Raw genomic sequence first — 72,089 nt, 5'->3', positions numbered from 1 at the left:
GCGCGACTCGGGCGCGAACCCGCGACCCGAGGATTACGAAGTACACGCCTTAACGCGCTTAGCCATGCCGGGCCTGTTGTCCATAGTCATATGTTATAAACAGATCTGTAACGCGTTTTTCAGTTGCATCGCGTGACACCAATCTGTCAGAGTTACAAACATTTAGTTGTCTAATAAAAGCTGTTCTGACCATAGTTTACGTTAGCGTGTTTGTATAAGTTCTAAGTCTATTTTTGGTAGTCGTTACTTATAAGAAATTTTAACAAATACATCTCGAAAGGGATGAGTTTCGTAGTGTCTACACTTTCATATAAATCTATGATCTACAGAACTAACTTCAAAAGATAGTTACAAAAATTTGTAAGTATACCTGTTACACAACAACAGTTTATAGTTCGTGTGTGTGTGTGCGCGTTTTATGGTTTAATAATTGAGAAAGGCAAAACCCTTTTAAACACCCAGGCCTGGCATGACCAAATGGTTAAGATGCTCCTCACGCAGCCTAGAATTCGAGTTATCAAATATCCGTTCTGACAAATGTGCTCGTCCTTTCAGCTGTAAAGACGTTATAATGTGACGGTAAATCACACTAATCGTTGGTAAAAAGTAACCCATGAGTTGGCGGTGGATGTTGATAAGTAGCTGATTTCCCTCGAGTCCAGAGTTTTTAAGCATATATGCGGTGACGCTGACCTATATGTTCCGTGTAGTTTTACTTTGCGTAAGTATTTTTATTTTATTGGTTATACCCGTTAAAGTCTTGTTTTCAAATGTAAGGAAAAACTTCTCAGGGTAGAAATAAGCACTATCGAACCTCGAATAGAGCATTTATATACAGTGAAACAGACCCAAATATCCCACTAATTATTATGAATAATACATATAAAATCTAAAGTTTTAAATAAGTGTTTGTGTTGCCATATATAACGGATTTAACGTTATACGTTTATTTTAATATCTACTTTGTTCCAGTTTAATGCGTGGGACGTATATTGTTGGATGTGTATTGCCTGTTCTGTAAATTTGCAGAAGACCCTGAGAGTAAGAATCAACAATATTTGTTTAACAAAAACGCTAGCGCGTTTTAAAACAGCGTTGAAAATTTGATGATCTCGTGAGATTTCTATATAAAACCAATGTGTCGTGAGCGGTTGACAGTTATTATTAGTCAGCTACAGTCAGTGTGCTATAGACTTCGGAAGCTATAATTATGATTAAGGGTTATGAATCGGACAAATACAGTATTTGATCAGGAATGTTTACAGATTTCGAACATCACAAACCGTTGAACTTCAGAGAATTACTTCGGACGTTATAATTTCTACGAGAACATTGAATATTTTCCTCGGTAATAAGTGGTTTGTTCTGATGTTCGCTCAAAGCTACTCGAGGGCCATTTGTGCTAGCCGTCCCTAATTTAGCAGTGTAAGACTAGGGGGAAGGCAGCTAGTCATCACCGCCAACTCTTAAGCTACTTTTTTACCAACAAATAGTAGGATTGAACGTAACATTATAATGCCTTCACGACTGACAAAGCGAGCATGTTTTATGTGACGGAGATTCGCACCCGCGATCCTCAAATCCTCAGTCGAGTGCTTTCGCCACCTTTCCACGCCGGACACGGTAAGAAGTGAGGCCAACCAAGCTAGCTAGGTTAAGCCTGTTGTGGCACTATCAACTCACAATTAACAAACAAATGAAACAATGTAAAGACACAGAGCTTAATTTTGTTAGCAGGGATACCAACGGTGGATTAACTCACTAACCTCACTTTATATGATAAAAAGGTTCGTGAAAAAAATGTTACTTTCTTAATCGATAGAGATTTCTACAAAACCATTCAGCTTTTACAACCAGTACAACAGAAAATCAAGGTTTCTAAGCTGTTCGATATCTTTAAAACCCAACCTAATTTTGAAGTGTTTGGAGCAATACATTAATAAGGTCATTCATCCGATCGTACGTAAAGATTCAATACTTATAAATCAACTTGTTACTTTCCAGTGTTACAACAGATTAAATACATTTAAAAACACTTTTACTCTTCAAATGTGTTACAAATTTGTAGTTCCCCGACGTCAAATATCGAATTAGAGCTGTAACGTTTTTATATTGTTCATGTAGTAACGTTGTCCGTCTAAAAAACAAAACAAAGAGATATAAAATAAGAAATAATCATAACAGTATTTTTAAACCAATCCGATAAAAAACGTGATACACTGTGAACAATCGTAGTCAATAAATTACACCCAAATGAAATTAAACAATTTAGGTGATTTAGGCACTGGACTCGTAATCTGAGGGTCGCGGGTTCGAATCCTAGTCTTACCAAATATTCTTGCCCTTTCAGCTGTGGTGTCGTTATAATATTACGGTAAATTCCATTATTCGTTGTTAAAAGAGTAATCCAAACAAAACAAATTTTGAGATAACATAAATAATTTATTTTGTAATCCTCAAAAGGATATCGGTTTCAATGAGAAGTGTAACTGTTTCCTCCCTCCTGAGCGTTATGTCTGTAGACTTATACTTATAAAAGGTTTCAATACCTGCAGTTGGCAGAGCACAGATAACCCTTTGTGCTTAACAACACCTACCATCACAGCATTAACTGCTTGCTTCCCAGTGGTTTGTTCTCGGACTGCTGAAGAGAAAACAGTTTCAGATGGTGTTCCAGTGGAATTTTAGACAGAGTAGACATAGTAGGTTTGAGAACATTGATGGACTGCAACTGTTTGTTGGTTGAAAAGAGGAAGACATTTCGGCTTCTTTACTGAATCCTTCATATAGTCTCGTATGGCAAACTTTTCATTAAGGTAGTATCATATTAGACCCACACACACAGTGGCGCAGCGGGATATCTGCTGACTTATAACGCTAGAAACCAGGTTTCGATACCTATGTTGAGTAGAGAGCACAGATAGTCCATTGTGTGGCGTTCTGATTAATTTAAAACAAACAAATCGAAGTGTTCAAAAACCTGATCAGACTGGATAACTTGTATTAATTGTCTGGAACTATTGACCAGGATAAGTAACATACTTCATATATTTGAAATGTATCGACCACGTTAAAAGAACTGTATTAACTGACTTAAAATTAACTATAAGAGTCGAGGGTCTAAACTTTAAAAAGTGTTTAAGATCATATTTTATCTGTTTTTATAATTGTGCAGATTCACTTTATTATTGTGTAAAAATAATGCAGTCTAATATTCATAACAAAAAAGAAAGCGTTTCATTTCTTCAAGTGAAAAATTTACTAATTATAAGAACCCACGAAGTAAAAATAACCAAGCGATAGACCTTACTCAGAAGTAAAGCTAAACAGTCCCTTACTTTTCCATATCTTGTTTATCACATGAACAAAAACAAGTTTAAAGCATCAAACTTACCAATAATCTCGTTCAGAGATGTTTTACTATTGGTAAAGTATTATCTAGAAAACTGGAGAATTGTACTTGAGAAATTTCATGGCATTACATATTCATTTGTTCTTAGTAGTTAGGGCATTCCACTTACAATTTGTGAATTTCGGGTTCCAATTCCGTTACCAAATATGCTCATCCGTTCAGCCGTAGGATATTATAATGTGACTGTCAATTTCAATATTAGTTGCTAATAGGATATCACAAGATTTGGCAATGGGCGATATTCACTAGCTGCCTTCCCTCTAGTCTATCTCTTCAAAAGTAGAGACGGCTAGTGCAGATAACTCTCCAGTAGGTTTGCGCAAAATTAAACAAATACATTGTTTTATACTACACATCAGTTCTGGTCCTTAACTCAAACAATAGGAGTACAATATAAAAACTTTCCTTTGACACCATACATTAATAAATATATAATACATCCGCTGAGCAATGTACATGTTTGAATGTTAAAAACAAGTAATTAAACCATTAACACAGGCCGAGCATTGCCAATGGAACGAGACGTTAAAGATTTAGAAAGTCTGTTTCTAGGGGAGACTTTAAGGAACTATAGTGGTCGTTTTCAGGGGGAGAAGACGTTAAAATATTTTTAAGGTTGTTTCCAGAGATGCTATTATTTTAATGGTTTTGATGACGAAACAAAATATTCAACTTGCACTCGTAAATTTCGTAAAGTGCAACAAGATAACAGTTAGATGAATTATTATGTTATACTCAAGTGTTTGGTGTGAATGATTACATGATTCTAAAGAGTGCTCTTTATTGTGTATTATTGTGTTGTTACCTTGAGATCAGAATTAGTCATCACTGTAGACTGCCAGACGTGAACTTCCAAGCTGCACAATATAGTAAGATTTTGCGAGACAAGAGATTTGGAACTTTGCCAACATGTAGAAACCAAAGATGTAGTTGTAATTTGTCCTCCTTGTAAGTCACGGGGTATCTTCGTCACGAAATTAAACGAAACATTTTTAACACTCACCAATATCATTACCTGTGTATCATATTCGTTTAGATGGGGATTTCGTAAAGAATCTTCGTTTAAAAATTTCTAGTTTTACCAAGAAAATCATTTCCTATACTTGTAGCATGACTTGTAAAGAATCTTCGTTTAAAAATTTCTAGTTTTACCAAGAAAATCATTTCCTATAGTTGTAGCATGACTTGTAAAGAATCTTCGTTTAAAAATTTCTAGTTTTACCAAAAAAAACCATTTCCTATACTTGTAGCATGACTTGTAACAAGAACAATCCAGGTGTAGCGCAAATATATAAGCCAAAAGATAATAAGATAAGTATGTTGTGTCTTGTCATCCAAAATTAGCTAACATTTGTCTTATACATTGCCAAAGTTATAACGTTGTTTGAGGCACTGTACGTAAGAAAAAGAAATATATTTACAAAGCCACATCCACACATATTAAGATTCTACACTTAAAACATGAGTAGCTCTTAACATGAGAGACTCTTTATGTCTTGTTCATGTGGAATTTCGAAGTAATAAAATACATCAGACGCCAAAGAGTGAATTCATCTGTTAAAGAAATTAACATGCCACCATAAGAAAAAAATAATTTATACCATAATGTTTGTTCTGGTTTACATGTTCGAATCTATTATCACAAGATTGAAACATAATATAAAGTTAACATAAGTGAATTTATATTCTAAATATATTTCTTTTATAATTGTGCTTGCAGTGAATATTACACCTAACGACAAGTTTGCCACCATTACGCGACCATGGCTGAAAGTGGGTGTTCAGTGATGTCGCGTGTCTAATAATTAACATTCGACCTGTAGTTAAACACCTTAACCATTAGGTTTGAAGAGAAAATATTTTTTTTTCCTTTAACATATTTGTTCCGTGAATAAACTTTTAACCTCAGGAAACAGTTTAATTGGAAGCTTTTTTCGATATATAAGGCTTCCCAATGGCACATTATGTGGATTTATACCGAGATTTGATACTTATGATGGGTAGAGTACAGCTAGCCCATTGTGTAGCTTTGCACTTAATGATATAAGGCAACCGACACCTAAGTTTTTGAAGAGTATTTTTCTTCACGTGTTTTTCATACCTATAATATTAACCCGAGAGACTATTTATTTATCACAAAATGTTTGCAATATATCTTAGTTTTCCAAGAAAAAGAACGGTGCGTGTTTCATGGTGAAGAGGACACACGAGTGGTAAAAACAATGTCTTAAATCATTTTGCGTCATATAAAAACTGGTGAAATGACAAAATGCAGCATCTGCTACATAACTCATACTAAATAAAACGTGCTTTTTATTTCGTGAAATAATCCTCGTGCCACAGAGCATGCTCGCCCTTTCAGTTGAGGAGCGTTATAATGTACGGTCAATTCAACTATTCTTTAATAACAGAATAACCCAAGAGTTGGTAATGGATGTTGTTCTCTCTAGTCTATTACTACTAAAGTGGGGACAGCTTGCCCAGACAGCCCTCGTGTAACGTTCCGCAAAACTCACAACAGACCATGAAATAATTTATTTTCATATTTGTAAAATTATTAAGGGAGAAAAAAATAAAAAACCTTAACGATATATACAGTACTGTGAAAAAATGTTAGCACAAGAGAATTGTTACGTAGTATAATTTATCTCAGATGAGTCTCGTATTTATTACGTTACGTACTTCACGTATTACGATTTCAAATAGCCGAACTTTTCATTTTGATTTAGAAGTTAATTGAATGTCAATATGTATTTATCGTATTTATAATATTTGCCGACAAGACTGGTACACACAATTTTCTTTCTTAATTCAAATTATTTATATATTTTAGCACGCAAACAACAGTTCACTTTATAATAACGATTATTACAAATCGTGGTTGAAATACAACAGTTTTACAAACTTATACAGAACACTTAATCTCATATCTGGTCTAGAACTGAATATTTCATTAATGGTCCAAGTCCGCGACGAGCAAATTAATCCTGAGTTGATATTGTTACACCTTGCTTAAGCAAGTTAGTTTGGTTGGCCTCAGGTCGCTGGCTTTTTACCAAGGAAAATGTTTAATGTCCTCGTAGAAGTACTAACATCCGAAGTCAATTCAATGAAATTGAACGGTTTGTAATGTTCGAACTCCCTAAAAGTTCCTGGTCAGATTCTGCAGTTTTCCGATTATAAGTGTTAATCACAATTATAGCTATCGACGCTGAACCAAATAATAATAACTGTCTCTCGGCGCATCGGTTTTATATACCAATCATGCAAGATTTTCGAACTTTCAACAGTGTTCGAAAACACACCAGCGCTTTCGCATAACAAATATTGTTGAATCTTACTCTCAAGAATCTTCTTAAAAATTTAGAGAACAGACGGGACTTGCGCAATACATATCCAACAATATACGTCACTTGCATCAACAAAGATAGGTATTAGAATAAATATATAACTGTAAATCCGTTACAGAATATTGAGTTATTCTTTCCATTGTATGAAGCTGCTGCTTCCACACCATTACCGAATGTAAATTTCAACATTATGGTAATGTTCCAATGGCCCCTGTTGAAAATTAAACGAACCAGTGTGAGTATTCTTATTATTCTTTAGAATTCCCATTACTTGTTCCAAGAGCATATCATAATGGTTCTGCTTATTAGAACATGCTGATCAAATTTAGGGTTTGAAATAACTGTCATGCTGCCTCATATGGAAAGAAGCTAGCAAGGGGGTACCGTCTATACCGGGATATGCCAGAAGAACTTATTTCAGTAGCACTTCACAAATAAACCTTGATAAAAACAATGTTTAACACTATATATATATTACATTTTGTTGTTATGCCACGGTGTAAAAAAACGTAGAAAATTGTCAGTAGAGCAGAGAGCGCACATTAAAGCTTTACGTGATGCTGATTGGACTCTCCAACATATTGCTGAAGACTTGTAATGTTCCACTATGAAGTAAGGATCGTGAGACTGAGACAAGTAAATTCGAAAATAAGAAGAGAAGAGGCAGAATATCTAAACTCAATGATATTGATGTTAAGTATCTTCACTTAGACAGTCTTCAGGACAGAAGGAAGACTGTCACTGATCTCAAGCATGAGATAAACAACCATTTACTAATAATGACAGAAAAGTCTCCAGATTTACAGTATCAAGAAGACTCAACTATAATGGAATATTTGGTCGTGTAGCAGTTAAAAAACTTGCACCTCGATCTTCAAATATTGTTAAGAGACTGAAATTTACGAAAAACTACAAAACTGGAATGAGGTATCACTGACCAATGTGTCTAAGTTTGAAATATTTGGTTCAAAGTGTAGGTTGTAGGTTCGGCGGATAAAAGGTAAAAGATACCATAATGCATAGCACCTATCATGAATCATGGGAGAGTAGTGCACTGGTTTGTAGGTGTTTGTCTACTGAGGCGGCAAGAGATATTTGAAAATAGTTGGAATAATGAACTAATACAAGTACAATCAGATACTGATCCGTCATGGTATACCGAACAGTTTGTTGGTAAAGGATTATACTGTCAAGAAAATAATGACCTCAAACACTCATCCAACTTGTGCAGAAATTACTTAGCTAAGAAAGAAGTTGCTGGAGTCATTCAAATGATACAATGTTCCCCACAGAAATCCAGTTTCAACCCAGTTGAGCAGATATGCGAATTGATAGGTCAAAAACTTGACAAATTAAAAGTTACTTAAGGAAAAAAAAACTTTATGGGAGTGTATGAGAGATATTTGGAGTGAAATCTCAAAGAACACTTTGATTAAATATGTTGCAACAATGCCTGAAAGACTGTCCTCAGTTATTAATAGAAGAGGATGTGTGTTTTGTGTATGTATGACTTTCTTATAGCAAAGCCACATCGGGCTGTCTACTGAGCCCACCGATGGAAATCGAACCCCTGATTTTAAATTTGTAAATCAGTTGACTTACAGCTGTACTAGGGAAGGGGAAACAACAGGCACACACAAAATATTAACTGTTTACTGAACTCAAGCACTTCCACTGAGTTTCTGTTGCACTAAATATGAATAATAATATCATTTTGATGCTTCTTTGGAAGCAGCTTGAAATCTAAGTTTTGAATTTGTTCTAACACTTTTACAGAGTATTGTATATTGAAGAACCCAGAAAGAAGGAGAGAGAGGCATAAAAGAAAAAGCGAAGTGAAGTATCATTAGAGAAACAGCTGTTGTTATTCTTGGGAATATCTGCATAATGTTTGTCAACCATCATTTATAATAATGACACTTTTTTTTTGCCAACAAAACGCGTTCACATTTGTCAATCAACAATGTTAGTTTAAAACTGGGAAACTTATATATTCTAACAATAAACACGCATTATATGATTTCTGTAGTGCATTCTGGGATCGATAAAAAACTAACGTTTGATTTAGAGATATTTTCGATAATTGGTTTGTTTTGACTTTTTCGCACAAAGCTACTCGAGGGCTATCTGTGCTAGCCGTCCCTAGTTTAGTAGTGTAAGACTAGAGGGAAAGCAGCTAGTCATAACCACCCACCGCCAACTCTTGAGCTACTCTTTTACCAATGAACAGTGGAATTGACGGTCACGTTATAACGCCCCCACGGCTGAAAGAGCGAGCATGCTCGGTGTGAAGGGCGTTCGAACTCGCGACTCTTGAAATACGACTCGGTTGCCTTAACCACCTGACTATGCAGAGCCCATTTTCGATAACCGAAAATTTGATAATTTCCTATCTGTCTAATAATGGTATGTTAAATTAATTTAATTAATTTATCCTTGGGCGTACTCTGAAGACCATCATAGTTTGTTATTATTATATAGATTTCTAACGCCCTTAATTCTTGAAAATTAAAACCATCTAACATCATTATCTATTCACAGACTGACAACTCTCTTCGTATGACGAAAATTCCAATATTATATAGATAAACATAGGGTGGAGCTCAGTAATAAGAATGAATATATATATATAGATAGATTTAGATGTATGTATGTCAGCAATTCAGTAAGTTTTTCTCATATATCCATACCATAAATTTATGTTTTAATTTTACATTTTGGACAATGTGTTCTTGTTTTGACAAAAAAGTGATTTATAAGTGTGCGTGTTTTGTTATAGCAAATCCACGTCGGGATATCTACAAAGTCCTCCGAGGGGAATCGAACCCTGGACTTTAGCGTTGTAAATCCGCCGACTTACCGCTGTGACGTCATAATGTTACGGTTAATCCCACTAGTCCTTGGTAAAAGAGCAGCCCAAGAGTTGGAGGTTGGTGGTGATGACTAGCTGCCTTCCCTTTTAGTCTTTCACTGCTAAATTAGGGACGGCTAGTGCAGACAGCCATCGTGTGACTTTGCGCGAAATTCAAACAGGCAAGCTTTTCAAATCAATTTCGAATAGTGCTAAAGTAGTAGAGATTTATAAATTGTATCCAAAAAATTTAGTGATACATTAGCTTCCCGCTAGTATAGCGGTATGTCTACGGATTTACAACACTAAAATCAGAGGTTCGATTCCCTCGGTGTGCTCAGCAGATAGCTTGATCTGGTTTTGCTGTTAGAAAACACATACCTTTTAACTATTATCAAGTTCCCTATTTGTTTGCAATATCTAAACTTCCATACGCCCCTTCTATTGCGACTTTTTACTAGTTTAAGCAAAACTGTCTTCAAATCAGCGTCTTAGAGACTGTCTTAACCATTCAGCATGATCCATATGAACCAAAAGTATTGAGATTAAAATACGTATGATATAGATTAACAACAATAATAAGCAAGTTGTTTCTTCAGTCGAACATTTTAGTCATAACAGTGAGCTTCAAAGCAATAAAACTTTTGATTGTAAAACAAAATTAAACTGAGAAAACTTTATTTTCACCTTAATTATGCAATAAATACTTATTCACAAGAACATTTGTCAAAAAAACCATGTTTAAAACAATTCAATTATAGGATATTGTTTTTATACTATGTTTATAGTGTTACGTTTCGAAGAAGTTGATATTTCTAAAAGTGCTAGCTATTCACCAATTCTAACTAATTCATGCCTCTTTTAACCTTTAACACGGCAAAATGGTTATGGCGCTTAATACAGTCTATGAAAATCGCGGGTTCGAATCCCCGTCCCACCCAACAACCTCGTCCTTTCAGCCGTGGTGGGGGCGTCATAATATGAAGGTAAATCCAATTATTCGTTTTTTTAAAAAAAAGGCCAAAAGTTGGTGGAAATGACTAGCTGTCTTCCCTCTAGTTTTTTACTGCTATATTAAGGATGGCTAATGCGAATAGCCTTTGTGTAGCATTGCGCGAAATTTAATAATATATAAGTCCAGTTTTAGTGATTTATCTTATTATAAGAATTTATTTACTTTTTACAATGGAATAAACTCTGAAGGACCCTATTGTTCCATAGCCTAGACATTTAGTAAGTTTAAAAAGAGTAGTTTGTAACATTGGTCATGAGATTGTCATTAAATGGAACAGAAGTATGTGTTTTTTAATATAAGTTGGCTGAATTATATAATTTTTTTATTTAATAAATTAGTGATAAAAGTTGCAATTTTTCATAATTTTCTAGATATTATATACATTTCTTATCGTCTCTAGCCTAAGCTGACCTTAGCTATGATTGACAGTGTAATGAATATTGCTCATACGGATACACATTGCTTGCTCGAGGTCGGTTTTACAGCGGGATATGTTCACTCTCACACACACATACACACGAAAATAGTCTCACAATTTGTCTTCTCCCGTGTGGATTGCGTCAAGCTTCGTTATCGTTCGCGTAAATGTAAACACGTTATAACATCAAAACATAAGAGTATACAGAAATTTTACTATGCCTAAAAATAGAGGCATTTAACGATGTGCTTAAGAAAATTTGTGTTGCAGACAAGAAAAAAAAAACTAAACCTTTCAACAAGCCCTGATTAACAAAATTTATTTCGTGAAATCACTGTAGATTAAAGATTTCCTTCGATTTCTATTCATCTCATGAAACGAAACACCAAGAGAGAGATGCGCAATGCGTCCCACACGCTCCACGTCGTGTAGGCGCGTTGAACGGAACTATTCTTCTTACTGGTTAAACTGACGTTTACGATATTGTTCGGGGAATCCCTTTTCACTGAACTGTGTGTGTTTTCTTATAGCAAAGCCACACCGAGCTATATGCTGAGTCTATCGACGGGAATCGAACTCCTGATTTTAGCGTTTTAAATCCGAGGGATTTCACCGAATTGCATCCTTTGTGAAAAGGAATTGAAGGCATGATTTTGGTTGCTTAGTAACTTTGCTCATGTGAGAGTTAATTAATGATTTAATTAATTAATAGGGAAAAAACAACAACATGGTAAGTTGTGGGTCCTAAGACACACAAACATTTTAACAAGATAAACAAACAAAGTTATTGATTTATAAGTAATGTATTTATATTTTATATTAAACATTGTTTGCTTTAGAGATGTGTTTGTTTAGGTGAAACAGCTGTTGAGCCGAGGGTATCCACCTCTTTATGGTGAATGTAACCTGTAACTTAATGTATAGTTCTGAACACAGACTTATTTTTACACCGATCACCGCCAGTGGGGTAAAAATATTACATCACACTAATATATTCTTTTTTATTTTTTCCCTGTAAAGAACTGACAAAGAAACAGAAAAAAATCCGCCCACTTTCTCTTTTTATAAAACACAGAGGGGATATCAGGAATGATTATTGGAGCTAATTCTAAAATTTATGTTACATTTTTGTGACTTCTGTATTATTAGGAACGCAGTAAAAAACAGAAAAGTGTCTATAAGCGTCATTGGTAATTCATGAATTACACCAGTAAATAAAAAATTAGTACTGTAATAATGATTTAACATATATTATTTCACCTATGTAATTATTATATGTATGTTTTCCGTTCAGATATAAATTAGTATAAGATTTCAAAAACAAACAAACAAAACTTTAGGCTGGAAAGTACAATAATCGTGACATTTAAATAAATCAAAATCTTGCTACACAACTTTTATTACGGTGATAGAAACATTTACATTATGTCTATGCAGATACAGACTTTGGGTAGCTAGCTGTTTCATAAAATATACTCATTAATATAGAATTGATTTCAAATTAATGAAGATATATGTAGTAGGTTCTAAAAAATTCATTACACACTAACGTTTTAATTAAGTTCTACCTATACATCTGATGCTGATTTCTGAAGCTAGAATTTTCCCATTATGTTTCCATATGTCTTCACTTTAACTGAATTCAACTTTTGATTATTGTCCTCCAATGCGCGACCAGCCAGATACCATGGCGGTAGAGTTAGCAGAAACCTGTGTGTTTACGCAAGCGTGCTGAGAACGAGACTATATCTTCGTGTAGTCTCGTTACCCGCATTTGTATTTTTCACTCATCGCGAAAGGGGACGCCAGTTAACTATGTCAGAATTATCCCGAGTGTTCGGAAGTCTTTGACTTATTTTAAATAAATTAATATTCCCTCTCTTCGTGTTAGATCAGTCTTATAAGAAGGGACTTTGAAGAAATGTTTTGAAATCAATGAATTATTACGTAATGCCAGAATTATTTGTTAGAGGATCTATTTTGACAATTCTTTTTATTCAAGGTAAGCTGATAGTTTTCTTGTCTCATGGTTGGACGCGTTATTTGTGTAAGCCTTGTTAAGGTAAGTTATTATTTAATGTACTGTAAAAAAAAATGTTTAAGTTTAATGAAATAATGTAACAAAATACATGTTTGTGAAATTCATACTTACGCTTTCCAAATAACATATACTTGTAGGAAAATGCGCTTAACTGGATCAAATCACTATTGTTCTCTTTAAATATTACAACGCAGCAACGTTGAAAATACCATTGTTGTCTTTGAATTACATATTAGAGTAACGTTGAATTTAGATATCAAAATCATAAATCACGAACAATATTTCTAAATTTGCCTATCCTCCAACGTCTGAGTGGTAAGACGAAACGTTAAATAAAGCTAAAATTTGAGATTCAATACCTAAGTATGGCACAGTGCAGAAAATACGTTGTATAGCTTTCTATTGGTTGTCAAAAATGGTAAGACTCTCATTTGACAAAATACCCCTGTACATTTACATTGTCCGTACTACACTGGTGTAGTGCCATATATCAGCTTTTCAGAAAAACACAATGCCGATATTCGATGCATGCCATGAAAATTAGGCATTGTTTTAAAAAAGAAGACATGACCAAAACACGTGGAAGTCTAATCACCAAGAATTTTTTTAAAAAAAAGTTAGATATTTTCAGTTGTTGTTTTTCAGAGTTAGTGGGCATTATACCTGTATAACTCATCATAACGAAACTTCTATTTCCAAGAACCTTGTCACCCTGTTACTCCTATTAATCAGAAATCCTCGAAACTGGTGGTAATACCATTCAATGTAAATGTAACACATGGATTAAAAAATTGTAACTGAAACTTGGAACGAAATTAAACTTCTGAGAAATTTCGATCACATTAGACTATGGGCGCTTTGCTGTTACAATTTTATCTACACTGTTGAAATCCGGCCAAAGTTTTCTTTTTTATCTTGTGCTCGCTCGCGACCGTGTTTCATTTTTGTTCTCCTCTGAATAGAAAATATCTGCACTGAATGCGTAGTTTCACGACAAAATGAAGTTGGATATGTTCATATATTAAATCTCTCTGTGTTATAACCACTGCTATTAAACTGTAAGGTAAATTATTTGCTGTATGTTTTTTGTATGTTTTTATATATGAGTTAGTTTCTTGGTTCAATATTTGTTTGCCAAAAAATGTGTTGACTGAAACGAATTAACTTTAATCGAGATTTTAAAATTCCATCTGTTGTATATATCTTTAGTACTAATATAGTTTGCTCTAAAACTCATTTCTACTCTATATTCTATGCTTCATTCTATTTGCATATTATAGTGATTAGATTTCAAGTACGTTGCCTATAAATGTTGCATTTTTTATTCACCACATACAGGTAGTCCAAATGCGATATACTTTTATAGATAAGGTTTTGATTCGTTTGTGAGAGTTACGCGAAGTTTCTTATCACAGTTAACACAGAGGCATAAGGTCAGGCTTGCAAGATAAATGTGTTGTGAGCAGTTATTGGTAATACAGATACCACACCAGTGAAGAATGATTATCTGTAGTGTTCTAGAGCATGAATGAATCGTAATTTAGATTATATGATGTACATTTGTGCATTTAAATATATTGTTATTTTATGTATCTATTTGAGTGTGTAGCTGTAGTGAAAGTTCAGTTTAGGTTAGTGCTATGTTAGAGATATCACGTATTTTTATTACTTCTGCCATTGAAGGTGTACGGAGGTTACGTTTCATTCCAGCGTGTGTGTGTGTTTGCCAACTAAAAATTCTCGAAAACGGTCGAATGGATTTGGATTAAAGCTTGTATACATTTGGACTACGACTCAAATTAGAGTTTTTTGGAAGATCAAGGTCACAGTAAAGTCACAAAAGTAAAAACAAAAATGCTGTCTGTTAATATGGGACCGATATGTCACATTATTGTTCACATATGTCACATTCAAAAATTGATGGTTTGTTTATTTGTTTTTTGAATATCACGCAAAGCTACACGAGGGCTATCTGCGCTAACCGTCCATAGTTTAGCAGTGTATGATTAGGGGGAAGGCAGCTTGTCATCACCACCCACCGCCAACTCTTAAGCTACTCTTTTACCAACGAATCGTGGGATTGACCGTAACATTACTACGCTCCCACGGCTGAAAAGGCGAGCATGTTCGGTGTAACGGGAATTCGAACCCGCGACCATCAAGTCCCTAAGCACCTGTCCATGCCGGGCCCCAAAACTGATGGACATATGTGAAACATTATACTTCACCGTCCTGCCAAAAATAGTCCATGCTCGTTAATAACGACGGACATACGGACAAATGTTCGTATTTTTTGAAAGTCAAATACAATCAACGCTGCGTTGCGGAGGTAAGTGCTCCGCTAAGTGTCTCTCTGGTTTCTTACTAAAATGTTGCTGTAGCATTTCATAATTAAAATAAATTATTATCATTATTGAATTATTATTATCTGAAAATATATGAAGAATATCTGTGGTTTGTATCGTTACTTAGTGTGGTTATTCATGCATAACTTAGTCAAATTTAGTCAGATGTTATTAGAATTATATCCAGAAACACAGTTAACAGAGACGGCGGCCAACTGATGTAAGGTTTACTTCAACTTTTCCGTCTTATAATAAGTAAGACGTAGTCTAGTGGCTAATACGCCCAGACTGTGAATCCGAGGATTCATGGTCCGCTTTCCCTTGCACAATAAACATCTCTAACACATTAGGGTCTTGAATGTCTTATACGATTGACGATCAAATACATTTATTCTGTCAGATAGGAAAAGGAGATAGGTTAATATTATATAGTTGTCTTCCCTCTAGAACTGTCAGTTAAGAATTAGGTATTCTTAAATATGGGTAAGAAACAGGTTGGGGTTTCATGGTTAGTCAGCTGCATGCAAGACGCTTTAACATCGTGTTCAACCTTTGGTCAGTTGGTGTAACAGACTCAAACACGAAATTTCTATGCAATATTTGAATTACACTGGTAGTGAAAGTTTATAAGTCAGCCAATCTATTTCTACATACCGCTGACCGGTCTACCCCTAAGTTTATGTGCTCGATTTTAAGACTTAATTTTTTATTAATAGTTCAACTAATTTCCTAGCGTCTGTATTATTAATTATTTATTAGTTATTAACTTGTAAATTTTAAAATTTCAGCTGTAAGTTGGTTAATTATGTCCAGTACTCAGTTACAATAAAATAATAATAATAATCACATAAAATTCTATCATGAATCAGAAACAAAGTACCTTATTTATATATAATAGACTATTTATAAATCACATAGAAACCACCTAGCGTTACAAAATTTTTCACAATAATGTTTTTAAATCTTACTTTAGTCAGATTAAAGAACGTGATTTAACTTCATTTTCCCAGGGTTTATTATATCAGTTTTATTTAGATTTCGTACAATATGATACTGAAGATTAATCTTATGCTGTTAGCTTTACTTATTTCTCAGATTAAAGGGAATTAAATACTATATTAACATTTAACTCGAACATATACTTTCGGGTTTGCATAATGTTCGCTGCCTTGATAGCATCTGTCAGACGAAACAATTTAAAGAATATTATTGAAACGTCCGTGAATATATTTGTAGTTTCCAAATTCAGTTTATGAACTTTAATAATATTGTTGTTGCAAACTTACTAACAAGTAAGCTAGCCTGATAGTGCTAGCTTTTATAAGGATTCACGTGTTAGAGGAATAAAATAAAACTACAGTACCTTTCGTCTCGAAATACAGAATGGAGTTTAGAGTAGTTTTCACAACTACCAAACAAATCAGGGTTAAAATAATTATGGCAATTATTTTCAAATCAGCAGATCTCAGAAAGAAACGGTTACTCACTGTGAACTGTTTGGCGAACCATCACTGATGAATGAAAGGTTCTTAAAATATTGGACTATTAGCGTGAAAATATTCTGGCTTTTTTGATACATTAATCAGAGTAAGACCAAGTAAGATTTGTCACCTTCTTTGCTCTAAGCCAGCCAGTCCATTTAGGATCGAAGAACAAAACAACTGTCACATTTAGGATCGAAGAACAAAACAACTGTCACATTTAGGATCGAAGAACAAAACAACTGTCACATTTAGGCCAGAAAGTGACAAAAACTATTTACATTTCAATCTTCGTGAATATATTTATCCTTATTTTGTTTCTAATGAGTTATTGATATTTTGATTATTTCAATTATGTATGATTATTTTTCTCGTTATTGTATTTATATCATTCATAGAGTTTTCTTATTTTATTCTACCTTTTACAACAATAATCCATTGTTCAGTCTTGCGTCAGAACAAATGAAATCCATTCGTGTGTTTTTTATCAACTTGTTTTCATATTGTAAACTTATTGTTTCTCTTTTCTTATATTTTCGACATATTAATGTTCTATTGCTTTCTACGACTTATATTTTTTGATCTAGAAATAATTAATACCTTTAAAAATGTTTCAATATGAACATTTCTACAGGTGTGCTTAAGGACGTGGCGTTTTCCCTGCATCTAACAGCATGCTAAGTCTGCTGCTTTTCACGCTTTGTTTTTTTTTAGTTTGTTTAAAAACAGACGCCTTTCAAGGGCTAAGGAAAAAAAAACCGGATGCTACTGGATTAGGGTTAGGGATTTTGGAAACAAATGACGCCACAGTTTAAAAAGGGAGCAAAGAAATGACTCATGTAACAGAAGAGGTTGTTTACAAAATATTATTTTCACTCTATCTGTTACAGCTGTACTCCGGGATACAAATGTAGAAACCAAAACGTAACATCTGAGATAAATAATAACATCCTTTCCACATTATCAGTATTAGCAACAACTACACAATGTCATTTAATTAATGACATTTCAGTTTGGAAAAAATGCCAGTATGAATAGTATTATTTAATTTAGAAAAATATACAATCTTACACTTTAGCATAAGAATAGAGGATAGTTTACTTTCAGAAGACAAAAAACAACAACAAACAGCTTTGGCACACATTACCTCAGAATAAAATGTACTTTTCCTGTTTCAATTAATTACATTTTTTATTCGAATTAATTCAACCATGTTTTCTTTTATTTATTTTGGTGTGTGTTTAGGGCTAGTTGATGAGAGAAAGTATTATGCGAAGAATGTATTATTGCAACTAAAAGTATTAAGATACTGAAATTGACTAATTCCTACATATTAATGAAACAATGGGTTACAAACCACATGTATAAAATTGATAAAGCAATAGAATAATGCATAGATACATTCTTATACTTCACACAGACCAGCCCCCCCAGTGGCTCAGCGGTATGTCTGCGGACTTACAACGCTAAAAACCGTGTTTCGATACCTGTGGTGGGCAGAGCACAGACAGCTTTGTGTTTAATTCAAAAACAACAACACACAGACCAGGACGATAATCAAAATCAATCAACACAATCCATTACAAACTCAAGTTTCAATAAGTAATAAAGGTGTGATCGATTCGTTGAGAACATTTATTCACAAAGTTTACAAGTCTTACCTTTCACGTAAAAATAAGGATAACCGTAATTCTTGAAACACCAAAATTTTATTAATCTTCAATTATTAAGAAATATTTTCCCTAATACTGATGTATGCTACGTTTACGATGAAAATTTCAGTAGTTAATCTGTTCCCATGCACTTAAATACTTATTAATTACCATTAAACGTAATTATATAATAATGCATTTTGGCGGTAATATTATTTGATTTCAAATGTGTTTCATACAATATATTACGTCCTTTTTTATTCTGTTGGACGTATTCAGTTAGTGTGATATAAATGTATCGTTAAAGTTGACTTTAACTGTATTAGTATTACCGTTACCATTAAAGAAAGCATGTGCCTTCTTGATAAGCCTAACAGAGAATATCAGTTCGTTAATGTTACATTATTTGTTAGAAATGAGTTTAACATAATGGACATAATACAGTTTCTCGAAAGTGTTGCCATCTGAACATTAAACAATCTATCACGATATTACTGTACAAAATTATTGTATAACAATTTTTAATATGTCGTGAAACTGACAACGTAAAAATGTTGTTATGATGCGCAGAGCCTATGTTGATATAAATGTAATTTGTTAATCTTTTCCGAAACAAGTTACACCCATTAAAGCAATGATCATCTTATACGGCATAATGAATCAGGGTGTGGTTAATAAGTAATAAGTATTTCGGACACAACGGACCTGTATATACATATATATTTAGGTGGATTTTTCTCTAAACGTTACAAATGCTCACTAACGTACTTAGCATTAATAACTGAGGCATATACATAACAACTTTAGTTTGTAACCATATGTTTAATTTTCTAATGGCGGTAGAATACATTTTACGACAAACAAATATGGTAGCATAAAACGTTCAAAATCAAACATGTTTCTACATAAATATATTACCAAGTTTATTCTACATTTGTATTATTGATATATATGTATTTGTTAATAAAAAAGAAGGAATAGGTTTTAGACTTACAAGTTAGTACAAAGGTTTTTTGTACTAAAAAACACGGTTACATATTATTCAGAGAACTAAGTCCAAATAGGAAGTATACGTGCTTTAAGTATCCAAATTGTCCCTGTTTCTGTTGGGTCGAAATACAGTTGATGTCAAGAGCAAGTGTAACTATGCTATAATAATATATCCCCAAGCTGATGGCTTCATATTTTAAGAAGAATTATTTCAACTGTACACAGTTTTTGAAAGTTATTATTTAATAAACGTTACATGTTTAGAATGCCACAATAAGGCATTATTGACATGAAGCGAACGCGTCACGCACGGCAGGAATCTCATTCTAGATAATGTGATAGGTTGTTCTGTGTTTTTAATCGTAATTTTCAATTCATTTTAGTGAAATACTCAGTGTTTGAGAAAAGACAAGAAGCAAAAATCGTGAAACAGTCATCATATTAGTACATTTATGAAATAATAACATCATAAACCATTTACATTAATTTCATATAAAATATATTTTGCGACAGATGGACGTACCATATAAAGTAATATAATTTGTTTAATGTGAAGCACTTTTTAATTAGGTCAAAACTTTGAAAGGTGTGGAGTAATAGATAGCGTGTAAAACTAATTTGATAAATGACCAAATTAAACTACTATACAACCTGCTGCTTCCGAAAACTACTAACTTATATTACCTGCTGTATCCGAAAACTACTAACTTATATAACCTGCTGTATCCGAAAGGTACTCACTAATATAACCTGCTACATCCGAAAGGTATTCACTAATATAACCTGCTGCATCCAAAAACTATTCTTCTTTCAAGGTTTCTGACATTTTTGCCTTGTGACCCTTTGCCTTCAACTAGAACAGCTCCTTACCTTCGTAATCACATCACGGAACTGTTTTTTTTTGGGGAGATATCCTTCAAACTCGGCGGTAACAAGCTTATTATTATTCAGGGGTATATTCTAACGTAATGTCTTTGGTGATACAGCGTAAGTATGAGACAAATAAACAATTCATTTTCGAAAAGTAGAAAACCTTTTTTGAGAAACAGTTCACACATTTTTGAAGTAATATCATAGGAAATTGATTTAACTGAAGAGTCATGAAAAAATGAATGTAAATATCTAAATATAGTGAAGTGGACAGGCTTCAGAATGTATAACCGTTTCTGCATTGACATGAATATATGTTATTAACGCATAGAAAGTAATAAAATACATAAAAGGCTCTGACAGTGATGTATATAAGCTTTGAGAATTTACATACGGCTTACGTTGTACTAAATCTTTCAAATCTTAGAACCCCCAAGGGGTTTATAGCACTAAAAATGCATTTCGATACTTATACTGGGTACAGCCCAGATGGTCCGTGGTGTAGGTTTGTCTTAACAACAAACAAACAAATTATAAATTAGGCGTTTTATAAAGAAAAATTACAGTACATTTAGAATATATCAACCAAAGGCACGAAATCATGAGCGCAAAGAATTCTACTGTAATTCAGGACAACTGTTCTACTTGATTAATACGGATTTGAGATTAATAATCGTGAAAAGAACAAGTGCCAAATTAAACACTTGTTATTTAATTGGTGATTTTGATCTTAAGAATATAAAGGCATTTTGTGTACTGAAAATTGTGTGTGTATCTACCAAAATAATAACTTTCAAAATGAGTTCACGAATATTTTTAATATCATTTTATTATTAACAGCAGAGTTTATGTTCATTTAAAGCTCTTTTAATTTCTAGTTGTGTTCGAATTTTAGCTTTTTTTTTCTTCTTTTGAACTTATGCCCAGTGTTATACACGAGAGTGGCCAAAATTGAAAACTGTTCATTCATTTCCGCTTCCAGGAGCATGTCTCTTATTTCCACAAAGAAACATAAACATCACTCTACCCATCTTCTATCCTTCTGATGTTTCCTTCTACCAATTAATCGGTATACCTGCAGATACTTTTTGGTCTACAAGTGGAGGCACAGTAATCTATCAGATCACGAATGTAACTTTGCAAGAAAAAGATGGATCTCGACACCAAAGAAACGACTTATTTACAATCAACTCTTCAACCGGCCACCTGTCACTTGTGAAGTCTTTGGAGCCAAAAACAGATTTTCTAGGTAATTACAAAATGAACGATTTTAGAAATGAATACAATCTTATCACTTTTGTACTGTTTACCTTTCTCAAATTATAAACAATGTAATGTTTTATAGTTTTGAATTTAAACGAGAGCCTTATATTTTATAAAAGATGAGCAAACATCTGCAAACTTTGATTAAAGATTTCACAGAAAGAAAAAGATATTTTTATATTTTACACACAAGAACCAACAAAATTAAAACACACACCTTTTATTGTGCCTCCAGTATTGTGTTTCATAACCAGAATATCAACTGAGAATGATTCAATTTGTAAAGTTCTTATACGAGGATTCTGTGTTATCGCTGTACATACCAATGCCAGGTGGTTAAAGCTCTGAACTCGTAATTTGAAAATAGCGGTTTCGAACCTCCTTCACTACAAACATGCTTCCTCTTTCAGCCGTTATGGTGTTATAATGTGACGGTCAATTCCACTATTCTTTGATAAAAGAGTAACTCAAAAGTTGGCGGTGGGTGGTGATGACTAACTGCCTTTTCTCTAGTCTTACACTGCTAAATGAAGGACGGCTAGCGCAGATAGCCCTCGTGTAGCTTTGCGCGAAATTCGAAAACAAACAAATCCTGTAATAGTTTATATTGTATACAGAAGCACTTCATTTTAAAATATTCCGTGACTATGAAAGAAGTCATTTTTAAAAACCCGTTATATGTATATATAAGAGAAAAAAACATACACATTTATATGTTACGTACCCACACATACATATATATATATATATATACTGGCTGCATTTTTAAACTTTTCAGCTAACGCTGTGATCTGAGGTTTTGATGATTGGATTTTGATGGTTCTATTCACTGTTATTTTTAGGAGCAAACTTTACAATAGGACTTCAGGCAATCGAAGGAAATGTATCTAGCACCACTTCCTGCTTGTTGAATGGAAATATATCTGATGCTAACGATCTGTGTCGGCCTAGTTTTCAGTTTTGTTTTTTAAGCTCCTACTTGGAGTATGACGTCCCGGAGTCTCTGGAACCTAACGTTGTATTCGATCATTTGCGTCCTCAAACCGTGGCTAATATCTGTCTCTCTTTGAAAGCAAAGTATGTTCTAATTAAAGGTGAGATTTTTCAAAACATTTTTTTTCCAGTTGCTTATTCTTTTATCATATCCACATACTCTAATATTATATTTTGAGCGATTCTGTAATTCTTAAAATAAAATGTAAATTTTGTTTACAGTTCAAAAGTAAAAATTGTTGTTGAGCGTCACCTATCTTAAGTAAATATCTCACCTGAAAATTATTAATAGTTTAGCTTTTACATTTTTCAAACAATCACTCGATAAACTTCCATATCTATTTCCTTGAACAATGATATTTGTATTCTGTTGAACATTTCAGAATTCAGTAATTTCAGGAAAAGAAGGTTTTATAATCTTGTTAATATTTTTATTTCTTTATTTTCATGTGATTTACATCGTTCTTGTAACTTTTCAAAATGCCATCTGGTGGCACCTATGCTCAAACTTTAACAATCATTTTATTTCCTCGTGCTTTTCTTACCAAATATTTTTATTAAAAAAACACGAAGTAATCAAATGAAATAAAAAAGATATAATATCAAAACTCCAATTACTATGTTAAAATGCAAGACACTCAACGTAATAACATTAATTTAATGCAGCTTCCAATATTGTTTTAAAGGTTTTTTCTTTTATATTTGCTTAGTCTACAGTTTAATAATTTTAGGCCAAAAGAGAGTTGAAACCTCCAACCTTAAATACTACTTACGTATCACAACGAACAACCATAACGTAAATATAATGCTTCGGAAATTTACAGCTGAAGTTTGCTTGGCCGGTCAGTGACCCGTACACGTCCTTTCCGCGCACTTCAATCACGACCAAAACGAGTGTAACCTTACGTTTGTAACCTAATGTCATATTATGCAAGTTTAATATCGTAATTCAGTATTTAAATTCATAATGTCGTGTGAAATTGTCAGACAATACCAACTAAACTACTTAAATTAAAAAGTGTATGCCATTGCATTTTGAAATCCTTTCGAGTGGTCGCTATTCGAATCTTGAAGGAAAATATGTTCTGTCTTAGGTGTTACCTAGTGTCTGTGATATATCTCGTATTGAGAAGTAAAATGTACAATAACGCCATCAGGTCATATTATTGCACTAATAAAACCGTCGTAAAAGCCAGTAAATAACCCGGAGAGTTCTAAGCTGATAACAGGATAGTAAAACAAGTTTACTGTTGTTACCTGCGTACGATGAATTCCTCTTATTTCATCTTTTACTCATATAAACATTCTCGTGTATTAACGTTCTTGTAGGTTTTATCTTATATTTATCTATTGAAATTATAGGGATGCAAACATCATTTTCTGATTCTGAACATGTTTGTACTTGGATATTAGCGAAACATAACACCTTATGGACGTTCTTCTACTTTCACTCAGGAAACACAATTTTATCTGTGGACCAGAGGAGTGGATCACTTTCACTTCGTCATCATTTGGATGCTGATCAAAATGAAGCAGTTCACACGTTCAAGATTCAATGCTCAGTTAGAAATGAGAGTTTCTACCTGGAGGGAAAAGTGAACGTCTTTGACGTGAATGACAACGCCCCCTATAAGCCTCAAAATCTCGACTCCGTGATTAACGTAGATGTAAATAAAATCGCGAAGGAAGTATGTGCAAACTGAAACATTTGTTCCTACGCTTTTATTATTTTTGAGAATTTCAAACCAGAGTTATAAACTAACGTGTTAACAATAATTACTATATAGATTATAACTTTAAAAAAGAACGTGGTATCACGTTTTAAAAATTATTTACTTATTAAAAATATTAATAAGTAAAAAAGCGAAAACTCAGGTCAAAATTAACAGTGCAAAACCATGGAGGTGATGACTTTTACCTAGACACTACCACCGTTTATGCACTATTACAGCACAGGTGTTTTTTATTACTATTCTATCATTCTTAAAATACGGTACAGTAGTGTTCATTGTGAGATTCAAAATATCTTCGTAGAATACTGTAACACGTGTTTTGTTTAAAATGCATTCAAAATTCGGATAAGATGTCACAACCGTTTCTTTTTTCACACATTTTTAATTTACTTTGTGAGTTGTAATTGTTTTTACGATTTATATGAGTTTTATTAGTTGCGACTAATATACATTATTACAGCTGCCACTATACCATACGTTATTTTCATCTTAGTGTCTGTATATTGATTGTTACCTGTTATTATACCACTGCTACTTTTAGCACACCACATGTCATGGTGGCCTTTGTATTTTCTATACCACAGCTGCAGACAGTTCCATATGTTACATGGTGTATTGATAATGCACCACGTAGTAGTCGTTATTGTATTAGCTCTACCACTTTAATTATTTCTATTAATATTATTCCAGGGATCATACATTGATTACCAGTTCAATGTCTTTGATAAGGACTCTGCTACCGTCAACAATGTTGAAGCCCGCATAGAAAACGACCCTTTGGGATTCTTTAATGTTGTAATTACTGAGGTGTACGACAGAGCTGTGAAAGAAGAAACCTTTACAGTTATACGTAAGTCCAACAGAGAAATGCGATCATTTCCTTTATTTGCAGTCATATTTCGTCTTCCTTTTACGAGTTCCAGATTTCGTCAAAACTCACTATTTTCTCACGTTTCCTTAGCTTAGTTGTTTCTAATAAAACTATAATAATATATTTAAATTGTCTAGACTTTGTTTTGTACGAATTGAACTCTGTTTTAAATTCTGAAAACGTTTTGGGATTGTCATTCACGACTATTTGTGATTTCGAGAAATAAAAACTTTCTTACGTTAAAAGAGGATGAAAGTTTTTCTTTTGTTATTTTCCTTTTTGGAAAATAAAATATTATCTTTTAGATTCATTGACTATGTATCATACACTCACAAAACCTGTACTCCAGTGAACAATCCAAAAGTAAACGTCTGCTGATAAAATAACTAAAAACCAGTTAATATTTTGTTATTTCAGCAGAACTTTACTTGTTATTTATGAATACTCTAAAGTTTAAACAATCAAAAGTAACTCATATAAATTGTGAGGTTACTGAAGAACAAGTTTGGATGTTTTTTGAACTTTGTCAGATGCATGAAAACTATCTGCTCAAACTATCTCTCATTTTGAAGTGATAGAGTAGAGGGAAAAGAGAAATTCAATAGCATTCGTTATCAACTCTTGATGGTTAATAAAATCATAGATATCTTAGAACTTCCTTCAATTTTTAAGGAAAGATAAATCTTCGAGACTTTTTGAAAATGGGAATTTTTATTGAAATTCTCAAATGTTGAAGCTGTTTATATTTTAATTTCAAATTTAGTTCATCTCAAAAGTTCCGTTTCTTCTTCAACTATTGGACAGCTGTAAGTCTATCAACTTGGAACACTAAAGCCCCCAGTGGCACAGCAGAATAACTAGGGACTTACAACTAGGGACTTATGTAGTTTTGTGCTTAGTCAGAAGGAAGAATAATAAAAAGTTAAACACTAAAAATCTAGGTGATGGACACAACGGATGATGTAACCTGTTTTCCTCTACAACAAACAAATTTATGTTAATTTTGGAATCACTACAAACTCTGTTAAAAGTTTTTGAAAGATATATTTGATCACCTTACTATTAAAAAACTCAAACTTAAAATTTCTGTGGAAATTTTATAAGATGCTGCATCTTAATTTTCTTTACATTTAAAATACACTTATTTATGAGTTTAATAACAAAAATGTTTCTTTTTTCTTAAAAATAACCCAGATTTGATCTTTGGTGCTTTTCTTATAATTTTGTTCGTAATTTTATTTTTCGAATTCTTTCGAAATAAAAATAAACTTAACATTTATTATTTTGCCTCTCGATTCCATGAAGGAACATAGGGCCGCAATCGCTTGGTTTAACAGACTGGTTTTTTAAGTGAGTAAATTGTTAGCCTACTGCACAACCCCCCACCAGGAGGAGAAACCTAAGCCGTCCCTAATTTTGCAGTGTAAGACTAGAGGGAAGGCAGCTAGTCATCACCAATTTGCGTATTCTCCATATACATGTTTTCAGATAGAAGGTGATCTGAATTCTGTCCAGGTACAAATGCAAGTTGTACTTTAATGTCAAATTATATTCTTTTATCGTTTTTAAACAAATGCTTGGATTGCAAGAGAGAAGTTCAGAATCAAAAGCAAAACACAATAAACATGGATATACGTAGAAGATACATTTTCTATGTCATTTTGTGGATCATTTTCACAAAAAACAAAAATTCTTTCATTAACAGGAGAAAAGGCTGTTTTGTATACAAAACATTCTAAGGTTATAATTCTTTCTTTTTTTGAAATAATCGAGGTTGGAACTTATAATTTCATTTGAATGAACAACAGTTTTAGTACATTGTAATGGTCGTGAAGAAAGGTTTGGGATTGTAAGCCTTACATAAAATTGAATTAAAAATGATACTAGATAAGGTTTTTCTTTTATTTAGTCTAGATTTAGATCTCTAAGGGTGTGGAATTGCAAACTTTAGATAAAATAATATTAAAAAGGATACTAGATAAAATTTTTCTTTTATTTGGTCTAAGTCTAGGTATTTAAAGATGTGAATCCTCATCTTTTCAACCCCAAGAGATATGTTTTTGAATCACACTTTTTTTTTCTCTTAGATTGAGATGCAGACTTCTTACAGGACTTTAGGCGCATGAAAAGTGTATAAACATGATTTACTATATTTCACAATGGGCTTGGTGTGGTCCTGTAGTTATCACATTCTACTGGGATCGTTAAATCGAGAATTTATGGTTTGCTTTCTTCTATTGCCAGAAAAAATAAATAATTAATAAAAAATAAATCCCCCATGAATACATTCCACTCTTGGAATCTTGGGTGCGCTATAAGATTGGCAGTTAAATTCCATTATTCACTCAAACAAGAGTGTCCCAAAAACTGGTAATAACTTCTGTTTATTCCATATTCTATCAGTTTAAAATAAGGGACGGATATGCTGAGATAACCTTGCAAAAAGTCTGAAACAAAAGAAACCTCATTTCACGTTATTTATACAATATATTCTTGTTTTCAGTGGTGAAGACCGTGAAACCTTTAGTTTTATTGGAGCCAGATTATAATTTCTCTGTAATTATAGAAGATAACAGTGTATTGAAACGGAAGCATCACAAAGTAAGCACATATTGTAAGTTATTTTTTTATTAAAACAACGGTGAAATGATGTTAATAGAATAGCTTATAAAAAATGAAAATTATATGTAGATACGATGTAACCCTCATCTGTTGTTCTTCAGATATTCATAGTCATTTCGGTGACTGACTTTTAAGTGTTATGTATATTTTTAGCGCAGTCAAAACACAATATGGCTAATACAATGCCTGTTTTATTATGAACGGTAAATAAATTATATGTTCACCGAGAGCTCAGATTATGTTTCGTCATCTGAACACCTGGTAAAGGCTTGTAAGTAGAAGTACACACATCAAACACTTAGAATTTCCTTACTTAATCAATGTGTTGTAGCCCACAGCTTCTTAAAGCCTTATGTTTACAATGTTTCAAAAAATATTTCTCTACCTTGCATTCAAGTAGTTCGTGTAATCCGATATTTTACAGACTGTATGAAAACTATGTTGTACATAACAAAGTAAGTAACAGATGTCATCCGTAGCATGTTAGATTTGCCACCAAATTAACCAATTCCTTTTTAGCAATTACAAAGCACTTCCAAAATTTCAACAACTCTGAAGTATATGTTTTATTTCTTCATCGGTATATTGTTTTAAAAAATGCATTTCACCCACCTAATCCACTTTACAGTTGTTGTTGTATTATTGTTGACCTTGAAAGCCCTAATGTTGGCGAAAACCTCGCCTGCACTGTAAGATATATCAGATATAGTGCAGTTAACGTATTATTATTATTATATTCTACATTTTCACTCATAAGTTATTACTAGTAAGTTTTAATAACCAATGTAAATATCTTTAATATATGTGGCACACTTTCCTTGCAGATTATTTACATTAACACTTAAAATAGAGTGAATAGTCGTTGTTGCTTTCTGGTTTTCATCAGCAATGATTGTGTGCTAACGCGAGAGCAATCCGTGACACCAGGTGACTCACAAGCACACTAAAATCGTCGGTCTTCTTTTATAAAATCATTAGTGTGTAGAGCTAAGTACGTGAATAGTAAAACGCCACGTGCCCCCCAGTGGCTCAGCGGTATGTCTGCGGACTTACAACGCTAAAAACCAGGTTTCAATACCCGTGATGGGCAGTGCACAGATAGCCCATTGTGTAGCTTTGTGCTTAATTCAAAACAACAACAGAACGCCCCGTCTAATAGATCTAATTAAAAAGTTACTAAAGCGCCGTCAGTACCGTTTATAGAAGGAAATAAGGAAAGTAAATCGCGGATACTTAAGTCCGTACAGCGGTAATAGAAATCTCATAATAATCAGACTGATGTGAACTGGAGTAACCAGGTTGGTTATGACATCGTAAACAGATAACATTTTGTAGCACTTCTGTATATGTGACTCATTGAGAATCAATAATTTTTTTCTGAGTCATTTTTTACAAATTTTCACTTTAGAGCTCACCAAAGTTTACTCAGCCACTGAAGGCTTCCAACTTCCTAACCGGCATTACATGGATACGGTCTGTCACTAGGAATGTTGATCTGAAGGCTTCCAACTTCCTAACCTGCATTACATGGATACGGTCTGTCACTAGGAATGTTGATGAATAATAAGGGTGCTAGTTCACTTAGTCATAAACCGTAGGGAAACCCAGCACCACAGCTACAAGTTAGAGTGCTTAGTGAGCACCACAGCTACAAGTTAGAGTGCTTAGTGACATCATGTTACTAGTCTACAGCTTTGAAGCTGAAACGTATCGGGAAATAAGTGTGTTAAAAATACTGCTCTTTCTTTTAATTGTGTCTTATATTTTATAGTAAATCACTGTTGTTTTTTTTCAAATACATGGTCCCCTGGTGGGACAGCGGTACGTTAAAATACTGATTTCGATTCCCCACGGTGGACACGACAGACAGCCTATTGTGGCTTTGCTTTAAGATAAGACAAAACGAAAACGAAACGCATGAATTATAAGAGACACAAAATCTGAAATTGTAAAATGTCAGACTAACAACTTTTGTTTGAGCTTTTTACAACTAAAATTGGCAATTAAAGCTCCATACGTATTACTTTTGGGGATGCATAGTATGAAAAAAGATGACTAATAAACATTTTGGCTATAAAGTGAAAACCACGTACAAATATTTAAAATGGGCGATATATTTCGAGGAAACGTGTATGAATAATTTACTGAAATTATGGGTAGTACAGTAATATATATATAGTTTATTTTGGGGAGACAGTAAAAGGATCTGTGAAGGTTACCGAGTTCTTTATTTAGTACAAAACTATTTCTTTTTTTGTTAACCCTTTATGTAAGTTTAATCATCTTACATTACATTACCTCGATGAAATGTTGCAAAATCTTCCCTCTGTATTAGATCTTAAACATTTATCTTAAATTCATTTAACTGTATGTACTTATATTTTATTATTAGCTCAATGAATGCCCCCTAGCGGCACAATTTTAGGTCCGCGGAGCTACAACGCTGGAAACCGAGTTTCGGTTCCCGTGGTGGGCAGAGAACAGATAGCCCATTTTCTAGCTTTGCGCTTAACGACAAACAACAGTTCCATGAAATGTTGCAAAATCGTCCACCTGCATTAGATCATAGACATTTAACTGTATGTTGGATGATTTTTGAGGCCGGGCATGGCCAAGCGTGTTAAGGCGTTTGACTCCTAATTTGAGGGTCGCGGGTTCGAATACCGGTCGTATCAATCATACTTGTCCTTTCAGCCGTGGTGGCGTTATAATGTGACGGTCAATCACACTATTCCTTGGTGAAAGAGTAGCCCAAGAATTGGCGGTGGGTGGTGATGACTAGCTGCCTTCCCTCTAGTCTTACACACTGCTAAATTAGGGACGGCTAGCGCAGATTGCCCTCGAGTAGCTTTGCGCGGGCCCCCCGCTAGTACAGCGGTATGTCTTCGGATTTACAACGCTAAAATCAGGGGTTTGATTCCCCTCGGTAGGCTGAGCAGATAGCCCGATGTGGCTTTGCTATTAGACAAAACAGAAACAGCTTTGCGCGAAATTCCAAACAAACAAACTATGATTTTGAATGTTTCATATGTAACATACATATTTCAACGTCTCTTTTTCTGACTAAAAACATTTTGATTATTTGAACATCAATGTCAGCGTTTTTAATTTATTCACAAAGGCAATGTTCGGGAAATGTTTGACATAGATGACTGATTAATTAGTTTCGGTCATAAAATGATATTCGTAGTAATTCATAAATTTATACTTTTTATTTAATACGTAGTAAACAAATACGTCACTTTTTGAGACACGGTTGGTTAAAACGAGATTCGTTTTTGATATGATTATCTCTTATAATAAATTAAAAACATATGAATTATTAATAATAATGTCCAAAATGGAAAATTCCTGATTAAAAGACTCGTCGACACTGAATATGGCAGATGTAATGTAAACCGCATATAATAACATATTGCTTTCATGAGTTCTTAGAATTAATTTTATAAAGATATCTTTTTGTTATGATGAGTTAAACACTTTTGTTGGTAACGTTTTGCTTATATGATATTCTGTACTTAAGTCACGTCAGTCGTAATTGGTTCAGTTCACTACCACGCAAAATAAACCTTAGGACTACTTTGCGATCGCCACTTCTGTTTCACAAAATACGTCCTAATGGTCTTACAATACATTTACTCACAGGTAGCTTATTCCTGTAATAATTTTGTATACAATATAAGTTATATGGAAAAAACAGTAACTATTTTGTGCACAATGTAAGTTTTATTGAAAAAAATACAAAACAGTAATAATTTTGTATCCAACGTAAGCTTAAACATCATTAGTTATTTTAAAAACAATATTATGAACCTGTAACTTGATCATTAAAATATATGATACATTAAGCTTTACTAATGCATACAAATTACACTTTAACATTTTTATAGTATAAGGAAAGTTTACCTTTATAAATTATTAACGTCTACCTTCTGTATTTTCAAAGTAATAAAAGTTAAACTTTTCTACTTAAGATGTCTTGTTTTAACAGATATATCTTTATTATACACCTATGTAGTAGTGTCATAGACCGTTATCTTCATCTGAATTACTTTCACATATAAAATGTTTTAAAAAGTCAACTTTAAAATGTTACTCGTAAAATTTATTTATTAATTAATGCGTTAAATGTTGATACTACCAAAGAGTTCTGTGCTTCAATTTATTTCAAATGTTGTTTGTGAGTAATTTTGGTAACTTCAAAATAGTAACACTAATTCCAAAGCAGGTTAATTTTGGATTTAATTTTGTACATGGCTGTTATTTTCACGGACTACTTTCTTAGCTCCAAAATATCATTTAACTTCATTTGGAATTTCTGTGAATTATTTAAACATACTGAGGTTTACTACAACACAAGCCTGTGAACTTAAACTTAATTAAATTTGTTTTAGTTTTAATAACAGAATTTTGCATACTTCATCTATACCGATTTTAAGCCCACCGCTAGTACAGCGGTACGTCTCCGGATTTACAACGCTAAAATCAGGCGTTCGATTCTCCTCGGTGGGTTGAGCAGATAGCCCTTTGTGGCTTTGCTATACAAAAACACACACACACACACGCAGATTTTAAAAATAATATTCATTTTTTTCTAAGACGTAAGGATATTTTTTAGAAATCAAGAATTTAAAATCAACTCTTACTTAGATCAAATTATTATTTTGTTTGCCATAATGAACATTTTTTATTATTATGTTTGTTAACAAAAATACAAACTGAAGAAAATGTAAGAGCATTTATTTCAAAAAATATATACCTTCATTCATCCTGATTGTTTGCGAAATCTACGTCTTTTAGTCGCAAAACCACGTGTTTTATTATTGCTTTATGACGTTTTGGGATAAATTTCTACGTGATAGATAGAAATAACGGATATTATTTTCTGGTTCAGCGTATAGGAATTACTGTAGCACATTTCAAGATAGTTAAATCATCACAGACTAAGTTTAGAATACAACTTTTATGGATTATCTTGTTTTGTAGAAGTTTGTGTAACTGTGAATGTCATTATTTATTTAATGTCTAATTTTCTTCTCAAGCAAATGCTGTTTTGCCAGTTGAGTATTAAATTTTATTTTGTGACAGTTTGTAAATTGAACTCTTTTATATACTTTATTTAAATCTATCAGAATCGTATTTATAAACATAATGCTTCTGTTTTATGTAGATGTGCGTAAAGCAACTGATTTTTTAGTTTGCTCAGTTATTTTATAAGATCGACGAATGCAAATTTTTTCTTAAAAGCACAAAGTAAGCCATTTATTTATGTAGCTGTTACGCTAAACGTTCAGTCAAATTTAATAAATATTTGTATTACAGGTTGTATACCATGTTCATGTCTACAACAAAACTTCAACCATATCAACCGTTTATCGGGTGACAGTTTCAAGACTTGCAACCAATTTTTCCAGGGTAAGAAATCTTTATTTGAAAAATTTGCATCGCTATTTGATCTTAAACTATACGAATTTGATTAAATTTCATAAGTATTTACATAAAATAAACTCTAATTATATGATTTTCAGCTTTCGATAAAGTTATGCGCCTTAATTAATGCGATAGGAAATTTTGTATTTCTATGGAAAAGAGCTAGATTAATTTAACAAGTTTTCTGTATTTCTATGGAAAAGAGCTAGTTTAATTTAACAAGTTTTCTGGCCCAACTACAAAAACTCACTCGATGAAATATGTTTTAATGCTAAATTATAAACTTATTTTACCCATCACAAGGTTATGTAGACAAATCAAACGCCTTTGCTAAGAATCTTGACATTTATTTGTTTATTATGTAGATTTTATGGGTTTTTGAATTTATACTAAGGAACATATATTTTTATCACATTCCAACAATTGTATTTATTTTTATTTTTTTGTGAAACGGAACAAATGGATTCGCTTTTTTTGTATATATTTTAAACTGAAACAAAAATTACATTTCATTCTCGTGATCTTTCGCGTTGAGTTTTAATACAGCACTTCTCAAGGTACAGACAGTGGTAACTTCGCGTACGGAAGCGCTTTGATATGCATATAGTCTCTACAGACAATCATGACGTGATGCGTATCTGTTTAATTTCAAATTATACAGCAAACAGAATATGATAAAGCAGAAGAGATAAATAAATGTTCGATGAAAATATAATTGAAATATAATAACAAATAGGAAGAATCGTGTGACAAAGTGTCCAACTTAACTAAAGGACGTTAAGCCAGACATAATGAAATGATAGGTGGTTATCATATTTAAATAAGCCCGTATTATCACATGTATATACGTGGGAGTGGATGGGAAAAAAAATAATGAATTGTAGTTTTACAAAAAAGCGTAGAACGGTTGACATATTTTAGCTGATGTTTCTAAAGATATCGGACTGATATGGCCGATGGTTAAAGCACTCGACTCGTAATCCGAGGGTCGCGGGTTCAAATCCCCAGCACACCAAATATGCTCCTCCTCTTAGATGTGGGGGCGTTATAATATGACGGTCAATCCCATTATTCGTTGGCAAAATACCAGCCCAAGATTTGGTGGTGGGTGGTGATGATTAGCTGCCTTCTCTCTAGTCTTACACTGCTAAATTAGAGACTGCTAGCGTAGATAGCCCTCGTGTAGCTTTACGCGAAATTCAAATAATCTAAAGACATCATCATTTTCTAAGCTTGCATAACCATTAAAAGAAAGCTGACTTTTCCGAATATCAAGTGTAATATTGTATAGAAGATCACGTAAAAATATTTAATTATATCTTAATCCTATGTACTGTCTTTTGGGTAAGTTTTTCAAATCTGTAGGACTAAAACTCATAACCAGTTGTAACATTTCGCTACCAAGTTATCCTCAAAATCACGTGATGATCATTATTTATTACTGGGCTGGTGAAGCACAATTCATGTGATGAACTCCAGTACTTGTGAAAGACTTCTTCGACAGCGATGTGCAACACACAGCATGTGCAGTTGAGAAGGTGTGTTAAATATTTTTGATCCACGAATCCGTTAAAGACTGGTAAAGAAATATGTAGTTACTAAGCTGGTTACATATGAAATTAAGCTCCAATGTTTGATATACTGTTTATGATAATTTTCCTTTAGCTGATTACGTAGCAAACCAGTCTCTTTCTTTAATGCACTGCTGATGGTAATTTTCTATTCAAATATCATATCCGACCAGTTATTTCATCTTATGAACAACCAAGTATTGGCCGTTGATTAATTGGATCAAAGGTGTAGGTAGCCAGTCGACTTAATGAGACAATTAAAAAAAGGTTATGTAAGAAGATATTGCCTTTAAAATGCAATAAGACTGTTTTAAAGGTGATTTCAAATAAATAATTATTAATGCGATATTATCATTACCCGTACGAGTAACTGTTTTAACAGTAAAAAAAAACATGAACGTTTACTTGATTTTTGTCTGTGTTCAATTTAGGTATTACAGCCAATACCAGTGAAAATCTCTGAACAGTGGTCATTTGAACTGACATCTGAAGAGGGAATATTTAAGGTGACGCCAAATACTGGGATTGTTTATGTGGCAAATACTGAACGATTACAAGTTATCGAAGGGGAAATGCGTCTAAACTTGTCTTGGAATGATAAAAGGGGAAAAGAAAGAAACACTGTAAAACTCATAGTTAATGTTACTGACAAAGGTGAGCTAAAAAAATGTTAACACGTTATCTGTCAGTTAACTTATCTACTCATTGTCAATTTATTCATCAAGCTATTGATAATTTATTATCCGTTCATCAATCTGGTGTCGTTTTATTTTGTTTTTTAATACTTTGAATTAGTTTGTACGCGACTAATCACCAAATAATGCATAATTTTGCAGATTTGTACAATTTCTGTTTGGTCCGGGTAAGATATTCTGATATACTTTAACTATTATAATGCCCTCTAAATAAACTTAATGTGTGTTTGTGTTTTTTTTTTTGGCAAAGCCACATCGAGCTATCTGCTGAGCCCACCGAGGAGAATCGAACCCCTTATATTAGTGTTGTAAATCCTGAGACTTACCGCTGTAGTAGCGAGGGGCATAAACGTAATGATTTAGAACTGTGAGGCGATGTTTTACGCTGGTTAAATTCGTAGATGAGAAACAAAACATGGATATATAAAACCCATTTTTTATTCATCAATATGTTTGTTTGGCTTCGACATATAGTCCTTTACTCACTATTAATCCATCTCTTTCTTTACATAGAGCCAGCTAATTATCTGTTAAGCTGTTAAGTTTTGAATACTTCTAATTAGTCGAGACAATATAAAGTTCAATGTTCTCATTTCTCGAAACGTATTCATTGTAACTTAGTGATTTTGTTGAGGGTGGCTCCAAATTTATTTACAAGTTTGTAAAAATCCAAGATTTTTTTTCTAAAAATGACACTTGATATGTTTTTATAGTTTCAAACTTCATGATAATTGGTTTGTTGACTTTATTTTTATATATTTATTATGATTTCAACTAACCAGTTCAAAAAAACTTACAATAAATTAATGTATCAATAAGTACACCATAAATAATTAATGAAAAGAAATTATTATATAAAAAAGCACTTATGTAAATATTTAATAAATGTACATACTCCATTTAATTACCAATACCAAAATCAGTCTTTGGATGACTTCACCAGTCTGATTTTATAATCTGTAATAGTAGAATAACATATAAATTAACAGTGACTACAGAGTAATATAAAATATGAGATATTTCTATTTGATTGTTTCCTGATCAGAAATACTGAACACCAGGTTCTAACTTTTTTTCGTAGTTTGTCATGTTATGCCTAGATGAGTACTTTGTGGGTTTTACTATAGTTTTTAAAGCAACCCTATTTTACTCAATGGTTGTTTTCCGCAAGCTTTTGAGAACAGATTTTACTCAATATGTTTTGTTTTTGAAATAAAAATTTAACGACAATCGTTTGTGTTTTAATACTAATGTAACGTTTCAGACGTTAAACTGACTAGAGTTATGGATTATTCCACACAAAAAAAAATCGTATTTCTTGACGCTGTGCGTGTTGTAGTTTACAAAACTAAATTACCTCAATTTATTTTTGTGCAGATCAAAGCCCTCAGCTTGAAGACTGTGGTAAGATCCAAGTTATTATATAAAAAACATTTAGTCTATTTCAATGCTTGAAAAAGTAATAGTAATAAAAGATCTAGAATTAATATAATTATTTAAATACAAAATTGCGTAATTACTGTAGAATCGGAAATAGTAGTTAATCAGAAATATTTTAAAGAAAACTGTAGAAGACAATATATATATATTAGATTTTTCCTGATGAATAGTAATAAAATGTTATTCTTCACCATATCTTAGATTTTTGCGCGAAATACGGCGTCCAAAACATTTGTCTTGCTTCCTGTGGAATAGGAACTGCTAGAGCTCATTGCTTCTGGCGAGAAAATAATTACAAAATCTTTCCCACCACCAAATATGCCACTTGCAGTTCTGATATTAAGACTTGTCCTGACGGAGTATGTGATGAACTGGAAAAAATGTATGGCCATGTTTGTCCCCAGGACTGTTGTGGTGAGTTCTGAGTGTAAAGCAATTAATATTTCTACGATACTTTCATTTTTTCCCACAGTTGTCATGACATTTTGCAGTTAAAATACAGTTTTAATATTTATTTTTAATTACTTCAAAAATTCTTAAACTATTGTTTTCATATATATATATATATATATATAGAATAATATTATTATCTCATACAGAGTGGCTAACAAGTAGTGTTTTCTATTATTAGTCGTTTCGCTATTGCAATATTGAATACTAAAAGTTAATGTCTATATTTTCTCAAACAAACATTGGTTAAGCTATTCTTAAGTTTTAACTCGGGTACCAGAATATATTCTCTTTAACTGTAAAAATGATGTCATAACATTAAAGAAATTATTTTGCAAATTCATGTTTTATCCTTAACACATGTTTATCTCTTCACAGAAAACTTCGAAGGTAGTATTATCTTTCCGAACAATGTCAGTGGTAAGAGTCATGGTATCCAAATAGCAGTTGGTACCTGCACTTGCTCCACTATAAATACATGCAAGTGTGAAGATCCGATGCTTATCGACTCAAACAATAGCTATTCACTACAATATGGTGATACAAAGAGAAGAAAGAACCCAAAAACATTATCAAAAGACGCACAGGATACAAATAGTGGTACAGTAAATGAATCCATTAGTTATTATTATTATGGTTAGTTTAATATTCGAAAGATATATTACATTATTATTCACACATGAAAAGCATGTTGATTATGCCTAAAGAAAACAAATTTACTTTCATTATTTATAATTATTATAACATGTTAATGTTGCATGTTTTACAACAGTAGAATTCATATATATGTTTCTTAATTTTTTATTAGAAAAGTCACTAATTCCAGCTTGTTGCTGTTTATTGTTCTAGTCCGGTTAGAATGATGGACTTGCAGTCTGACAGTTGTGGGTTCGAATCCCACATGCTTCAAACATGCTTCTCCTTTCAGTGGTGGCGACGTTATAACGTAGCGGTCAATCCCACTATTTGTTGGTAAAAGAGTAGCCCAAAGATGTAGCTTTGCACGAAATTCAAGCCAAACCAAACGAACAACTGTTGTAGTAATATCCATATTCTGAAAACTGTTTTGGCACAAAACTTTTACACTTATCCCACTAGTCATTTTCTTCGTTCCTAGGAACAGCTGCGATAAACATTAACTGTAAAATGAACGTTCAAGCAGAAAGCTACGGTAATGATAGCCTACCATCACATGCGAACATTTGTCGTAACAGAAACTAAGTTGAAAATGTTCAAGCACAAAACTACACTAATGATTACCTAGCATCACGTGCAAACAATCGATGTAACAGAACCTAAGGTGAATTGAGTTAAATAGAAACATTTTAATTTTTATCTATTTAGCTTTGTTAAAACTGTTTGAGAGTGTAAACATTTAGAATAATTTATATCAGTTTTTAATCACTAATGGATTGTGATTTACACGAGTATTTTGTTTTCAGTCGTAAAGAGGTTCTACTGTCTTAACTAAGCAATATTCAACTTGTATTATTTTGTTTACTGATATTATCATGTACGTTCGACCTTAAAAACATTTATATATGTATATATGGCATTAAAAATGTCTTTATTTCCAACTAACATTATATTCTACTTCATTAGTGATTTACTGAAAATTCTAGTTTCAAACTAAAATTTTTCTGCCTTTAAAAAAACACAAAACATTCTTTGAGTACAAAGAAATACTGCAGTAAACAGTTTTTGTTTGTTTTGAATTTTGCGCAAAGCTGCACGAGGGCTATCTGTGCTAGCCGTCCCTAATATAGAAGCATAAGAATAGAGAGAAGGCAGCTATTCATTACCACCCACCGCCAACTCTTGGGATACTCTTTTACTAACGAATAGTTGGATTGACCATTACATTATAACTCCCCCCCGACTGAAAAGGCAAGCATGCTTGGTGTACCATTACATTATAACTCCCCCCCCCCCGACTGAAAAGGCAAGCATGCTTGGTGTGAGGGGATTCGAACACGCGACCCTCGCATTGCGAGTCGAGTGCCTTAACCACCTGGCTGTACTAGGTCCTGTTCATTTGAATCATAATAATCGTAATTATAAATATTGTTTTCAAAACTTTGTGCATGAACAATGGCTGCTTGTTTGGCTGCTTTTAGAATAAAGCCATGTTGGGCTATGTGCTGTGTTCACTGCGGGGAATCAAGCCTCGGATTTTAGCGTAAATTTGCCACTGTCCCACTGGGTGACGTGGACGAATAAATTTCAGCACAAATGTTCTTACCGTAGTTTTACATTTAAATAATATAAAACACAATTACCATTATTTTGGGTTTTTGTTTTAACTCCCTCCTCCTATTTTCTGTCACCAGAGTTTTGAGTTTTGTCTTAATAACAATGCATCTGTACGGTACTAAAGAATTAGTGTGTAATAAATGAAGAATATTGTGTTATTACTGCCTACCCAAATTCTGATTTGTAAATGATCCGTATAAAATATAACAAAAAAAGTACACTTCACTAATTTAGGCTAATTCTCATTGCGGCAGTTGTTCATGCAATTTGAACATGAATAACATCTTAATCAATAGCGTATCTGATATTTTCCAGCAGACTTGATAAGCCATGGTACTTGGCGATAGGCCTTGCTGGCACTAGATATGGCATATATAGTGTGGTTGATATGGTGTTATACATTTAGTTCAATAATTTTGTTTGTCAACAGTCATCGAAGTCAAAAACGATACATCTACTTGTGACTAATGCGTACCTCAGTTATTTACAAAAATAAATATTGTATTGGGTAGATAAAGTTTGATCCTTTTTTATTAGATTTCTCCAGCACCACAGCTTGTGGGGAAGGATGTATTGCCCTGATATTTTTGGCTCTTGGTGGCGCTTTTGTTGAGTGCATTCTCTTCGTTCTAATTTCCCGTATAAAGAAATACAGGAAGAATAAAATGACAAACGAATATGTCGGAAACTGTATGTCCCTCTCCGTGATGACTTCAGAACATATAAATGGACGACCTTCTCCAGTGCAAGACCCGCAGCAATCTACCAGTGAAACGTCTACTGGGTTTGGTAGTAAGACTTTGGTAAGTACACATGAATTTATTGAAAATAAGAAACTTTATTTATTATGAATATCTCAGGTAGTAATAAAAACATTTAAAAATAATATTACGATTATCACACCTCTGACGCAGAGTTGATCTTATAATAATTAGTATGCAGTATTTGGAAGCCAAACTTCTTCGATGTTTCTTTTCTATAGGGAGACACTCGATGGGAATTTCCACGAGATAAGTTGATTTTGGAAGAAAAACTGGGAGAAGGAGAATTTGGGAAAGTAGTGCGAGCAAAAGCCTGGGGAGTGAATGGTCATAAGGGATACACTACGGTTGCAGTGAAGATGTCAAAAGGTATACTTCAAAGCCACTATTTCGAAATCTAATATATGAAGTTATTAATAGGATCATAAAGGATTACCACTTTATTAAAAGTGATAAAAGATAAATTTGGAAATATACTGATAAATGTTTGGTATGTCAAGGGGTTCTTAAGATTTTCAGGCGTATTTTGACTACAAATTATCTTTGATAAACGTATAACTAGATACTAAACCTAGACCTGATCCCTCAAATATTTACCAATCATTTTCTTCAATTTCAATTTCTTCCTATAAATTCACAGCCTGTGCAACTCAAAATAGCAGTTTGTTTCACTTACGTACTATTTTTAGTTTCAGTTGATAAATAAAACTTTCTCGACTGGAGTTATTAATTGACCGTTTCAGGTTTTTTAAATTTATGACCCAACGTCTTACTCTCTCCAAAATTCAGTACAACAAAATCTGATCTGTCAATTTTACCAGTTCTCTTGATTGCTGACAAGACTTCAGTTATATTACCCCTGATCATTCTATTTTCTCTCTAAAACAGAAAAGGTTAAGATATCTCAAACAACCCTTATATGTTAAACCTCATATCTTCATAATAATTCCATCTGTCTTCTAGCTCAGTGTCTCGATGCCCCTCTTAACATAAGGGGATCAAAACATTCACAATTCTTAAAATTATGACTAATCAGTGACCTGTACCATGAAAAGATGGCCACAGTCTTTCTTACCTTGTAGCCAGTATTTCTATATTTACAATCCAACATCTTATTAGTTTTACCACTGATAATGCATCAAACAGTATCTCATGATCCGTTTTCATCAAAATTATATGTGTAATTACTGTTTTGATGTCCCACATCTATAATCTTACACTTGTCTTAAATAAAGGCCAAGTGTCAGATGCTTGTCCAATTAACCAAGTGTTTTAAGTCACTCTTTAAAACGCCACCATTCTGGTTCTAGCCAACTCGATGACCATCATAATGTAATTAACTCAACGAATTTTTTTCACTATGTCCCTTTCAATGTCATTAATATATACATGGAATAGCAATGGTCTAAACACAGGCCCTTTGGACACACCACTCGTAACACTTGTCCACTTAAACTATGCTCTGATAATAACAAAAGTTAATTTCCATCCTCTCAGTCAATCTTCAACCCACTTAGATAAGTTATCTTCTACTCTCACTGAGGTAACATATTTTGCCAATCTCTTGTATGGCAACTTGCCAAAAGCTTTCTGATAGCCAAATCAACTTTTTTGCTATAACCTAGACAATAGGTAATGTCCTTCGAAAGTTAACTGTAAGGGCACTCAGTAGAGCACCAAAGTAGATCACATTTAGCTTTCAAAAAATAAGAAAAGTTATCCATGTGTGCGTTGTTTTAAACAAACATTCTTAAGAATGGTAATACTATATTAGATGTATCCACCAAATGTCATCAAAATACGATCATTTTTGACTGAGTTATAGAGCAAACATCGTGTGAGAAATCGGTCCACATGTTAACAAATAGGGATTTTCGTGATTTTGCTGTGAACTTTTACCTTGATCCTCTATAACTAATCTATCTACGTCGAGTCATTGTTCAAATTTATAACAACTTTCGTTTAAATCCATTTTGACGTTTTCGAGAATTATTGCTGACAAACACACATATAAAACAAAAACAGGCATTTAAAGGGGTAAAAACATAACCTTCGACAACCTTTGGTGATTGAGGTGATAAATTACTCGGATTACGAGTCGATTGCCTTAACTACCTGGCCATACTGGGATGTTGACAAATATAGATTATAGTTCTAAATAACGATTTATTTTCGTCATACAAAAATAATTATGAAATACTTTGCTTTAGGATGTATATTAATACTTTAGTAGCTTATTTCTTGTGAATTATACACCATTGATTTCGTCATGTGACGTAAACCATTCTTTCTATATTAGGTAAATATACTTTGCACTGAGTAAGCTGTTTAGTTGATTTTTCAACGTGGTTAATAACCGTTATTATTCTTAAAGGTAATGGAAGTTCATCAGAACAGCAGGACCTTTATTCTGAATTTAATATGTTAAAAGAAGTGTCTCATCCCAACGTAATTAAACTACTTGGAGCATGTACTGAAAAAGGTTAGTGTTTTTTGTGAAAAACAAAATAGTGTATTTCGCGAAAATAATGTTCATTTATTATACAAGTACATGTTTTATTTATAACTGTGTGTGTATTTCTTATAGCAAAGCCACATCGGATATCTGCTCAGCCCACCGAGGAGAATCGAACCGCTGATTTCAGCATTGTAAATCCGGAGACATACCGCTGTACTAGCGGGGAGCGTTATTTATAACTAACCTACCTCATAATCATAAATACATAAATTATGTTCTAAGATAATAAACATACCGACGATACCCAACTGACGAAACAATACATTATAATCCTTGTAAGTAAGGACGCAATAAAACAGGACGTTTAATTAGCTATACCAATTGTAAGGTCAAACTAAGTATCTTTGTACACTTGGAAATTAAAACAAATATATTTATCCTCAACTGTTAATTTATCGTAATCGCTATCTAGTTGTAACTGTGTAATTAGTTATGTATTTAGGTAGTTTATATTTTAATATAAACACATAATTTGTTTTTGTATGTTACAGCTGTGACAAGGCTCGCTAACTCCTGCTGTCCTTAATATTGAAATACTGACCAGAGTGAAGGTGGCTACTCAGCAGTACCCTTTCGCCCACCATCTATTTGTTTCTGTGTTTGTTTGTTTTCTTATAGCAAAGCCACATCAGGCTCTCTGCTGAGTCCACCATCTATTTGTTTCTGTGTTTGTTTGTTTTCTTATAGCAAAGCCACGTCAGGCTATCTGCTGAGTCCACCATCTATTTGTTTCTGTGTTTGTTTGTTTTCTTATAGCAAAGCCACATCAGGCTATCTGCTGAGTCCACCATCTATTTGTTTCTGTGTTTGTTTGTTTTCTTATAGCAAAGCCACATCAGGCTATATGCTGAGTCCACCATCTATGCAAACAGTCATTCTTATAACGCCTCCACAGCTTAAATTACATGAAATATTTTGTGAAATCGCATGACCTACCAGATACTTATCACCAATACAGACCACTAACCCTCACCCTGTGGAAAAAAACCCTCCGAACATTTTGTTAATGTATTTAATATCTTGAAATTGAAACTTCCAATTGAGCCCAGTGATTATAGTCTATATAAAAGAATGTGGTGAAATAAATATAATTATAAATAAATGTATTATAATTGTGCTCATTTTACCATTTCTTTTCTTTTTTGCCCCCCGCTAGTACAGCGGTATGTCTTCGGATTTACAACGCTACAATCAGGGGTTCGATTCCCCTCGGTGGGCTGAGCAGATAGCCCGATGTGGCTTTGCTATAAGAAAACACATGCTTGTGTGTTTAAGTGTATTTTTTTCTTTTCTTTTTTATTATATTAATTAAATTATGAGTGTATTTAATCCAGGTGGTGAGAAGAGTTTAAAATATATATTGTTGCTCTAGAATTAAATGTTCCTAGTTTTATTACGTCTGTATAATTAGGTACATTCTCTAGATATGATCTTTCATATATTTTTATGAGGTTCACTTTTCGAATGCGAAATAGTTATAATTTTAAGCATTTTCTTATTTTTCAAATACTGATAAGATGTTGAAGTTAATTAATATTTTCGAACTTGTTTATGAAAAAAAAGCTTTTATTCACTTGCAATAAAGCCATAATATAAACTGTACTGAAACATTTTTGATTACGTTTGTTTCCTATGATATAACTCATCAAACAGTAAAGAAAAAATATAACTTAAAGAGTTCGAGTACTGGACACTAAGTAGGTTAACGTTGGGCTGTTTTTAGCCAATGAAACACTCTCTGTAATAAATAACTGTACTGTTATACTTGTTTATTTTCCCTTTGGGAACAGACGGCCCTTTTTACATCATAGTGGAATATGCTGAACTCGGTTCTCTTCGTTCTTTTCTGCGCAAAAGTCGATCATTAGGGTTCGAATTCGGTGACTCCAGTACGGTACAAGTAGAAAATCCCATGTATTTTCCCGACAGCGGTGACCTCTGTCGTGGTAATGATACCAGGTTAACAAAACGCGACCTTATATCGTTTGCATGGCAGATTACAAAAGGAATGGCCTATTTGAGCGATATGAAGGTTAGTATAAGTTATTATAAAACCAGAATATGTTTGTGTTAAAGAAACAAAAAATTTTATTTCCATCTCCTTAGATCTGATTTGTATTTAAGCATAACTTTGTCACTGTTCGTTGTTAAACCATACGAACTACTAGAACTCTACAGAATGGTTTAACAACGAACAGTGACAAAGTTATGCTTAAATACAAATCAGATCTAAGGATTAGTTTTAGTCTATTTCACTTTTACCAGTGTTTAATTATCAGTGAATATAGCCTTAACACAAATCCTACGAAAGAAGCTTACGTAGAAAAGACGACGTTTCGAAAGGTTTCTGTCTTTCGTCTTCTGGTCAGCTCGACCGGAATATGCAAGATATATATGAGCTGCTTGTCAAAATTAAGTGACAGAAGTCTTTCAAAATTTTGTCCTTTCCACTTGAACTACTTTCTTTTAGATTATTCCTCCGATATTTCTCTAGAAAGGCTGTTTTGAACCATGGAGGTACTACCTATTTTTCCATTATTTGTTCATAATGAATACGTTGTTTAAATCATATATAAAGAAAAATCGACATTAATACTTGTAGCTTCTAGGCAGTTGAGAGGATATGTTGCTTAGCATTTGAATGCCCGCTTCACTTTGGTACGTGAGTAAAACGTTATTTTGTGATTATCCACTATGTATATCATGATTTTGTTATGGTAGGTTATATTATTTATAATTCAATCGCCAAGCAAACAAATGTGCTGATGATAAGCACTTCAGCTATTGTAATGTTGTTATCTGTGAGAAACTTGGAAAACGTCACTTTGTCTAAGTGTAATTAAAAAATAACTAAATAAATGGCATAATTTCATATCATAACGTGACTGTTCAATGGACGAATTTCTTAACGCAAAACTACACTATGGGCTATATGCAATCTGTCCACCGACGGGAATCGATCCTGGATTTATATAATAATCGCAGTCAATAAACATTCTCACCCTTTCAGCAGGGAGGGAGTAATAATGTGACTTTCAATCCCACTATTCATAAGTAAAAGAGTTGGTAGTAAGTGGCGTTGACTAGTTGCCTTCCCTTTAGTCCATCACTGCTGAATTAGGGACGGCTAGTGCAGATTAACCTTCGAGTAGCTTTGCACAAAGTTTAAACAAAAGATATTTGTTTAGTTGTTTTGAAATGAAATTTTCCCATAAATAATTAAAAATATCAACTTACTTATGCAAAGTCACTTTAAATCTGTATTTTTTTTATCGATAAATACAAACTTTGAACTAAGTTATCAAGTTATAAAAATAGTCCTTCATATAGTTAAATTAAGGAAATTGACAAATACGTTTATTAGGTATACATCAGAGAAAGAAATAACACATGAAAAGAACTAGATGAAATTTGAGGAAAGTATATCGGTATTTTCCCGTTAATCAGCCATTCTAAAAAAATTGTAATTTTTTTACAACTGCCAATAGAAGCGTAATTAAAAGACAGCTGTATTAAATAAATAAAGTATATGTTTAATAATACTTAATAATAGTATTTAAAAATGAGACCGTCCCAACTTAAAATATAAATATTGTGTATTATTTAAAAACTTTGGTTTTCCATCTTTAATACAACTGTGTGAAAACTTACAAAAGTTGTCCTAATTTTAACAACTGCCTTTTAGCTTTGTTTCGAAGTAAGATTTATTGGAATCGAAATCGATACATCAATCTGAAAGCATTCACGTATTTCAGAGGAACGATAATAAAACAAAAGGCATCGAGTCTTTGATAAAATGTGTACTAGACTTACAGTACTATTCCCTTCAATGTGATTTTTTTTTAATTTTATACGTAGCAACTTTCCATAAACGTGATTCATGTTCCTCCTTAAGAAACTGGTTAAAATGTTACAAATGATATACCTGTAATAATCTTCTTTTTTAGAGCTCTATCCTTTCGTTCCTCCGTATTCGCAATAATATAGTAAGAAAAAGTGAAGTTTCAAACTTGAAGCACATTTATAAACGTTATCGATAAATATCCTGTTGTATATCGATACCATTAACGCATAATATTAGCTAGCACTAAATGTAGGTAAAATACTTAATATTTCCTTTACGCTAGTTGATATAGTATTACAAGACGTGAAGCATTTCTATAAGTTATTCCGAAATCAGACACGCTTTTAAATCATTAACATGAGCTAGTCACAGCATGTGCACTGTCTTAAATTCCAAAGTAAATACAATGTCAATGAAGACCTCAAATGGTTGTTTAAACCCTTAAACCCTTGTAGACAACACATTAAGAAGTGACACAAAATTGTTGTTTCAAATACCTCCCCTGCGTTTTTTAATTCCCAGTGTAAGTTTACTCGGACGCTTGACTACAGGTTAGTTGTATTGTTTGGTTTGAGCTACACGAGGGCTATCTGCGCTAGCCATCCCTAAATTAGCAGTGTAAGACTAAATGGAAGGCAACTCGTCATCACCACCCACCGCCGATTCTTAGGCTACTCTTTTACCAACGAATAGTGAGATTGACCGTCACATTATAACGCCCCCATGGCTCAATGTATGTGTGTTTTCTTATAGCAAAGCCAATCGGGCTATCTGCTGGGCCCACCGAGGGGAATCGAAACCCTGATATTAGCGTTGTAAATCCGTCGACTTACCGTTGTACTAGCGGGGGGGGGGCACAGCTGAGAAGGCGAACATGTTTGGTGTGACGAGAATTCGAACCTGCGACCCTCAGATTACGAGCCGAGTGCTTTAACCATCTGGCTATACCGGGCCTACGCAGAAAGAAATAAAGGTACCTCAGGTACATTATTTTTTTACTGTTTTTAGCTCGACGCCATGTTATAGACTGTATTTGTTATGTCCCTCGCGGGGAATCGAACACAGGGTTTTAGCGTTGTAAATCCATAAACTTACTTCTTAGCCATTTGTTTTTGTTTGTTGTTTCTTGTTAAGCATAAAGCTACAGATTTTGCTCTATGTGCAGTGACTACCACAGGTATCGAAACTCGATGTTTAACGTCACAAACCTTAAGACCTATCACTGGGGCAACGGTTAGATTTAAGTTTGAGATAAATGTAGCTAGTAAACCAAGTGTCTTCGATGGAATAATATCGTACAATTATCTAATACATAGTTCTGTTTTGTTTGCAAAAATAAAAAATAAAGTTTAAATAATTGCCACAAATAACTGGCAATTGGTGAGCAAACTCTTTATAATTTCTAGCCTTCAAACTGAAGAAAAATAATTTATGGTTTGTAACTCTTTGTTAACCCATCGTTTATGTGTCAGCTATACAAAATTGAACACTGTATGTTATCATGCGATTTAACAACACTTAATAGTTTACAAAGTATGATTATGTATCTATATATCTGTGTGCGCATGTTTTGTTTTTAAAAGTTAATTCACAGAGACTTAGCGACGAGAAACATCCTCCTGGCGGCAGGAAATGTTATCAAGATTTCAGACTTCGGACTTAGTCGTGACGTATACGAGGGCGACTCATACCTAAAGAAGACAAAGGTAAATAATTGTTTATTTGTTTTAATCCTTGAAACATATGATGCTTCAGCACATTGTGCTAATCAACGCTTAACTAGTATGATTAAAAGACGTATAATAAATCGTGTGTGCTTTTTACCCCTTCTTTTAATTTAATTCTGCTATGTATGCAAAATTTTTGTCATAGCGGGAAGAAAACTTACTTTTCGGCCAAGATTATATCGACTTAAAAAATCACAAGAAAAACAAATGAGTCGCGCTAGGTAAATGAATCAAGTAGAGGTTCTTAATCATCTCTAACTAACGATCCACTTGGGTTTCCGAGTAATTTACCATTCTAATACATTAGTGTGAAGCCTAACAGTACTCTTATTTCTTGTGTTTTTGCTTTGTTTATTCATAATTATTTTGCAAGCAAGCTTGACATAAAAAATATTTATCATTTACTGTTTCTTGGCAGTGGCACACCCTGATACATTTTACAGCCTATCAATGGAGCGCGACCTCTAGTTTGGGAACCACTGCTCGGCTAAAGCAAATGTGCGTTTAACCATTAATATTAACCTTTAATACAGAATTTAAACTGTTCAGCTCAGTTGTGATATCCTTCTAATCATCAATTGAACAGGTTTTGCCTTAATTTACACATGACTATATTACTACAAGTAACATTCTTCCAGGCGGATGAAGCAAGTACAGGAACATAAATTGAGATTTTTAATCCATTAGTGTGAATTAGTTTTCCGAATTTACGATAGGTGGGGTGATAGTAGTGATTCTTTTTGTTCATACTTACACCATTAAATCAAATTAACATATTTTGTCATTAATTCAAATTAGCACACATTAAGTTATTATTAATTTAAACTGTCGTGAGGTATGTTATTTATATTTTATAATTAACAGGTTGGTTTTTCAAATTAGGGACGGGTTCCGGTAAAATGGGTGGCTATAGAATCGCTAGAAGACCACGTCTATACTTCGAAAAGTGATGTGTGAGTATCACTAATACTCTTATATCTAATGTATTTACATTTAAACCTGTAGCACATGCTAATTTTAGAAAATATTGATAAAATAAACATTACAGAAACAATACAGAAATTTCTATGCATATATATTTTAGATTTACAATTAGATAATGAAAATAAACACGTTGGTTAATTAAATGTAATATATTTCATATAATCAATGATGTAACTTAAAGATTATAGTTAGATTTTATTTCAAGGTGAATAACGGGAGAAGTGAAAATGAATCTCAATTGATAGCTGAGAAAATTAAAATTAATTGGTTTTCGTTTTCACAGCTATTCTGTGAAAATCTACACTTATATTTGAACAGAACTCGACGATTATTATTTCAAACATTTTAATTATTTAAATTGAAACTTTTCTTGAAATACATTATATTAGGTGTTTTATTATTCCGACAGAAATATAACAGAAACTGTTATAAACGTCTCACTTAATCTGTTTTCCTAGTATACGATATTTTGTATTTCTCCTCGTGATTATCATCTATCTATCTATCGACATATGCGTCTATATCTCGATTTTTCTCTTTCATTAACTGACGCACATTTCATTATTTCTTGCATACATATGTTTGAGTAAGTTATATTAAAACGATTTTGAATATACAAAACAGCAAGTCAAGTGACAATAAAAGTTCCCATAGAGCAGAATGTATCAGAACTATATTAGCTTTACGTGGTTAGTGTGATGCCACCAAGAATTGATCGTTTTTATGCACCTTTTTTGGCTCAAATCACAAATACTGTTGAAATCAGGAATCTAGAATTTACAAGACAGTGACATTTCTTAAACTTAATAACACTGAAAGAAGACAAAGGAATATGAATCAATGTAGGAGACCAGAACCATAAAGAAGAAGACCCGCGGCGTCTCGGAACAGGTGAACACCTACAAATAGAAATGCCAGTGTGAAAAGCATTCCACACGCCCCAGGCAACAATGTAAAACGTAATCAAGAAAAGAACAATGTCTGACTGGAAAAACAAAATACACTTGGTGTAAACAAACTGCTTTCACAACATATTCCTTCAACAACTACATACTTGAACCAGCTAAAGAATGAAAGAAGATCCCAGAATTATCTTAATAAAATGTACTCAACTTCTGTATATATGTCTGTATATATATTATAAAAAAAAATTTATTATTATTTTCAGCTGGTCATTTGGAGTGGTTCTTTGGGAAATCGTTACTTTAGGTATGTTTATTAACTTGTACACATTTTGAATTAATTAATTATAGAAAGGCCAGTTTGTAAAGAACGTTCTAATTTCAAAGTATTTCATATGTTAACCAAAAAACTACCACGATATTGAATAATTTCAATAGCAATAATGATTAATTTTTGTAGCTATGTAGTTGTAATTGGTCATATCGCTAGGAGCGCTGATGTGCAAGTTTATTTTTGTTAAATTATTTTTACTAGAATCTCTTATATTACGAGGATAGTTCCAAAATAATAGATATTATGTAATAAAGGAAAACTTAAAATATAAAATTACAAAAAGAAAGTGGCCGACAAATAGTCATATGTAAAATTTAGCACTATATTTGAAACATTTCAACATAAAATACTTCACAAAGTTACTATTTAGCAAGAACTACTTGGCCTTACTCCCTCTACATTTTGTATTGTTTTTTTTTTACATTTATGTGGGACAGAAATGTCTGAAAAGTACTACAAAACATTAAAACTAACAACGGATATATATTTTACAAGGAAAGTTATTGTATTCTAATAAAATGTTGACGATTTTTTATTCTTAGGTAGCACAAACTGCTAAGCAGTAATAACATAAATATGTACAGAGGCTTACCGTATATACTTTCACCATCTCCATTTACTCAACATGTTGATAATGCGTACAGAAAACATTTTCACTTCTATTATTTATAATTATTAAAGCATTAATTGTTGTCTGTTTTACAACAGTAAAATTCATACAGATGTTAGTTATCTCATTAAAAAATTCACTAATTATAGATTGTTGCTGATTATTGACTTGGCCCAGTATGGCCAGGTGGTTAGGGCGCTTAATTCGTAATCTGAGGATCATGGGTTTGAATCCTCGTTCCACCAAGCATGCTCGCCCTTTCAGCCATGGAGGCATTATAAATGTGACGGGCAATCCCACTATTAGTTGGTAGGGATGACTAACTGCCTTCCATCTGGTCATTCGCTAATAAATTAAGAACTTCTTTGTATATAACCCTCGTGTAGCTATGCGCGAAATTCAAACCATATTCACAAAACCGGTCAATTTTATTAATTTCTGTTTAACATTTTTTCTTTACTCTACAGCTTATTTATTGTCTCTTACTAAACTTTACCAAAATTACTATTATTCTTTTTCATAGTAGTGGCGGGATCAGATCCCGTCACTTTAGGTACTCGTCCTTTCAGTCGTGCGGCATTATAACGTAACAGTAATCCCATTGCTCGTTGGTTAAAAGTGGCATAAGAGTTGAACGTAAGTGATGTTGACTAGCTGCTTTAATTCTAGTTTATCACCATAACAGTTAGAGAATTATAGCACAGATAACCCTCGAATAGCTTTACGCGAAATTTAGTAAACAGAGACACGAGTCTATTTAGTAAATTTCGTGCAAAGCTATTCGTTTTTCTTTAGTCTTTTCCATCGGAGCTTTCCTTTATTTCTTGTTTGCAGGCAGTCATGAATGAAGTGTTTTGTTTGTCCATGATTATGACAAATTCGACATTGCTCTTTGCTGTTTCTAGTAGAATATTTTGTCTTGCCATGCTCTGATTGTATCGCAACTATAAGTAATATTTTTTATGATATGAAACACTGGACTTTTAAACACTAATCACTGTACTTTATATAAGTCTTTCTCGTATTCTGAAGGCGTGTCAAACCCGAGTTTTTCATATGATTACGTATTCTTAAAAGTATGTTCTATTAGCAATGTTCATAGTTTTTAATTCAATAACGAATTGAAATTCCTCGGTATAGTGTTGACCTTACTATTTATCCCGAAAGGAGACCGAAAATCGCCTGCAGGGGTCATCTATTTTACCACTTGTACCAATATACAATTGTTTGTTTTCTGTCTGTCAGTCAGTAGATAGTAAGATGACGGTTAATTTCACAAATTGCATTGTCGTGAACTCAATAACAAATACACATGTCATGGATAACGAGAAGTGTTTTGCCGTCTGCAGGCTACACTACAGAACGACATATAAACTTCAAAAACAAGATAAACAAATATTTGTTACTGTGAATTTTGGTCTAATTTACTCTTAAAACATAAAAGTTTCGGGGAACCTGTGGAAGTACAACTAATATTTAGTCATCTTGAATGACGTACTTCAGAGCTCTTTAGCCAGACAAATAAGCACACAATTCAACATCTCTCAGCAAGATGCGACAGAGCTTCTTTTTATGAGTCGTTCCAAAAAAGAACAAGAAAGAGCAGCTTGTTAGGACTTGTATTTATTCTGCTTTTTGTTTCTGTGGTAAACTGACCAAGGTTGCTAACAGTTATTCAGTTTGAAGGAGATGAAATATTAGACCTGCTATGCTAGATATTTCCTTCTGCAATACACTGATTGCTATTAACTGAAAACGTAGATATGTTTTTATGAATCATGTAGCTCCAAAGCTTGTGCTATAGGATGTTGCTAAACAGTGAACATTACTTTGAACGTTGAAGTATTCTATGTAATTCACCGTATGGCACAGTTATAACAATGACATCGATGAATGATAATAAGATGATTTGATTATTAGACTGTTTATCTCTGTATTGACTTGCATGTTTTAGGTTAAACATTTAGCCAACGAAGTTAACACACAATTTGTTTGTTTTTTTCATAAATGCATCCAAGACTTTCGACGGAACATTAAACTTGCAAGTTCGGATTCTTTTGAATTTCGCGCAAAGCTACACTAGGACCATCTGTACTAACCATTTCTGATATAGCAGTGAAAGACTAGTCATCACCACCCACCGCTAACTCTTGGGCTACTTTTTTTACCAAAGGATAGCGGGACTGACAATCATTAATAAAAGGGCGAGCATATTTGGTGGTACAGGGATTCGAACCCGCGACCTTCAGGTTGCAAGTGAAGTGTCTTAACTGCCTGGACTTGCAGAAGCCTCCAAGTAAAGAGTTACTTGTAGTTAAGTGTGAAGTTACACAATGTGCTATCTAAGCTGTGATATCCATGGGTATATACAACTGATAGAAGAAGTTAAAAAAGTTATACGTTAATAATAAATTAGAACCAAGTTCTATGAAATAGATAATAGGTATTTGTTTGGTGTTTATAGCTATAAAGAGCCAAATACAGATTTTAACATACATAGACTAACTCATTAGTTAGCATTCTTCCAAATTTATTTTTATTTTCAAACTTTTCCATACCATGGTTTTGCTATTATCTTAAAAAGTTTATTTTATTATGACCACTATTTTACCCGTACGACACGATACGGTTTCCTCTACAGTCGTATTTAAAAATACAGTAGTTTACATGTTATTTAATAACAATGAGATTCTAAACAATATATGTTCAAATTATCTTGGTCTAGATTAGCATTTATGTTTAACTTCATACCTCCTCATGAATGTACCATAACATGTTTGTCTTTAGGAGCAAGTCCTTACCCTGGTGTAGAAGTAGAACGGTTGTACAACCTCCTTAAGTCTGGTTACAGAATGGAAAAACCAAAATCCTGTTCAGATCGGCTGTAAGTAGCAGTTTTTTCCTGGTTATTCACCTTGAGAAGTAAAATACTAAAGGACAGAATTCGTTATTTAAACTTTTTATAGTAGCATATCTTATATTTGCCTCTCACTGAATATAAACATATAGACAGTATTGGTTCCTGTACACAACTAGTAAATATAAATGTACAGACACTACTGGTTTCTGTATACAACTAGTAAATATAAATGTACAGACACTACTGGTTCCTGTGTACGAGTTGTAACTAAGATCCTATAAAACACTCTTCTTAAATTAGTCTTTAAGCAGTTAATTTTTCAGAACATAAAGTCTTAAAAATAGTGTTTCCCTTTTTAGAACATTACATTCTATTATTTAATGTCCGAAATAAAAAGGAAAATGTCAATTAAAATAATTTCTGTATATTATTAATCTGTCGGCTGATTCTCGTGTGTGTATCATTTGAAAATGTTGTATAAAACAGTGATCTAATTTACTGGTGAAAAATCTTTGTAAAATCAAGTACAAGTTGCTCGGGACCTTAACATAAGTCTGCTTAATATCAGTATATTATATATTTATCAATAAATTATATAATTAAAAATATTGTATTTAACCACTCGCAAAATAATTCCTTGCTTATATTTTCTGAGTAAAGGGTACCCCTTTTTCGCATTAACATTTGATAAAAATCCGCGATTCAGGAACTGTTATGAAGAAATCATTTGTTAAATACTAAATATTCATATCACATATTCCCTTAACGTCTTTCCTTTAAAGATTGCATTTATAATACATAGGTATGACATCATGAAAATGTGTTGGAGAGAGAATCCATACGATCGACCATCTTTCAAGGACCTTGTTCGTAAATTCGACATTATGTTACAAGAAACTGCGGTTAGTGCTTTCTTTGTTTCTGTGGTAGAGAAGCGGGACCTCAACTTTAGAAACACATTGCTATTTTTGTTTTATTTTACAGACATTTCTATTAAAAATTTTGCTTTCACTTGTAAGCCTTAATACTCTCTATATTAGTCTCGTGAATTGGTAAAAGCATATAAATAATAATGACTTTCAAACATTTTTTTCAGAAATTGGTGACTATCGAGCTTTGATTAGTCAGTTTATCGTACACATTGTACGTCTGTGTTATCCATTTCATTGTAATTCTCGCTTATAATTTTAGTAGTTTATTTTTTCCGTAGCATGGCGCACAGATGGAAAACATTCACGCGCTCTGTTTTATATATCATTTATATGTCGTGAAATCTAACTTACACTTCGTCTTGATTATTACTTCTTTTTAAAACAAACAGTGTAGTAAAAAAATTGTAACTTTATGGATGCAGGTATTAGCTTACGAAAGATATCGAACGGTTCTTCCACACCAGCAGAGAACCACGTCTCTCTTAGTTGCTTCTTTGTAGTTAACCGTAAAGGGTATTTATTTATGTTCTTCTCATCACGGATATCGTGACACGGTTTCTGGAGTTGTAAGTTTCTAGATATGCTGCTGTGGCACTAGATGGCTCGCTTTTAGAAATTTTCACTTCACTATAAAAGAGCCTGTTTCTAATTCTTTTCTCGTTGCGCAGCTCGAAGGAAACTGACCAATCACAATAACCTAGACTATAATAATTAAGGTGGTGATTAGGTAGCACTTAACAACAACAACGAAATAATGACAATAATGTTGCACTTTAAAATGCATTAAAAACATGAATCACAAAAAGAATCCAAGAAGGAATTTGCACAGAAACACAACCGAAATTTTAGTAAGTTGTACACATAACCATAAAATTATTCTATTTTTAATTTTTTTTTGAAAATATTAGTTCGACTATAGGTTAATACTGTAGCGGAAGTCAGAGCTCTTGTTATTAAAACTTACGTGCTCACTCCAGTGGCACAGATAAAGTAAGAAGGCTTATAATACTAAAACTTTAATGTCAATACCTGTCGTGGTAGGCACTACATAGATAGCCCACTGTATAGCTTTGAACTTAAATACAAACATATAAACAAACACAGTCAAAACCCCCGTCACACTAAACATGCTCGCCCTTTCAGCCATGGAGTCCTTAAAAATGTTACGGTCAATTCCACTAGTTTTTGGTAAAAGAGTAGTCAAAGAGTTGGCGGTGGGTGGTGATGACTAGCTGCCTTCCCTCTAGTCTTACACTGCTAAATTAGGGACGGCTAGCACAAATAGTCTTCGAGTAGCTTTGTGCGAAATTCCAAAAACAAACAAACAATCCTTTCTTTTTTATTTCAAATTTCGAAAAAATAAACCCAGTGGCACAGCGATGTCTGCCAACTTATACGGCTATAAAGCGGGTTTCAATACCCGTGGTGGTTTCAATGGCTAGGTGGTTGAGGCACGCGACTCGTAATCCCAGGGTCGCGGGTTCGAAACCCCATTACACCAAACATGCTCCCCCTTTCAGCCGTTATAATGTGACAGTCAATCCCACTATTTGTTAGTAAAAGAGTAGCCCAAGAGTTGGCGGTGGATGATGATGACTAGCTGCCTTCCCTCTAGTCTTACACTGCTAAATTAGGGACAGCTAGCGCAGATAACCCTAGTGTAGCTTTGCGCGAAATTCAAATTCATTACAAACCAATCATAAACTATAAGCGTGTTACAAAAATTAAAGAAAAATCTGAATACTACGATTTTACATTTATATAAAAGATGAAAATTTTTGCATATGACAATTTACTTTCTTAATAGTAAGAAAGATACTGACTACAAAATTTAGTAAACGTGATTCTGCTATTAGAAAAACTCGTCTAATACGTAATGTGTGCGTTGATTGCATTTTATTGTCTTTAACGTTAATTTTGTAATATTTTTTAAATACGATTCAATAAACAAACGTTTTTTCATGTACGAAACTATCTCAGTTTTTACGTGCGTTTTGTCACATAAAAGACACTAAAGGCATTTATAATTTGTCTTTGATATAATTGAATGACATACAAAGGGTTGTTTTGTCAAATAAAATATTTCGCTTTTATTTTTTTCAATATAATTCAGTAAAATAAATGTTTTTATGAACTTGTCAACACTACATTAAAGTGTTCTGTTTTGAACATGTGGTTTTGTTACACACGAGCTAGAAGAGACATTCATTGCTTGACGAATTATTTGCCAGCGATGTCTCGAATGATATGTCAAGCGTTTGTTTTGTCAAATAAAATATTTCTGTTTCTTCAAAAGAAAGACAGAAACACGAAGATGCAGCTATTGAAGAAAATAAATCACTATGTTGTTTACTCGCAATTCAGTAATTTTCCTTTTTTTTATTTTAAAACGGTATATCAACATAAATGAATAAGGTACAGTTCACCGGTTTGTTACGCCCCCATTCTTAACGATGCATAATATTCAAAAGCGTTGTGGAGCCAAACAGTATTTAGGCTCAGTAGTAATTAAAATTATAAGTCAAGCATTTGTGACTGAGAATGTGGAAGGTTAACTGAACAATGAATGAAAATTGTATGGTACGAGCTGAAAACTTTGTTAAAAAACAATGACAATCTACAATTAAGTAAAATGTCTGATAAACATTTAATGGTTGCCTTTAGATAGGTAAAAAGTGTGTTCTAAATCTAATTGTATCTCTCAATTTAAGTAAAATGTGTTTAAAATGTAACGATTTCTCTCAATTAGGGAAATTCATTTATTAAAAAATTTATTGGTCTCTCTCAGTTTAAGTAAAACGTGGTAAAAATGTAACGGTCACCATTAATTATGTACAACCTTTGTTAAAATGTAATAGTCGTGTATTATTCCCGACTATATGCATTAGTTTCATTCAGTATAGATAATATTTTATATTTTGCTCTTTAGGAATACTTGGACCTCAGTCCTATACAGAATAATGATGGTCCATTTCGGACAGGTGATGAAAACTTCCTACGTAGGGTGATATCTGGTGCAGATAAATCAGGTAACGTTAATTCTAAGGTCACATTGTTGTTGCAAAACAAAGGAGTTAAGAGTAAATAATTTAACCTTAAATGAAGTACATATATAAATGGTGCTTTATGATTTATTAATGTCAAATAAATTATTTCGATTAGTTCTATCATTCACGAAAATTTTTCACATTACAAAAATGAAATTTAGTTGTTTTACCTCCCAAGTTCATAATATCAGCTTTCATTACGTGAGCAATGAAAGAACTGACGTCCTGTAAATAAAAGTTTGTGACTGTAAATAAGCCTATGAGAATTCAAGTCAGCTAAAAGTACGGTAAATAAAATTACAGATCAAATATTTTGAGTTAAAAGAATGGTTAACTAAAAGTAAAAACAGAATGCCACCGTACGTAGATAATCAGAGTAGTTGATCACTGTTTGGTCCTTGTATATGGTACATTGGTATTTTGTTATTTTCAATTTTCAGTTTTGTACGTGTCATTCCTGTATAGCATATATTATTAAAATATCGTTGGATATTTTCAGTTTTTCATGTGTTATTCTCGTATAAGACATATCGTTAGAAACAGTTTGGGAATTTTTTATTTTCAATTTTGCATACATTTTTCTTGGATAAGATGTACGTTTTAAATATTATCGTATGCTTTCACTGATGTTTTTGATATTCAGATGAAATGTCGATATACTGCAATAATATGAACCAATCAGATACAACTGAAGAACTGATTTGTCCAGCTCCTAGCCAAGATTCCGACTGCATACAACTAATATCTGAAAATCGCAAGGAAAGTATTCCTGCAGATATTCTATCTGATACAACAGTATAAACATGCAGTTTCATTGTTGTTAGGTTACTATGCTGGTATCCATAGTGAATGTTGCGTCTAAAGGACAAATAAAGGTAAATGAAATGTTTCATTTTCAGTTGAGAGGGAGAATCGTAATTTCATGGATGGGAAAAAAAATATTTATATATGTCTAATGGTGAGTTCATTAGACTGGAAACGAAATGTTAATATATAATAAATTTCTTGTTTTAAATATGTTATGGAAAAACCCAGTATGCGATCATAGAGTCTTGTGGGATATCGCATAAACTCTAGAATTAAAACTAAATTTTCTCGCTGTATTTTTGGACAGCATTTACGCTTCAGTAAAACTCTTGCTTATCGATTGGTTTCATAAAGCTTTTGTTGATGTTTGTCAAAATGTATTAATACAGTTAGACCATTTCAAAAATTAAGAACTTTAACCACCCTATCAGATTCATTACGGGAAAATACAGTTAAATTGAATCAATTGGCTACAAAAATAAATGTTTTGGTTAATAGAGATTCACTATGCTTACAAAGTCCAGAAGAAAAAAGATTGCAAGTGAATTAATAAATTGGATTTCAGAAAAATCCTATAACCAATTGTCTTTTTAAAGACAGGTCTTCTTTCGTGGGGGTGGGGTGTGTGTGTGTTGTATTTATAAAATAGTTTAGACACATTTAAACGTAAATTAATGTTTAACAATATTACTTCAAGCGTCTGATAGTGTACATAATGGAGCCAAGTACGTGGATACTTATAGAAATAATAAATATTTAAGATCTTAAATCGAAGGAAATGAAACTGCACTGAGACAAATAACAGACTGTTGCTTTGGTCACTGTTAAATCCGTGTATTTATTGGCTAAAATACAAGAAATGTACGTGATATCTGTATTGTTATAAAACAATGGACAAAAACAACGTGGTATAACCACACAGAGATCTGACGCAAAGTAATTCACTCTACCTTTAGTTCTGATTTCGTAACAGTTACCAGGTTTTAACGTTTCGTCACAAACCAGAGAAGAACTTGTTCAGCAACGTGTGAAATGAATCAGAGATATCTCCGCAGTAAAATCAAAATATTGTGTTTTACTTTTCTTCCTTTAACTTTTACAAATAAAACGAAGCTTTTGAATTACGATATATTGAGAGTTGAACTCCTACATCCACTTTTTATGCTATATGTGTAGTATATTTGTGTCGAACTTAAAACGTCAATGAATCGCTTAAAGTAGATTTAATACCTTTATACACACACAAAGGCTATCTTCAAAAAAATAAAATATCACTTGTATATCTCGCAAGAATTTTGTGCTTATTAAACCAATCATTCATATGATAGTATTTAGAAGAAGGTTAATTATTGATAATTATTTAAATAAAAACCGATATTTAATGTTATAAAATCCTTGTTATTATCCTTGTATATATGACAGATCGAATTTGTACAGATTACTGGAAGCTATATTTATGTACATATATAGTGAAGCCATGTGAATAAATACTATGTCAGAAAGTATTCTGTGTATTTCGATGAATTTCACTCTTCGTACTCCATTATGTAGAATTAACTGTACTCGCTGTCGAACTCTTATTTTTCACTATCCATTATTATAATGTGACGGTCAATCCCACTATTCGTTGGTGAAAGAGTAGCCCAAAAGTCAGCGGTGAGTGATGATGACTAGTTGTCTTCCCTCTAGTCTTACAGTGATAAATTATGGACGGTTAACGCAGATAGCCCTCGTGTAGCTTTGCGCGAAATTCGAAAACAGAACATCTTTTAACATCATGATTTGCGCTTCTAATATAAAATAGGGCAAAATTAATATGTCTTATTAGTTAAAGGATGCATTCTTCTTAACAACAAAAATGTTATGTAACTGTTTTGAACTACTGTGGATAAAAACTCTTGTTTTACATCTAAAAAAAAATTGAAAATGTAGTTTATGTTCTTTTATTTCAATGATCGTTGTTGTCCAACATAAAGTTATTACAATATATTTCACAAAGCTCCTGGTTTTTTAAAGGTATCGTTACGGTTTAGAAGTGCACTAAAAACAAAGAGATATGTGAGAAAAAAGAAAACTCCAAATAACTGTGAAATATTGCGCCGTAAGAGCCATTCATCGATACTGTGTGGCAAACTGTCTTTATGATCGTAATTGGTATCCTCTTTTGCTGTGTTTTACGTATAAACTATATCCTAGTAGCAGTGTCTCCCTTTCCTAAATGTAACATTTTCTGAAGCGTAAAATATTGATCATTCTCTTAGAGGTGCATGCATCACTTAGTGTAATCAAACCTAAGATATGAAGACTTTTTCGTGGTTTATCGTCCACTTTCTGAGTAATAAATGAATAAAAGGTTTAACTCAGTGGGAAATAGGATACGGCTTGGTGAAAGTTACAAAGTGCATCTAATGTTATTTAATCATTAAGCTTTCAAGCTATTCTTGTGACTAGCGTATCAAACTACTCAACTACGACCTTAAGAATGTTTGTAACGGAAACACGGAAGTTACCGAACATTCGTGAGCGAGCAATTGATGAGTTTCACGAACATTCACGAGCGGACAACTGATGAACCTGAGACTCATCTGCTAGTCTGGTACAAAGTGTTACTCGCTTCTCTGTTCAGTCGAAACTTCCTTTCTCGATATATGACGTGTTACTCGAGTCGTCAACAAAAAAAAACTGTAACCTCGGGAAGTGTTTGAGAAACCTCGAAGGAGACGCGTGTAATTATAAAGTATCAACTCGACCTATATTATTGTACCTGTGCATATAGTAAGCGTTTAAAGTTAAGTTTCACAAATTTTCCGTCTTTTATTTTTGTAAACAACTCTATCACTTAAGCATAAGACATTATAAGATATTCTATGTCAACAGAGAGAATAATGGAAAGAAATATTGTGATATTTTGAAATTCTTAGACTGTTATTCAAGAATACACCGTTTTTGAACACTTTTATCCAGCGCAGTTTATCAAACAGTAAAACAAAACATTACTTTATCCAAATAATAACTCACAGTCTTTAGAACTACAATTTAGAAATCGCTTTTTAATCTCTACATCAGAACAGAAGTGTTATTTTTTGAAAAACAGACTTTGCAAAAAGCGAGAATTCTTGAGAGGTTACTGTGAATTACATTAATGCGTAAGAAAGGTAAAAAATCGAGGTTATGGCGAAGTTCAGCTACAAACAACTGATTTAAGACTTTCATATATACAAGATTCGTTTCAGAATATTACATAAAATATGATTATTTGAAATCGACTAAACCTGTTTACTTTTTAAACCAGTTAAAGGTTGTTGTTTTTGCATTATGTCTTTACTTCCATTCATTGATTATTTCACATCTGTCATCGTTTGGTGGCTACAGTCGTGGAAGATATAACCATAGATGTGGTTTTACATAATATTCTAATATTTTACTTCACGTGAAATAAACAAATATAACAAACATACCTTTATCTGAAGATTGTACAAAAATAGTTTGCTGTGATGTTTATTATCGTTGTTGAGTTTTCTAAATGCAAAGCTACACAATAAATTATCTGCGCTATGCCTACTGCCGGGTTTAAACCGTGAATTTTAGACTCATAAGCTGTCAAGCTCACAGCTGAACTACAGACGGCCTATGATTTTTTTTAGATGTTAGGTTGAAGCATTATATTTTATGTTGCGCATGATTCACCTTACTTTATATTAACTAAAATAATTTAATATTTACAATAAAACATATATATATGTTTATTTACGAAGTTATTTCCAAGCACTACAACTATTTTCCCGTAACAATTTTATTATTACAAATAGCACACATGAATGTTAAGACAAATTATACACTCACATTTCACGAATGAACAAACTGGAAGTGTATACAGCTGAATGGAGTACAACGTTAATATAATTAAACAATATATAATTTATCAAAAATAGGGACTAACCTTACGTGTATTTAAAGGTGGTGGTGTCAAAACACCGAAACATGAAGGGTCTTTTCAGGACTGGTCCTGTTTTAGTAAATCAACAGTTTTGTAATTATTTTACTGCGATACTTCCTTATATATTACATATATATATATATATTGCACAAGTGCTGTTTCAAATTATTTCAAGTGGAAGCGACTTAAATGTTTTTGGTTTTACTATTGCAACGTAACTGGTATACCTTTTTAACACTTCCTCAGGTACAAACGTCCTATTTAACTCCTTCAAGGATCAAAATATTTTTGTCTACTATCTCTCAAAGACATATAAATTAAATATTCATCCAATAACGTTAACACTGTTCATACCACTTGTATCTGAAACGCCAGAATTAAAGAGAATATAACTAATGTAGAATCCGTACTATACAAGCATTTCTGCTTAATTTTGATCATGAATATAAAAGCTAAGCTTTTTTTTTATTACACTATTTCCAGAAAACAAGGAAACTTATTAGCCTAAAATGCGCTATTTTATTGTGACAGTAGAATAAAAAGCATCGCGTTTCTGTGGTTTTCTCTTTAAAAAATCAGGCCCGGCATGGCCTACTGTGTTAAGACGTTCGACTCGTAATTCGAGGGTAGCGGGTTAGAATCACGGTCGCACCAAACATGCTCACCCTTTCAGTCGTGGGGGCGTTATAATGTTTCGATCAATCCCACTATTCGTTAGTAAACGAGTAGCTCAAGAGTCGGCGGTGGGTGGTGATGACTAGCTGCCTTCCCTCAAATCTTACACTGCTAAATTAGGGACGGCTAGCGCAGCTAGCCCTCGCGTAGTTTTGCGCGAAGTTCAAACAAACAAACTTTGAAAACTCTAATTATGAACATCTATAATTTGAAAGTGTAGTAAATTTAAAATGAGGGTTGTAAGCTTAAAACGTTGATGAACAAAAGCAGTCAAAGCGAATCAAGAGCAACAGTTTTCAGTTTGATAACATGAGACCGCCAAGAATAATCAGAGCAGAAAGTTTGCGAGCGCCTCTTAAATGAATTTTTACATTTTGAGCATGGGTACCTCATCTGAAAAAATCATCAGAATAACAATGTTAATAAATCAAATATTTTAAAGTTGCTCCAAATAAACTATAGTCCTTTAAACTGTTTCTCATTTGAGACCCTAATGAAAGACCTATTTCATGAGAAGTTGTTGGTTTTGAATTTCGAGAAAAGCTACATGAGGGCTATCTGCGCTAGCCATCCCTAATTTAACAGCGTAAGACTAGAGGGAAGGCAGCTAGTCATCACCACCCACAGCCAACTCTTGGGCTACTCTTTTACCAACGAATAGTGGGAGTGATCGTAACATTATAACGCCCCTCCGGCTGAAAGAGTGAGCATGTTTAATGCGACCTGGAATCGAACCCGCGACCCTCATGTTACGAGTCGAACGCCTTAACCCTCCTGGCCATGCCGGACCGCAAAGAAACGAACGAAAAGAGTAGAAATGTATGATTCATATAGTGCTTGACATCCTTGTAGTTGTTTATAAATCTGCAACAAAAAAGAGAAGCTCTTAAGGCAACTTATCAAGTGTTTTTGTATCGTTCTGGTTAGTTTCTTTAATTTTAGTTAAGACTGAATTTACATACAAATCAAAAGTTGTTGCTTTGAGTTGCTTTGTCCTTCATTTGGAAGTATTGGATTATGTTATCCTCAAATAGAGGTGACATATGAAGTAAAGTAAATTGTGTGTGTGTGTTTTCTTTCAGCAAAGCCACATCGAGCTCTCTGCTGAGCCCATCGAAGGGAATCGAAACACTGATTTTAGCGTTGCAAATCCCTAGACAAACCGCTATTCTAGCGGGGGGTGTAAGGTTGATTTAAGATCAGTTGTTAGTTCAGTGACTAATAACCTTCTATACCAAAATTATATTAGGTTATGTTACCTTCAAATAGAGGTGATATATGAAGTAAGGTTAATTGAAGATCAGTTCCATGTTCAATGATTAATAACCTTCTGCTTAAAAAGTTATTGATTCTATACCAAAATGTTACTGTCTTATCAGTCAAATTCCCTTCAGTGTGAGGGGACCCGGCAGAGCCAAGCGTGTTAAGGCGGGTGACTCGTCATCTGAGGGTCGCAGGTTCGCATCCCCTTCGCGCCAAACATGCTCGCCCTTTCAGCCGTTGGGGCGTTATAATGTGACTATCAATCCCACTATTCTTTGATAAAAGAGTAACCCAAGAGTTGGTGGTGGGTGGTGATGACTAGCTGCCTTCCCTCTAGTCTTACACTGCTAAATTAAGGACGGCTAGCACAGATATCCCTCGAGTAGCTTGGTGCGAAATTTAAAACAAACAAACAATCTTTCGTGTGAGTTTTAATCTAACACTGTTTTATTTACCAGATTATGGTGGATTAAGTAAAGAAGTGTGGTTGCCGCTAAAGTAAGAATTATTAATGCTACTGGTGGCAATGAACGTGTTAAATGATACTTTCAAAAGCACATCCTTAAATACATGAAATGTAAATATATAAATAATATTTAACATCAATACTGAACGGTAGGTACATTTCCTAAAATCTTTAACTAATGAAAATAATAAAATATTTGTTTGTTTTGAATTTTGCGCAAAGCTACGCAAGAACTATCTGCGCTAGCCTTCTCTACTTTAGCAGTGTAAGACTAGAGGGAAGGCAGATGACTAGTCATAACCGCCTACCACCATCTCTTGGGCTACTCTTTTACCAACGAATAGTGTGATTGAGCGTCACATTATAACGCCCCCACCGCTGAAAGGGCGAGCATATTTGGTGTGACGGAAATTCGAACCCACGACCTTCAAATTACGAGTCGAGTGCCTTAACCACCCGGCCATGCCGGGCTTTGCTTGTAATTAAGCACAAAGATACACAAAAGTTATCCGTGTTCTGCCTACTTCAGGGATCGAAACCAGGTTTCTAGCGGTGTGAGTGGGTGGGAGTAATAATAAAATAGAAATTTAGAATAATGCAATACACCCGAAGTTTTATAACGTACTAAAATAGGGAACTAGATATGTTCCCCCTCTGGTTAAAAGTCAGGCTCGGTTTTAAATTGGCAGAAAATGGGTCAATCTGCCTAAAGCAGATAAAAATCTAAAACATTGAATGTTCACTATTACCTTTTTTCGCTCTGCTGTTATAATATTCTAGTTATTCTCCAGTTCACGGATCCTGGTTTTCAAGCATAACGTTATTGTACGAACATTTGTAAGTATGGTGGTTAATGGTAACACCTCAATGAACTGGTAGTTTTGTAAGGGCATTTAACTTGGAATACAGGCGTATATTCGTATATGAAGAATATAAGAACATTAAAAATTCTTATGTTATATTTATACAAGTGCTAGAAAACGGTTTAGAAGTAATAAAAACACCCACACGTGGTGTATTTTATCTTAATTTCAGAATTATGTAAATATTCGATAGTAAAGAATAAACAGAAACAGATACAGCTTTCATCAAAGGAAAGAAAACCTTTTTCGAGTAAATTATTATTTTAAAATATGAAAGATTTCAAGATATACATAATATGTCACAAGAAATAGGCTACAGCGTATATTTTCTTTCAACTAAGTTTTATTCTAGCAAGACATCACGAAAATTCATAAATCTGAATCACCAAATTCTTTAAGGAACCTTGGTCTTGGTCATTTCTAAAAACATAATGACATACATAAGTAATTCACCATACATATATACATCTAGGTGATAGGTGATACTAAGAAGAGCCTGTACTGATATATATATATACATCTGGGTGATACTAAGAAGAGCCTGTACTGATATATATATATACATTTAGGTGATACTAAGAAGAGCCTATACTGATATATATATATGCATCTAGGTGATACTAAGAAGAGCCTGTACTGATATATATATATACATCTAGGTGATACTAAGAAGAGCCTGTACTGATATATATATATATACATCTAGGTGATACTAAGAAGAGCCTGTACTGACTGCATTTTATCTGTCAGACAGTTTTGTTTTCTCATAAACACAATCAAATTACATTAAAGTTTAATGACTCGGTGTCATAGGAGGCTAGAGGAGACCTCGTATTTCGATCTTTCCCAGTAAAAAAATAACAAAAAACATACGCTAAAGCTAGGAAAATTACTTTTAGGAAAAGCAGAAACGCATTAAAATTTGATCCAGAATCCAAAAACATTTCTGTGCCCTAAGACGAGCCCTGGTTCCCAGACTCGTCTTGCGTCTCTGGTGCACATTTCCTTTCTTCATTCAGAAAAATAAACCTTTTCCCCATTTTTAATTTGTCTCCTACGCCTCTGTGGGCCCCCCGCTAATACAGCAGTAAGTCTACGGATTTACAACGCTAAAATCAGGGGTTAGATTCCCCTCGGTGGGCTCAGCAGATACCTCGATGTGGCTTTGCTGTATTAAAACACACGCACACGCCTCAGTGGTTTTCTTTAAAAAATCTGAGAAAGGTTCCTCGTCTATATCTACATACACGATTTACCATTTTGTAAATGTTGTTAGAAAATTGATTGTTTTTGGTTATTAGTATTGATGTTCGTCATAACAGTATCCTTGCAGTGTGATGTTAAAAAATGAGCTATCTTGGTTCATAGTACCTTGATAGTGAGCAGGAACCAGTTTAATTAATTGTTTTTAATCTCGTGCAAAGCAACAGACGTCTATCTGCGCTAACCGTTCATAATTTAAAGTGACAGAATAGAGAAAAACATCTAATCAACAATACCTACCACCAAATCATAGACTACCCTTTTGCCAACGAATAATGGGATTAACCGTAACTCTATAACGCTCACGCGGCTGAGGGGGCGAGCATGATAGGTGAAGGAGATTAGAACCCACAACCAAGTTACGCTAATTTTCAAGAATCGTTTAAACATGTTGTAAATATTTAAAAAATTAAATATGTGAGAAATCACATTAGTATAAATATTTCAAATATAGACAATTTGCTGTTCCTTTGTTTTTCATAACCTGGAAATATTTGACAAATAAAATTGCCGATGTAGAGCGTCCCTTGAATAAATTAAAATATCAAAATGTCTGTAGGATAATAATATTGTGAATGTTTTAATAAATACAGAAACTTTATCATATTAAATTGAATTCACAACCCTCTACCAGCCCGGCATGGCCAGGTGATGAAGGCGATCGATCATAATTTGAGAGTTGCGGGTTCGAATCCCCGTCACACCAAACATGCTCGCCCTTTCAGCCATGAGGTCGTTATAATGTGCTGATTAATCCCACTATTCGTTGGTAAAAGAGTAGCCCAACAGTTGGTGACGCATAGTGATGACTACCTACCTTCCCTCTAGTCTTACACTGCTAAATTAGTGATGGGTAGCGCAGATAGCCCTCTTGTATCTTTGCGAGAAGTTAAAAAAAAATCCTGCACTTATAAGCGAAGAGATAAATTGGTCGTTTCAGTTCGAGAGGTTAGAAAACGAATCTATAAAGCAGGTTTAGTAAAGCTTCCAACAGACTAATTTTCAAAGATCTTAATCAGTTACAAGTTTTTTGAAGTTTTATGCACAACAATATAACACAGGTTTAATTGAAATATGCTTTTTTATTACACGGGAATTTCCAAGAATTCAAAAATAGGAAACTCGTAAAATCTTTAAAAACGAACAGACAGAAAAACGTTAGTTTGTTAATTTCGCGCAAAGCTTCAGGATAGCTAACTGCGCCAGCCGTTCCTAATTTAGCAGTGTAAGACAAGAGAAAATGCAGCTAGTTATCACCATCAACCGCCAACTCTTGGGCTACTTGTTATCTAATTTCACATTATAACGCCCCCATTGCTGAAAGGACAAACATGTTCCGTGTGATTGGGAGTCGAACGCCCTAACCACATGACCATGCCAGACTCGCAAAAAAACGTAAGAAAGAATTCGTTGTTTAAATGTTGACACGATAGAAATGGTTATCAAGTTGTATCTAAGAATAAATAATTTGACTTTAGTTGGGTCTACCAAACAAGAAGAATTAACTCTAAAAGTATTTTAATAGCGTGCGCCTGAAGATGACAGGAAAGGTGAATCAAAAAATGAAAAAGTTATATTTTTTAGTAACTGTTAAAAGAATTTGGTACATTCGTGTGCCTTAAAACGGAAGGATCTAGTTATACAATATATATATATTAAATTCAGTTGTCATGTGTCTCACAATTATAAGATCTATCATCCACGATGAAGATTAAATTAGATAATAAGAAGTTAAAATAATAAAAACTTTAACTTCCACATTTATACACTGGACTAATTGAGTGATACAAAATATTCTGAAGTAAATAAATCTTGATAATTAAATAATTACAAAATATTTTATTTAGAGAACGAGGGGGCGCCATAAGTCTGCTTCTCCACTCGAAGATTACTACAAATTCAAGGTTAACGAAAGTAGTTTCGGGTTTTATGACGGATTGTTCATAATTCAGCTAAGCAGATCTCGAAAATAATATTTATGTTTTTTTCTATCATGTAAGGATTTTTTTTTTACAAATCGAGAAGAAAAATAACTCTCACTCACCGAAAATTTGTTATTGTTATGTTTATGTTCTATAACGATCCATAAAACTCTTTCGTCGCGATTGGTCGAGAGAAACCTGTAGCCAATAGTTGTAACTGTTTTAAGCATAATAAAATATGACGCGATTTCAATAAAAAGTATTCAGTTATGTAAGAGTACGCATGACGTTTAGTGAAAAGTCTGTACGTGGAGAAAAATTGATATCATTTTTAGGGTTAACGTATATGAATTACTGGAGAACATGCGATACTTTCAAGACAGTAAAAAAACATCGCATGCCTCTTTAATTTTAGCTTATATATAATTATAACACCCATTTTAAAAGACGAAAAATATTAAATACGTAGAATGTATTTTAATTACCAGCTGTTAAAAGATAAAAGCAGAAACGGATTCGGTGAGCAAACACTAGTTTGCTTTATTTCTAAAAAATTCATTATGTCTAAAAATCAGTAAAATTCACCGGAAAATATCTGATAAGTCAATTTAAAAATGTATAAAAATACACATTTCCTTCCATACTTTCGCAAGTAGATACATAAAATGTTCAGTGGAAATGTGTATACTTCCAAAAGACTATTGACAGGTGAAGTGTGAATTCGCGTGGAATGTCAAGAAATGATTATTTAATTATGACAAATGTCACAAGAGTAGAAATGTATATTAATAATGATTTTGTTTTGCTTAGAGGCAAAATTTACTGGGAAGACGATTGTTATAGTGATTGGTATTTAATATCCAAAATCTTTCTTCGCCCAGCTGGACAAAACTCTCGTAGACCAATAATAACGCTTTTAGAGTTGTTGTTTTTTTAAATACTAATTCAAATACTTGTTAATGCAGGGGTTAAAAACTGTATACGTTAAGTTTGCCTCCTTCGTAACGCTCTTCAACATTTCTAAAAATAGTTCGTTCGTAAACGTCATCTTTCAAATTAACCTTGATAAAATTTAAACCCTTAAACTTTGGTAAGTAGTGTATTTCACGTTTCAAGGCTACTTACTTTACGTCTAATGGAAAACAGAAAATCGAAGGAGCAATATCACTAAATCTCCTTTAGACTGCCTTATCTTTAATGTGTTTTATGAGAAATGTTGCATGTAAACGCTGATGTAAAATATTTCCGTAATGAACCTCACGTTATATATTTTCACTAACAAAATAACTGTTTGACAATATAACAAATACGATGAAAATATAATATCGTTATAATGAGAAATAGCAATTTAAATTACCTTTCATGCGTTTCATATGTTGTTTTGTTTGTTTGTTTTTGAATTTCGCGCAAAGCTACACGAGAGCTATCTGCGCTAGCCGTCCCTACTTTAGCAGTGTAAGACTAGAGTGAAGGCAGCTAGTCATCGCCACTCACCGCCGACTCTTGGGCTACTATTTTACCAACGAATAGTGGGATTGACTGCCACATTATAACGCTCCCACGGTTGAAAGGACGAGCATGTTTGGTGCGACGGGAATTCGAACCCGCAACCCTCGGATTACGAGTCGAACGCCTTAACCCATCTGGCCATGCCGGACCATTATATGTTGCAAAGCACAATTTTAATAAAATAAAATGGGCTACCTGTGTATCGAAACCTGGCCTTTATGGTTACAGGAGCCCCTTCTTCTTTGACCTTGTACATCCGTTTCGTTTTTATCGGATTATAACATTTCATAACCATAGGGTTCTGTAATCTCCATATCCGAATAAGAAAAAGCGACTGCTCACTCCAGGCATTTTTAATGAAGTAGGGTGTTGTCTTTTCCAAATGCGTTAGAGACGGAATAAAAACCAGACTCTTTCACACCTCTCTAAACCTCAACCAATGTTTTTTTACACCTGACTTCATAATACTTAACTTTTAATAGTACTGTTTTAGTAAAATCTATAGAATAGGCTATCTGCACTTTGTCAACCACAGGGAATCGAACCATAGACCTTATTGTTCTAATTCCTTAAACTTATATCTCTTTCACTGGAGAGTTTAAAAATGTGATATGCACGCTTTATTGAACATTCTATTGAAGTTAAAATACGTTAAAAACTGTAATCGATTGCAGCGTTGATGTTGACGTTATAAATCGAAGAGTTGACATTTCGGTTGACTCCAACTGAGACCTCTATTTACACATAAGTCCTGTAATTTCTCCAGGCCAAAGAAAACTCTCCTCCAGCTTGCAACCTGCTGAGGTGATGTAAAATCTGTGGTATTTCCTGGTTTGAACATATTTGGTTTGCAGTTTCACATAAAATTTGTTCATCTATTATATTCTGTCTTCTCTTGATTTTTTTCGTTTCTTGTACAATATTCAAATAAATATCTAATATCCGTTACTTTAACAGCACGTAAATCAACTGATAGATTTTTTAATGTAATATTCTGAATGTGTTTTTTTTTTCTATAAATAAAGCTGCAGAGATAAGTATGTGTCAATGCCCCAAACTATAAAGTATGAACTCTTCCAACTAAAGTTTTCTAAGTATGATACAATTTTGGTTTAATTA

The 72,089-nt window shown here is 33.3% G+C and overlaps 1 protein-coding gene across 3 annotated transcripts; it reads left to right on the top strand.

The window, feature by feature from the left end:
* Window positions 1–12,781: 12,781 nt before the first annotated feature.
* LOC143234008 (proto-oncogene tyrosine-protein kinase receptor Ret-like) lies at window positions 12,782–60,574 on the top strand. Of its 3 annotated transcripts, none has more exons than XM_076470997.1 (22): window positions 12,782–13,048; window positions 21,408–21,674; window positions 22,531–22,782; window positions 24,137–24,369; window positions 25,105–25,264; window positions 27,789–27,886; window positions 33,230–33,322; window positions 35,340–35,562; window positions 36,981–37,007; window positions 37,245–37,457; window positions 37,872–38,093; window positions 40,284–40,549; window positions 40,729–40,876; window positions 42,882–42,989; window positions 44,816–45,057; window positions 48,453–48,575; window positions 49,479–49,549; window positions 50,749–50,789; window positions 54,214–54,310; window positions 55,089–55,188; window positions 58,148–58,247; window positions 58,909–60,574. In XM_076470997.1, exons 1-22 carry the CDS (start codon window positions 12,982–12,984, stop codon window positions 59,064–59,066), a joined length of 3,309 nt encoding a protein of 1,102 aa, XP_076327112.1. In that variant the 5' UTR covers window positions 12,782–12,981; the 3' UTR covers window positions 59,067–60,574. The 3 variants fall into 3 exon arrangements, with proteins under 3 accessions (XP_076327112.1, XP_076327114.1, XP_076327113.1); XM_076470998.1 differs by lacking the exon at window positions 12,782–13,048 and adding an exon at window positions 15,278–15,416; XM_076470999.1 differs by lacking the exons at window positions 48,453–48,575; window positions 49,479–49,549; window positions 50,749–50,789; ... (2 more) ...; window positions 58,148–58,247; window positions 58,909–60,574 and adding an exon at window positions 47,623–47,797 and having other exon boundaries at window positions 12,832–13,048.
* Window positions 60,575–72,089: the final 11,515 nt, after the last annotated feature.

The sequence above is a fragment of the Tachypleus tridentatus genome, chromosome 12 (assembly GCF_004210375.1).
Source record: "Tachypleus tridentatus isolate NWPU-2018 chromosome 12, ASM421037v1, whole genome shotgun sequence".
NCBI lineage: Eukaryota > Metazoa > Arthropoda > Merostomata > Xiphosura > Limulidae > Tachypleus > Tachypleus tridentatus.
The sequence above is the reverse complement of the archived record's forward strand: the minus strand, read 5'-3'. Positions and strand labels throughout refer to the sequence as shown.

Excerpts from the sequence above, each read along its gene's own strand:
- LOC143234008 (XM_076470997.1), top strand. The coding sequence starts at position 12,982 with ATGAATTATTACGTAATGCCAGAATTATTTGTTAGAGGATCTATTTTG. Across the intron at positions 40,877-42,881 it reads TGCAGTGAAGATGTCAAAAG|GTAATGGAAGTTCATCAGAA; the intron begins GTATACTTCAAA and ends TTATTCTTAAAG. Across the intron at positions 49,550-50,748 it reads TATACTTCGAAAAGTGATGT|CTGGTCATTTGGAGTGGTTC; the intron begins GTGAGTATCACT and ends TATTATTTTCAG.